Source organism: Mustela nivalis, assembly GCF_964662115.1.
Source record: "Mustela nivalis genome assembly, chromosome: 14".
Taxonomy (NCBI): Eukaryota; Metazoa; Chordata; class Mammalia; order Carnivora; family Mustelidae; genus Mustela; species Mustela nivalis.
Window position 1 is genome coordinate 32,174,686 of NC_139033.1, and position 72,089 is coordinate 32,246,774.

General features: G+C 43.6%; 1 protein-coding gene across 2 annotated transcripts; it reads right to left on the reverse strand.

Moving 5' to 3' along the window:
* Positions 1-14,587: 14,587 nt before the first annotated feature.
* Positions 14,588-38,572, reverse strand: SERPINB5 (serpin family B member 5). Of its 2 annotated transcripts, none has more exons than XM_082699614.1 (7): positions 38,501-38,572; positions 30,223-30,397; positions 27,126-27,263; positions 23,753-23,870; positions 22,053-22,195; positions 19,170-19,337; positions 14,588-16,366 (listed from the first exon to the last, which is right to left on the reverse strand). In XM_082699614.1, exons 2-7 carry the CDS (start codon positions 30,388-30,390, stop codon positions 15,974-15,976), a joined length of 1,128 nt encoding a protein of 375 aa, XP_082555740.1. In that variant the 5' UTR covers positions 30,391-30,397; positions 38,501-38,572; the 3' UTR covers positions 14,588-15,973. The 2 variants fall into 2 exon arrangements, with proteins under 2 accessions (XP_082555740.1, XP_082555739.1); XM_082699613.1 differs by lacking the exon at positions 38,501-38,572 and adding an exon at positions 37,703-37,816.
* Between the last annotated feature and the right edge of the window lie 33,517 nt (positions 38,573-72,089).

Sequence of the window (72,089 nt, forward strand, 5' to 3'; positions counted from 1 at the left end):
AGGCTGGAGAAGGTTCTAAGGACTTCAACCAGGATGGCACCATCTCCAACCCACACATCTGGTGCCCACAGGTGACGTCAGGTAAGTGGGGCTGAGTTCGCGGTCTCACCTATGGGGGAGGCTCCCACAAAGAGGCGTGCTCTTGAGAAAACTGTTGTTCCTACTCATTAAGGTCCAGTGGCACCGGCCTTGGCAAGCCACTCTGCCAAATATTCTGGTCCCCTCTCCCTGAATTGTGGGAGGAACATGGGAGGCAGCATGAGGTCCAGAAGGCCTGAAAGGGGTGAAGCTTTGAAAATTAAGATAAATGTGCAGAGAAGGGTAGGATGATGGCATTTGTCACCGAACGGGCCTGGAAATGGCCTCTGGTTCTCCTCCGTGCCAAGCGGCTCAGATATCACAGGTGCGGGACCAGAGTTTTCTTGTTCTTGCATGGTGTGCCTGCCGTACTTAAGGGCTGGAGCTCCCTCTGATGCCTACGGGGCAATCTGTAGTTCTTTCTAAGTGGGGAAAAGTCCCTGAGAACACTACTGTGCGAGGCTGATCACCTCCAACCCAACACGATCCAAACTGAACTCATCTTCTTCCCTAAAGCGTCCCTTCTCTGGTATGGCTAATTCTGGTCAACGGCATCACCCTCTGGCTCCTGGCTCAACCAAAAACCTGAATCCTATCCGCTCTCTGCCTCTTTCCTCTTGTATCTAAAACATCCCACCCATGTAAACTCCTACTTAAACGTTCTGGCTCTTTTCTCCTCCCCACCTGCGCTGTCGCTGATTTGCTTAGCTGAGGCCTTGGCATTTCTCACCTGGAAGACTTCAAGACCCTCCAGGTGGTCCTCCTGGCTTCTAATCCTTTTCCCCTCTGATACACTTGCCAGAGGGCTCTCTTCTCAATTCTTCTTCACAAAAGAGATCATCACACCCTACCTCCTATTAAATATCTCTACTATTATCTGCATTGTATATTGCATTACTGTCCGGAGGAAGATGCTTAAGATGATCTTTATATTATGCCTTCGGCTGTGTGGAGTACTGGGTACTCTGAAGCTTCCTTCCTCTACAAAACTTACTCCTATAAAGCATACTTTTTCATGTATCATTGGACTTGCAGTGCTGAAAATGTCCTATCTCTCTGCTGTCCAGTCCACTGGCAATGTGTAGCTATTTATCTCTGAAAATGTAAGAAACTGTGTGTTTAATTTTACTTAATTTTACTAACCGCAGACAGCTAGTGGCTATCCTATTATACAGCGCAATTCCAGAAGCTAAAACCTGCAACAGCAAAATCTGTGAGCTGAAATCTGAGCTTCAAAGGGTAAGCAAACTCAAAAAGTGGGAAATCTGATTCCTAGACTTCCACGTGGGGCACTGGATGCAGAGAGGATGGAGATCAATTACAGATCAGTAGCGCCCCCTGGCTCTCCGAAAACAGACACAAACATTTGAGAATAAATGCCTCCAGGATTCCCACAGATTAATATCAACAAACCACGATTTTACAATAAAATATCACCAAACATACAATAAAACAAGCCACCATGACATATGGTCAGCACAAACAAACAAAAACAGATTTAAAGCCCAAGATTTTCAGCTTCTGACGCTATCATATACAGAAGGTAAAATCACTATGTATGAAATGTTAAAAAAAAAAAAAAAAAGTTGGGATCCCCCAAATGAATAAGTGATAAGACCATCATCTGTGACCAGGCGTATTTTAAAAAGAACCAAACAGAAACTTTAGGAATGAAATAGATAGGTATTGAAATTAAAAGTTGAATAAAGGGTAAAACTTATTAGACACCACTGAAGAAAGAATTAATGAGATAAAAGGTAGATATGAAGAAGTAACTGAAAAAGGGCCATAAAAAATTAGGAAACTAAACATGTAAAAGGAAGATTAATGGATACATAACAGAATAAGAAACTATGCATTGATTTTAAGTCTCAGAAGCAGAAATGACAGAGGATGGATGAGGGGCAAATTTGAAGAGACAAGGCTGAGAATTTTCCAGAACTGACAAAATATGAAATACACAAATCCACAGATTTTGAAAGCAGTCCGACAAGCAGAACCAGACCCAAGCAAAATTACAAAGTGGAAGATTTTCTTCTCTGTCCCTCCTGTTCTTGAACGTGTCTTTCTTGTTTTCACGGATCCTCTGCCAAGCTTCCAAATGCCCAGCTTCCCCACATTACCCCCAACCCATTCAAGTTTATTTCACACACACCCTCAACCAAACCAGCACTTTTCAAGATAGCAGAGAATGATAATGAAATAATCACAGAAACCAGCCTGTGCTTATTTATGTTCTAGGTAATGGGTTGCCCCTCCCATTAGATCATGCTTTAAAATAACTTTGCATTACTGATGTCCCTCGAGGAGAGACACAATCATTGGAATTTGAGGCACATTGCCAGAAAGAGATTTGAAAGAGAGAAAGACTCTGAGCATCCTCAGTTCACCTCAGTTTGAGGGCCCTCCCCAGCTCGACCACTCCTAAGCTGGACAAGTGTCTAACTCACCCACACATAAGATTAGCCTGCCAATGTGGTGGGTCCCTCATCATCAAATAGAATTTATTTCATATTTATTTCAAAATTAGGAGGATGGAAACCAATATGTCATATCTCTCAGAGAACCCCCAGCCCTGTAAGTGGCATATAAGACCAACATCTAAGACAACAAACACACAGCATTCCTCTGGCCACAATTATCTGTTCAATGGGGAATGTAGCCACTCCACAAATACTTACTGAGCACCTACTACACACTAGGCACTGGAGGTACAGCACATGACAGAGTGGACAAGATCTCTGCCCTCTTGGACCTTACACTGGGGTGGTAGGAGGCACTACATAAACACACACAAATATCACACCCAGTGCAGGGCTTGAACTCAAGACCCTGAGATCAAGACCTGAGCTGAGATCAAGAGTCAGACGCACAACCGGCTGAGCCACCCAGGCGCCCCTACATACATTTCTTTATAAATACCCTTTTATGCAAGCATATATATGTCTACCTACATGCATATGTATATACATAGACTTACATATGTGCCTCCATATGCATACAGACGTGTGTGTGGCTGCACTATGGAGAATGGATGGAGGGAAAGAAAGGAGGTGCTTTAGATAAAGTTATGCTTCTGTTATCCAGAGGAGGGGCCACGGAGTTTGGATCCCGACCCTGGTGGAATTTGAAAGATATCAGGAGATAGTGATTGCTTGGTGGGGAAAGGAGGAAAATCGTTGTGGAAAACGGTGTGAGCCCCGTTTGGACCTCTGGGTGCATGGTAGGGCCATTCGACAAAAGAGACTAGGGAAAAAGGGCAGGCGAAGTCGGCTTGGAGTGTCTGTGTCACACGTAGGTGGCCACAGGGCCGTCGGACATGCGGCCGGAACTCAGCAGGAGACCCAGGACGGAAAGATTGGAGAGCGGTCAACATAGAACTAACCACAGAAACTAAGTAATTGTTATTGATAGCAAATGGCACCTGGAATAAAACTCTAACGAACGTTAACACTTCAGGGGCAGGCAGAGGGAGAGTTGAAGAGTGATGTGTCCAGGCAGCAAAGAGACGAAAGCATTTCAAGAATGTCCCCAGAGAAGCCAGGGTAGGGCCGGGAGTCTTAAAAGCTGTTAGAGCTGCTAGTTTGAGAAACGGAGCAGCAACTATAGTGTGATGAGCAGCGCCATCTCGTGGACGGTCGGTGAACAGCCGGGAGAAGACCGATTTTCTTCCTTGATAATCAATCACTTTGAGTTGGAGTTGGAATGGAACTTAGAGGTATATTTGACAGAGGAAGTATAGGCCACAAGAACCAAGTTTGACTTCCCCACAAGTTATGTAAGTTCTCCAGTGAGAGCTAGAACTACTACCTGGCTTGTGGGCTCCCAAGCCTGTAACCTCATTAACTTCATACGGCCTCAAGGGGCTATGGGTCATAGAACACTGTCAGACCCAGACTAACTGTGACTCAGGTGTCCCTGGGGTCCCCCTGCTCCTTAGGACTTGCACAAGGTTTGGAACAAATCCCCATTTCTCACCGTACAAAAGTCCACTGCTTTTCTAAGGCCTGTGTAAATTCGTGGACGCTTCGGGGTCCAGAATTTTCCTCTCCCGAATTCCTATCCTTAACTTTAACCCAGGTTTTGCATCAACCCCAGCATGAAAACAAAGCCCGTCTATGGCGCCGGGGTTGAGATAACAACCAAAAAGCAGCCTCATACGACCACAAACGAAACACCCCACCCAAGGCCAATATGGAGACAGAGAACCGGAAGCAGAACAAGAAGCCCTGACCGTGTTTTGACGAATGCACCTCATGTCATGGGTTTCCTTCTCTTTCCTTTCTTCCCTGACACTCTCAGGAGAAAACAATTCTTTTCACATTGTCTTTTTGTTTTTAAGATTTTATTTATTTAATTTGAGAGAGAGAAAGAGAGCGCACACAGAGGGAGAAACAGATTGCTGACCACAGAGTTTGACCTGGGGCTCGATCCCAGGACCCCAGAATCATGACCTGAGCCAAAGGCAGATGCTTAACCGACTGAGCCAACCAGGCGCCCCTCATATCGTCTTTTATAAAGAATGTGACCATGGGACTCCTGGGTGGCTCAGTTGGTTAAGTCTCTGCCTTCAGCTCAGGTCATGATCTCGGGATCCTGGGATCCAGTCACACACTGGGATCCCTGCTCAGCAGGGAGCCAGCTTGTCCCTCTGCCTCTGCCTGCTTATCACCCCCCCCCAATTGTGCTCTCTCTCTCTCTGACAAATAAATAAATAAAATCTTTAAATATAAAAAATAGTGTGACCACACAATCTGAAGGTAAAAAGGGCATCAAAAATGATTAAAGATGGGTAGACAGACATAGTCAAACATAGATGTAGATATGTGAGGTCTTGACTTGACTGCCAAACTGGTTTTATTTCATTGGTAGATCTTGAAAATAGTTCTATATGAAAACTATGTTCAAAAATAAAATTGTCTTTTAAAATGGCATGTGTCTGTGCATACCAAACAAAATGCGAAAAATAAAGAACCCTCCTCAAAATGATTATCTGAGCATTAAAAAAAACATAAACATAAGCAGAATCATCATTGTGTCACTGAAACAGGGAGATGTATTATGTCTCTAATATTTTTCTGAAAAATATTGTTTCTCAATATGATTTATTTTTAATTCTTTCCCAAGATCGGCAGAAATCTTCTTCAAAGTTGCATTTTATGATTAAAAAAATGGAAATCACTGAGAAGATAGTCTCTCTAACCTGAGCCAGTGTACTTGGTAAGCTCAGCTAATTTCACTGCAGGAGGGATAGTTTTGATTCAAACTTCCTGCAGTTCAGTACTGAATAATGCAGCCCAAAAAACACCATAGATACGTGTCTTCGCCTTTACTCAGAGAACATTCGTCCTACAACCCACCACTTGTCAAGTGAGTTCTCTCTATGATCCTCTTGAAAACATCACTAAATCTAGATTGTGCAAATTTGAGGGTCTCCCCTGTATTTTATTCTGGTAAGAAAATACAAAAGTTGGGGCGCCTGGGTGGCTCAGTGGGCTAAGCCTCTGCTTCCTGCTCAGGTCATGATCCCAGAGTCCTGGGATCCAGCCCCGCATCGGGCTCTCTGTTCAGCAGGGAGCCTGCTTTCTCCTCTCTCTCTCTCTGCCTGCTTCTCTGCCTACTTGTGATCTCTCTCTCTCTCTCTCTGTCAAATAAATAAATAAAATATTTTTTAAAAAAGAAAAGAAAATACAAAAGTTTATAGAATTAAAAATCCAAGTTCTATCAAAAGATTCTTTCCACAAGCTGGGCTATTCTCAAGAGCAGTTACAGAATTTCAGACTTAAATCTTACACACATCTGAGCAACTCTTGTTCTTTCATGCATTCAGTTCCCCCTTCTTCTTCTGAAATTAATTTAAATGTCTTCCTGCCTGCAGGTTTTGTTTTCAATACTCGCAATTAGCTAAAAGTATCAAAAGCTGAGGTTGGGGAATGCTTGGATTAGAGACTTCCAGCTGACAGTGAACAAGATGCAACTAATAGGTAAAGAATCCATTTGTTAAAAACAAGAACAAAACCTTCAGACGTGGACCTGAGGAAAACGCAGCTTGGTTGACAACACAGTTCTTCACAGACTCAATGAAAGATGTCAACCACCTCCATTTGACCTCAGTCTGCACTTCCTAATTCCTGAAGTTCTTTCCAGCGAATCTCTTCACTGGGGCAGAAGAGCCAGCCGGCAAAGCATCCCCTGTTGGGAACTGAGACCACCGCCTCGAGCCATGAGGACTGCACTGAGCCAGCAAGACTCCATGTGATGGACCCCAAGGCAATGATCCACCTGACCTGCACTGCCCACCTGCCTGTGCCCGCCAATCTTTGTCCCACATTTTCTTTAAATGAACCTGGAGGAATTTTTAGCACTTTGGAGACTGTCTTTAAAACACTAATTTGTGGGGTGCCTGAGTGGCTCAGTAGGTCAAGCCTCTGCCTCCAGCTCAGGTCACGGTCTCAGGGTCCAGGGATCGAGCCCCGCATTGAGCCCTGTATAGGGCTCTCTGCTCGGCAGGGAGCCTGCTTCTCCCTCTATCTGTGCCTGCCTCTCTGCCTACTTGTCATCTCTCTCTCTCTATCAAATAAATAAATAAAATCTTAAAAAGAGAGGGGGGCACTAATCTGCTGTCTTCCTGGTGTTGGCGTTACTGAAATAAATTCCTTTCTTGTTTCAACACACTTTGTCTTTCTGCCTTTAGATTTGTCAGCAACGAGTGGCTAAATCTGGTCTCACCCCTGCCCCCAGATTACATCAAGCCTTTTCAAACTCCAACTGATGACGGAGTCTCAAAAATTCTGTAGTGACTGTGTGTGCACCTACAAATTTATGAATTTGGGCCACTGCAACCTCTCTGTTGGTAGAGTCGTGCAGCCTGTTCCGACACTGTTATAAATTTTATGAATGCACACAATTCCAAGTCTGTTGCTGTTTCACGAGGGTTTTTTTTAAGTTTAGGAGAGAAAATTGTTTCCATTATGACATGGAGGTCCACCAAAGTTTTTATTTGTGTCATCGCTATAAAAATAATTTTATCTTTACTGTTGAAACTTTTGACCTTTCAAATCTACTACTGAGTTCATACCAGGTGTTTTTCATTGGATAAGTGGAAATTCTAAAAGCTGTGAAAGAAAAAGAGAGCCACTGTTGAAATTAGTATAAATGGAGACAAACCATAAAAGACTCTTAATCTCACAAAACAAATTGAGGTTAGAGGGGGGAGATTGGGTTATGGACACTGGGGAGGGTATGAGCTATGGTGAATGCTGTGAAGTGTGTAACCTGGCGATTCACAGACCTGTACCCTCAGGCTAACAATACATTATGTTAATAAAAAATAAAAAATTAAATTTAAAAAATTAGCATAAATGATTTCCGAGTTGAAATAGCTCATGACAACTGATACCAAGCTGACGTCACGTAACTGGGGTGTTCTTCTACTAATGGAACCAACACACCTATCGCTGTTCCTTCATTTGGCCGCTGCCCACAAAAAACTTGGAATTTGGAACCAAAAACGAGCTTGTTAATTTGGAAAAACAATCCCATGAATATGAACGAGAAACAACACTGCCCAAAGTGCTGCATAAAAGTCCCTTCTCCATGTGGTATTCGTACATACAACGGAATAGTATTCAGCCATAAAAAGAAGGAATTCCTACCTACTGCAGTGGATGGCCCTCAAGAGCATTATGCTGCATGAGATTAGCAGCTAGTGGTTCTCAGGAGTTTCTCACACCCCTTCCACCCAACAACCAGGTCTTATCCCCTGCCTCCCTGTTTGCAGATACTTTTCCCTGCCTTGCCTTTCTCCCCTGAGTAATGCGTCCTGGTCCTATAAAACTCACTTCCGGCGCTGGAGGGTCCCTCAGACTGGGCTGGGAACCCTCCTGTGCTCAGAAGACGCTCTACCCTATTCTCATCCTAGCCAGTGGCTCGTTTCCTACATGGCTATGGCCTCTATGTCTTATTCATGTCTTTCCTTCCCCACATTTCGACCAGTGTCGAACACAACCAATGTCTATCAAACAAGTAAATGAATGACAGAGCTGATGAAGATTTTCTTGATAATTTTGTGGACAAGGTAGAGGCCGGACGTGATAGTCTGCTTTGGTGGTTTCACAGGTGAGCAAGCAGCCTTGCCTATTGGATATTCAATACAATTGTTTTCTAAAAAAGAAATAAATTCATTACTGAGACTGACGCACCTAAAATTATTGAAAAAGCTAGTGTCAAGCCTCTTCACCGCCTATTGTAACTCCATCATTAGCGCGTGGGTTCCCACTGGGATTAATTTTATGGCAAAGAGAACGACGCTCAGGATGGCCTCACATTCGCCCGCGGACTCTCCGGCCAGCAACTTTGTGATGACGCGCTGCCAAGAATGGGAAAACCTGTTCTCTACCTGGAAAGCCATTGACCTAATTACCCTACGCATTTCGTTTCTGCTTTTTCCTCAGTCAGCAAAGAATAAGAATTAAGGACAGGGGAATACAGCTCATCTCAGCCTTCCACGACCTGTGGAAGGTCAAACTTAGTCATCAACACCAGGCTCTTGAAGAAGGAAAGAAGGCTTGCTTCTCTGGGTGCAGGACATGAAGCGCTCAGCTCCTGCAGTGTCCAAGCTTTGGTCCTTCTGCATAAAACTCCCTTTAAATTCATGCATTTTCCCTAAAAAAGTCATGGAACTGAAGATGGTGATGATAAGGCCCACTTTTGGACACAGGATGACCAAGGAAGGGGCAAGGGTGAAACCAAGAAGCTGAGTCAGGTCTCAGCTTGTGGGCACAGCAAGCAGCGTGGTCATTGCAACTAGTTCTCAACATCCACACATTTAGGCAGTCTCCCGTCTCGTGGCTATTTTGAGTTGTGCTCCAGTGAAATTAGGAGGGCAAGTATCTCTTCGAGATCCGGATGTCATTTCTTATGGCTAAATTCCCAGAACTGGGATTGCGGGGTCCTAGGATAGTTCTATTTTTAATATTTTGAGGAGCCTCGGTACCACTTTCCACAGTGGCTGCACCATTTTACATTCCCACCAATGGCATGCAGGGGAACGCCTATGTAGTTCTAATGGGCCCAGTTGTAGAGAAGGATCATTCTCTTCACAAAGGAAAACGTTGACTTGATGAGCATATCAGCAATGGTAGTAATGGAAATAACGATGACATGATGATGCTTTTATTTCTTTTGCACATTTCGCAGAGAACTGAACAGCCTGGGCAGTACCTTTGTGTGAATTCAGAAGAGGTGACCCTTCCTCCACCTGACACAGCCCCACACCTGGTGTGCAGCTGTATAGATGGAATGGCAGCTTGAGGTCATCCCCCTTACCCGCTCACTAGAGTGCCCCCGACACAGCCACATGCAGGAGCACTCATGAAAGAGGAAAAGACTGGGTAGTAAGATATAGGAAAAGAACCAGCTCTGTGTTATAAGTAGACAGAAAATAAATAAATAAAATTATATATATTTACATATATATATATTTACATATATATATACACACACATACACACACAGACACACACACACACACACACACACATATGTATATGGTAGGGAGAAAAAGCTGGTTTCATTGCCTTAACACTTTCCACCTGCATCAGTAACCTCCTGTCTGGGACTGCTGGAGGAAGAGTCTTTTGACCAATAATGGGAGCTCCAAGAATTGGCCTAAAAGTCTGTCTCAGGTGTTTCTGTCCCCTCCCTCAGTGAGCTGCCACAGCAATCATGCCTCTTCAGTCATGGCCAGGAAAGGCCAACCTTCGTTCCCAGTGTCAAAGAGAAGAGTCAGCTCAGTCAGACCCTTGACCCGGCTCTTGAAGATGGAAGTGGTGGTTGGCTCTGCCTAGATGATTGAGTGAGGACTGGCTCAAGTAGAGAAGATTTGCCTTGGCCCCAGGGGACTTCCTGCCATCGGTGGGCATCTCAGAGATCACTGCTATCCAGGCTCTCCCTCATATTCAAGTAGCACCTGAGCCCTTGAAAGGGTGAAAGGCTTGGACGCTGGAATCCGGGCTCCCTGCTCGCCTTGCCAGTGCTCTATTCATAGCACCCACCCGGCAACCTGGCAAATCTGGAATTTTCTCTTCAACCTGATGTCCCAGCTAAGTTTGCTTTTCCCAAAACTTGCTCCATGAAGCAATAGTCCTCTGAGTTAGAGTGTAACTAGCAGGTGTAGAGGTCGTAAGTTTAAGAAACAAGGCCCCACGTACTCCCCCGGAGAGCTACAAAGCTTTTTCTCCAAAGCTTAGAAAGTACTGCAGAACCTGTTTAACTTTGTTCAACACAACCTTTGCGTGACTTCTTAAGCATAGATTCCTATTTTCCTATTCCTATTCCTATTTTCACAGCAGCTTCTAATCCCCACAGAACTCGTGATCCTCCAGACTCATTTCAGAAATACTGAATGATTTTTTTTTTAAGGCAGTCAAAAAGGTTGTTAGTTCTGAGAGATAGCAGGACAACTCAAACACACGGATTACCTATCCGATCAGATGCTCTTTCACCATCAGTCAAAACTATGCATTAATATTTACTATTTGTGGGGAGGCAAAAAGGAGCTTGTGGGGCTCAATTCAGGCTACGCGGGTCTGGCAATCCTCTAAGGCTGTGAGAAGTTCAAGGAACACATCCCTACAATCTTATCTCTAATGGAGAACAGCAGCGCGATCTACTTATCTATTCCAGAACTTGGGTCAGGCGTAGTCATTTACGGTTGGTAACACACTTTGATCCCCTCACTTGAAAGCCGTCACACACTGGAAGGCGCCATTATCGTTGGGCCAAGGATGGGAACAGAAACAGACACCTTCCCACAGGGATACGCCCATCTACTCAATCTTCGGTGGCGGTTGGGTGGGGCTGAGGAAAAGAATGCCCTAGAAGCAGTTTCAGGTCCAAGAGCTAAAAGCACAGCAGGGAGGCCTTTCAGATCTGGTGTGAAGAGCAAGCAAAGGGCCTACAGGGGACTGAATGTCAACCCTGAGGGAAAAGCCCCGAATTCTTTTAAAAAATATCTATTACATTCAACCAGAAATGTATGAAAAGCAAACACTACTAGAAATTTTGCTTCTTAGGTAAATCTTCAGCTAATGTTTATCTTTACCTACATTCATTTGTCTTCCATTGAACATGATATTCCATTTTTAACCTAAATAGAACCAAGTCAGCTCTTGAGGGGAAACAATTGAATTCATCAAGTAAAAGCTTTTAATGGAATCAAATGCACTGAGAGTAAAAGAAGGGGCTCTGGAGTCCGAGGGGGGGCTGGTGGGGGGCGTGTTTTAATCCTCACCGCACGGCTCACCAGCCACCCGGGCTCGGCAAATTTCTTCATGTCTCAGAAATCTCAATTCCTTTTGCCTCAAGCCAGTCGTCAGGACTGTTGTGGAAGCTGAATTATAATAGAGGTCATAGTTCGCCCAGTACCCAGCTTCTAAATGGCAATGGGGTGGATAAAGGTAATAATTGAAAAAAAAATCTTTAGCAATAATTATTTAATAATAATACTACTGGCAATAATCTACCAGCCTTATTTTATATTATAACACACTACTACTATTGTAATTACAGTAATAATTATAATAATAGTAATAGTATGACTAATAAAAGATAGTGAGGAATGGGAGAACCACTTTGGAAAACTGGCTGAATATTTGCATATGGCTCAGGAATCCCGGGTCCCAAGTATGTGTGTGTATAAATAGATAGAAGTTATATATTTTTTTTAAGATTTTATTTATTTATTTGACAGAGAGAGATCACAAGTAGGCAGAGAGGCAGGCAGAGAGAGAGAGAGGAGGAGGAAGCAGGCTCCCTGCGAAGCAGAGAGCCCGACGCGGGACTCAATCCCAGGACCCTGAGATCATGACCTGAGCCGAAGGCAGCGGCTTAACCCACTGAGCCACCCAGGCGCCCAGAAGTTATATTTTTATGTGCCCACTTTATCCATGGCCATAGCAAACCAGCACTGGCGTCAGCCCCACAGCCCGGGACACCAAGGTCATCAGGGCCCCCGGTGCCAGGGCCCGCTATGCACCCACATCGTCTGACCTCCTGCTCTTTCCTTCATATTCCATCCAGTCTGAGCCTCGTGTGCAATCTAGCACCTCATTTTTCTTCCATAAACAATGAGCACATGCTTCTCCTTTCCCTGCCCTTTCTCGTCTTTCCCCATCTGGACTAAGATTCCAGGCCTTTCTGAAATCCCACTTCCTTCTACTGCCTTCTGGGCCCAGCCACCTCCGCAGAGAGACAGGAGGCTGCCAACAACTGCCAGTTAGCCTAGTGTCCTGCTGGGGACCAGCATAGGGACTAACTGAGAAGTTTTGTTTCACTCCGTTTGCCTGGAGGACAGAGACAGACATTGCATCGGCAGCAGTGGGTGGCCTGAGGTCCCATGGGATGCACAAGTGACTGCTCAAAGCCATCCGGGAGGAGCCTACCCCAGGGGTTCAAGGGCCCTAAGTCATAGGAGAAGGAGGTCAGACAGAGCTGCAGACATACCGTGCTAATCACCAATTTGGATGCTTTACCCCATTCCTCTGAGCCCATATGTCCTCCTAAAATATATGGGCATGGTGTCAATCTCCAGGGTGACTGGGAGAATAAGCAGATGTAGTGACACCCACAAAGCACCTGCCCCTACAACGCCTGGCCCATAAAGATGCTCCGTGAAGGTACCGAGCTGAGCCGGCTCCCGCTGGGCGCATTTGGGTTGACAAGAAAACGACCGTCGGAATCAGACAAACATCTGGGAACTTCAAAATAGAGAAGATACAGAAGAATTCCTCCAGGCACGTGCGGTGGCCATCTGTGCTGGGGAGAGATGGTGGCTTGGAGGTCAGAGCCCCAGCTCTGGACTCTGCCTACAGGAGTTCAGGTCTGGCCATCAGCTTTCACTAGCCCTGCGCTCTTGTCCTGGTGACCCACCCACTCGGTGTCTCCGTACGCTGGTTTATAAAACAAGGCTGTGTCTCCTCCTCCTGTGGTTTCCTCCTCCTCCTACGGTTGTTGATGACTAAGTGAGTAACCGGTTTATCAGCAAACCAGGCTGGGCAGGTGCCAAGGAAATGGCCCTCTCTCCATGTCCTCTCAAGTCCACACCGCAGCGTCCCCACCCCCCCACCCCCACCCCCACTCCCCTGGACTAAATCCCTTAAACCACATCCTGGAGACTAACACCTCTCCAGTCATTTTCATGTGTAAATAAAGACATCTTCAGAAATGAAAAAGCCCAGATTTCTTCTAAGTGGGAACTTCAGATCCTCTTTTGGCTGAAAGCGTCTCCATCCACCAGCGCTGGGGGCTGGTGGGGGCTTACCATCCCACAGGGGAAGGGAGGGGAGGTGGGCTTCCCCCCCCCCACGCCCCCCACGCCCCCCCCCCGTTCTTCTGCTGCTTCTTACAACACCCAACTTGTGGGGGGGGGGGGGGGGGGACTTGGCCTCACTGGTGCAGTTGGAATCCAGCGTGAGAGGTGCCAAATGCAAATGCTGGCTTTTTCTCACGGGACATTCTCCTCCTGGGCTCTTCGGAGACACCCTCCCTGAGCCGACCTTTTGAGCAGCGTCTCAAAGCACTGGAGCCGGCTTCCCTGCACGTCTGGTGGCTGCTGGCACCAGGCCGCCTCCCCTCACGGCCTCTGCAGCCCCTTCTCCCTGCTCTGCCTCAGGGACCCCTCCAGCCCAGCTTTCCGAACCTTGGCCCTGGGGGTGTTGCGTGGGCATTCTTTGCTCCGGGCCTGTTCGGAGCATGGTGGAATATTGAGAATTCTTGACCATAACATCATGTCTCCTAGGGAACAGAACTGCCCCCAGGTGAAAACCACTGGATTAGAGTAGCCCAGGCAAGAGTTCATCAAAAGTTCCAGTGCTTTCCAAATTCCAGGAGACACTCTAAGCAACCTGAACACTTGGCTTAAAAAGGCGCTAACCCCTTCCCTCCTGTCAACACTCACTAACCCTTTCCGTGCTTATCCCCCGCTTTCTGTTTCTTAGGCTAGAGCAGGTGATGAGCCGAGAGTGGCAAAACGTGGCTTGGGTCACCCCCAGCAACCCTGCACAAATGGCTTTTTTTCCTTTGGGGGGGTGAGGAGCATTTGTCACTGTGCTCAGCCGTTACTGCCGCTGGGGACACATTCCATTGGAGCACAGCACAGGGACAGGACGAGGGCTCTGTTGATATTACGTTCAGGGATACCGTAACTGCCTTAAAACAAATGTACATTGAGAAAAATGTACTTACAGATATTGTGAGCATATACAGCTTACTTAATAGAACGAGATTTTGAGGCTGGGCCTGAACTTTTCTGCTGGAGGAAAGCTGCATGTCCTCCTGCCAGGCCTCTCGTTTCCTTGCATAGTTCCACATCCCAGAAAGGGATCCCAGCGCCCACACACACCCTCAGGTCCTTTCTCCCCAGGATGAACGGGAACGGGGGAGGAAGCCAGCCTGGTGGGCAGGAAGAAAGGAAGACAAGGGAATAAGAACAGGAATAAGGGATAAGACGTGTAGTTCAATAATATTTATTGTCAGTGGCATAAAAGACATTCAATATCGAACCTTCAGAACAAGAAGGAAGTTGAATCTATTTACAATGAATGCCAGAGAAGAGATGGGTGAGGAATGTCATGAAATCTTCAGCAAATGTGCTCTTTTGGTAGCGAATTAACCCGTGTACTTGCAGCATCGGTGACGCAACAGACCCACTTCACAGATTACTGTTAACGTAAGTCACTAACTAGCTATGTGCCGTAACTAAACCCAGAGTCTGGAAACACACATGTCAAGGCGGAAGAACATTCCAATTGCTGTTGTTCTCTCCAAGGGCATGAGCTCCTTTCCCCTTTCCCACTAGCACGTTAGACAAAGAGACAAGTTCCTTCAACTCTCAAAAGACTCTTTTATCGGCTACCTTAAAAATCCCTGCATGTTTGAAGTCCCTGGCCATCAGACACCCAGAGCCTTGTTGAGGCTCTCAGCACTCCCTGCCCACCAGCGGCCCTAGCCAAGTGACCACGTGCGTGATCTGCCGAAAGCAAAAGCGGATTTTTAATAAAATCAAACCTCCCTTGAAGTGCTGCACTTCCCATGGGTCTACCATGCCCTCGCCACCCTTCCAAGACTTCCAAAAATTCTGAAAACAAAAAGCTATTTCATAAGGGGGTGGCACACTCGTTTGGCAGCAAAACCTGACATTTGTAGGTTCCTCAGAGTCTTTATCCACTCTGTGTGAGTGGTCTGTGTTTTGTGGTAGAAATATGAAAGTGTTGATTTACAGGGGGCTGTCCCGATCTCCATCGATGGAGTTCCTTCCATTACATATACTATGTGCAACATGTTAGCTTTCTTAAATCCCAAAAAGTCAAGGAGTTGGGAGAAAACACTGGGACCGCAGTTTAAGCCAAAGGAGCTAGGGACGGACAGCAGCCTGCACATGTGCCCAAGTTCCGCTGGAGCCAGGAAAGTTTTGTGCATCTCGTGTACCGTTTTCTTTAGTCTTTCAGGGAAGTGAGAATGTCTGGAACATTCTGTATCCTAGTGAAAGAAGCCAAAACTCTAAAGTCCTCCAGATTCTTCTTAAAGGAGTTTTCGTTGTGGAAGACTGCAATCCTCCCCCATGACCTTCGATAATTTGGCAAATAATGAATACATATTTTTTCTCTAAGGTAACTCCTTTTCATTAAAAGCATCATGGTTTATGGCGGGGTTGGGGGGTGGGGAGAATAAAAGAAAGGATTGGAAGAGAAGGGCTTATAAGTGTGAGGGCTACACACATCAAGTACCAGCTGCTTCCTGACCCAGCAATATTAACAATTTATTGTATTTAGAAAGTGATTCTTTGGATGCAGAGTTTACAGAAAAGTCAGGTGGGACTTAACCTGGGTTCTGCCACTTAAGGAGAACAGAACTTGCCAAAGAAAATGATGTTTCGCGTTTTGTTGTGCCTGATGATGTAAATAAATGGGTGGTCGGCATTGAACTCATCCTTGTGTTGCAGGATTCGTGATCCAGGCACCTCTATGGAATCCCCGCCATCTTCCGTGATCTCTAAGCACACTCTGTGAATAACGTTGGAGAGGGCCACTCCCTTGGTCTCTGACATTCCAGAGAAATCAGATGTATTCTCATTAAAGATATTTTTTAGCCCTAGGTTTTCAAGACTAGCTTTGGGATCAACAAGCTTTTCCACCTTAAATTTTGGAATGGAGAGTTTGACTTTGGCGTTGGCCATGGTGCTGGGATTGGTCCACTGCAAGAGCGTCTCTGAGTTGAGCTGTTGTTCAACCTGAAGGACCCAAAGGAGAGGAAATTATTTTTTTTTTATTCCCAGTTGTAAGTGATCCTGTTTGATTGAAAACAAAAAGTGCCATTGCAAGCCCAGTTTGGAAGCAGTGCAGATACTCCACCGAACATGGAGTCAATCAGTCCTGCAGTTTGGGTGTGTGGTTTGGAAGTTTCCCTTCCAGAGAAGCACCCAGCCACCCAGTCCCCAACCCTCCCACAATGGTCCCTTTGCACTGAAATGTCTGAGGGCATTTCCCGGAAGCTGTAGAGAAGAAACAAATGCATGGATGATAATGTGGCATAAATAAGAGTGAAATAAGTATAAAAGAAGGGTTTTTACACATACTTTTTCTCGGATGCTTACTTTAACTTTTCTACCAGGAAATCCAGAATATTTATGTACTTGGCGTAGCATCAAAATTTGTAACGCAAATTAAACCTAAAGTTACTCTTTCTAAAATGAGAACTTGAACTGTCTGCGGTCATTCTTGAAGACCCGTGGTGATGAATGTATCCATTTCAGTTGGTGGTTTTAGAAATGAGAGAGAGGCAACGATGTATAAAATGGTTTAGTCATAAAATTCTTCACTGAGCAAATCTTAGATTACTCCTTGCCCTGCTCACCACCCCACTGGCTAGAGGAGAAAGGCACGCACAAGAGAGAATGACAGTACTTGACTGATATTATCATGCTCCCCCCACCACCACTACTGCACTGTAGTTACTCACCTGAAACCCCATTAAGAATCAGTGGCACAGCAAGGTCACAAACTGGACACAAGTTTGTTTGTTTTGTCTTTAGTGGGGGAGGGTCCCCTTGGATTCTCTTGTTAATCTACAATAATTATGTTTTCTATGACTACTGTTTCACTTATGACAAATTATTTTGATCAAAAGATTACCATAAGTAACTAGAATTTTTGAGCCAAAAACTCTTGCCCCCTTGATTTATGGGAATGAAGAGAGGGAATAAAATTCATCCATAACTCAAAAAGACTACTCAGAGGAAAAAAAGCTCTTTTCTCTTCCATTATGTATGTGTTATGGGTCAAATCGTATCCCCCCCCCCCAAAATAAATCCATACGTTGAAGTCCTAACTCACAGTGCCTTAAAATGCAACCTTATGTGGGAACAGGATCCTTGTAGGTCATTCAGATGAGGTCTTAGGGTGGGCCCTAACCTAATAAGACCAGTGTCTTTATAAAAAGGAAAATTTTAGACACAGATGCATACACACACACAGAGAGAAAGCCATGTGAAAACACAGAGGCAAAAATTGAAGCAATGCATCTCCAAGCTAAAAAAAAAAAGGCCAAAGATCGCCAGCCCATCTCCAGAAGCTGGGGGAGAGGCATAGAACAGAGTCTGCCTCTTAGCCCGCAGCAGGAATCAAGACCTAGTCCTCAGATTTCTAGCCTCTGGAACTGTTAAGAGAATAAATTCCTGCTGTTTAAGCCACTGGGTTCATGGTACTTTGTTACGGCAGCCGTAGGAGACCAACACTACATGCATTCTTGTATTTCCCTGAGACCCAAGAGATTAGTTTCATCCATTCTGTACTGTCATCAGAAAAAGGCTGCTTTGAGGGTATTTCCCGTAAGAGAAAGTGCAGTGACCGCAGGAGAAAAGAGACCAAGGCGTGAATTGAGTGGGAAGGAAAAAGAGCAGTGAGTAAAAGAGCAATGAAGGCAGTGATGGAGAAAGTGTAACCATCGGTAAAGCCGCAGGTGGGACGGAGACTGACTTAGACCTAGATTATCCCCAGGAACGTCAGGGAGTAACTGACGCATGGCTGGAAATGAAGCAGGTGACCTCTGGGTGCCTCACAGAGGCTGTCCTTCTCCCCGGCCAAGGGCCAAGGCCCAGCTGGAAGGGAGCTAGGGAAGCTGGTAAGGGAGGACCAAGGGGGGGAAGAGGTGGCTGGGGACGGGATGTGGATGGGGCTGCCAGAACCGAGGGGAAGCAAAAGCACCATTCACCAGCAGATGAACCTCTGTTTAAACCTCGGGCCTCTAATAACCTACAGAAAGAATAAAGCATAACAAAATCTCATATAGGCGAGTGCATTAGAAGAGCTTTTCAAGGGATGCCCAGGTGGCTCAGTGGATTAAAGCCTCTGCCTTCGGCTTAGGTCATGATCCCAGGGTCCTGGGATCAAGCCCCGAGTTGGGCTTTCTGCTCAGTGGGGAGTCTGTCTCTCTGCCTGCTTCTCTGCCTACTTGTGGTCTCTGTCTGTCAAATAAATAAGTAAAAATCTTTTTAAAATGTTTTTCAAAAAAGAAGAGCTTTTCAAAACCCACAGAATGTACCACATGAAGAGCGAGCCCTAAAGCAAACCGCAGACCCTAGGACAAATGTGCTAATAACGGGCTCGGGCTCGTGGGTGGTAACAAAGGCACCACACTAATGGGAGATGCTAACAATAGATGCTCGAGGCTAGATTGAGAACACAGATTCCAACTTCCTGGGCTCAGATTCTAATTCAAGACACCACTGATGATCTATGTGACCACAGACCAGTCACCACCCCAACTGTGCCTCAGTTTCTCCCGCCAACAAGAGCACCATGATCATTTCCAATGCACAGATGGGCCTGTTGGAAGAAACCAGTGAGAAGGGGCATGTGGGACCTCACAGGCCCTAGGTCCTCCCAATTGCCAGGTAAATTTTGGCTGTTTCCAGACAAAGGCCGGGAAAGGACCCTGAGACCCTTGTCAAGCCACACACAGTGGGGGCCACATGTCTCCAATGCACAGCAGGGGGCGCCGTCGTGCTGAACCCCGACCTCCCTCCTCCTCCTCACCTTCTCCAGGCCTGTGGACTCGTCCTCCACGTCCTTGGGGAGCAGAATGAGCATGCTGAGGTGTTTATTTTGAAAGGGAAGCTCTATGACCTTACAGTTGATACCGTCAACGTTGCCCATACAGAACGTGGCCTCCATGCTCATCATCGGCACGGGTTTGGTGTCTGTCTGTAAGAGGAGAAATTTGAACCAGTTGCTTTTTGAGTTACACAAGCATAAATACACACACACACACACACACACACACACACACACACACACAGACGTTTGTTCTTGTTATAGTTTCAGACCATTCTGGCTCAACTCCCCTCTGGACCCAAAGCATCACAGACCAGCCTCTGAAGAGTTAATGACTTCCCTTGAAAGGTTATTCACGTGCCTCATAATTCCAATCTATTCTGGAACTAGACAGAATATTGTACTTGCTTATATTAAACAGGAAAAATAAGACAGTAGGACTGAAAACAGGGAGAATTTAACTCAGTCTTTATAGATGCTCATAAGTACAAGCTCTTTGAACCATTCCTGGTGGATCTGACTTGATAGAAAGTTCTAGTACAAACCACGTATCTCCTTATGCAGCTCTTCCTGCTAAAACCTGTACTAGAGAACACCCAGCATAGAGCAGGATAAACATCCCATTTGTTTCGTCCTCTGTTCTCCTTTAGGTTTTTCAACCTCTTCCTGTATGGCCAACCTACTCTCATCTGAGCAATGAAGAGTCTGGGGTAGAGTTAAGAACCTTGGGTTTTAGTCCTATATGTGACACAAATAGATGCTGAGATCTTGCACAAGTCACTTAACTCCTCTGGTCCTCAGTTTCCTGTCTGTGGAATGAGGGAATCAGACATTTCTGCAAAGTCATCACCTCTGGGGAGGAAGAGAAAAAGACACAGGAGAGGGTGGGCCTGTGTGGGACAGTGCATCTGTTGCTTTATTTTTTTCTTTTAAAATATCTGAAATAAGGCAAAATATAAAGATTTACAACGCTGGTTGTTGGGTATATCGGTGCTTGCTTTATTATTTTCTATAATTTTCTGTATGCTAGAAATATTTAGTAATTTTTAAAATGGGAATATTAAGGAACAGAACCATCTCGAAGTCGCTTCTAGCTCCAATGCGTTCCACACTCCTCAAACAATGGCCTCAGTGCCCAGGCTTTTTCCTTCAAACCCTTCCTTTTCTCTATCTCCATTAACATTTGACTTTGTGCCTCTATTTACAAAGACACTGATATTCTGAAGAAAAATTAGTTCATACTCAAGAGTAAGAGACTGATAGAAATTTACTGTGACTTCTTATTTCAATCTACACCTCCCATGGGATATTGGCCTATTAACTGCATCTCTTTTAGGGGAGATTATGAACTTCCTATCAGGAATAATACTGCAGTAAAACTTTTATCTGGGATCTTCAAACTGTAAACTGAATTTCCCCTGACACCTCTCTCAAGCAGAGCTAGACTGTATTTTACTTTTTATAACACCTCTATTTCAGTACTTGTCACATGGTTAGAATATTTATTTATGGGACTGTCTTTCCACGCCCTCCCCCCCCCACCACACACCAGCTGGACCACAGTCAAAGCAGAAGCTCTGTCTTACTATCTTGGTATATCCCAGCACAAGGTAGCTGCTCACTAAATATTTGGTTGACAGGTCACTAAAGACTTCGATCCTGCATACAACCAGAAACATAACTGTGATAGAAAAACATACTACTTTTGAAATAAGCTGCTGGTTCTTCCATTTACTTCTCTTAAAGAAGATACAGATTTGTCTAAAAATCTCCATTGAGTTATACTGCTAGTCATGTGAATTTGCATATAGTTGTGATGACCAAAACCCATCGATTTCACTTATCAGCACCGAACATGGATACAGTGACCCCATTTCTGAAACATAAATTGAGAGACATATCTTCTGAACACAGGACTAAATAAAAACCATTCCAGGAAATGTGTGTGTGTCCACGCGTGTGTTCACCTTGTCTGAATAGGCGTTATACCAAACAATGTAACTTCATCAACTTAGTCTACCCTTAAAGGAAACACTATAGAACCAGGGGGAAAAGTTTGGTAACATCACTGGCTACAAAAGCAAAGCAAAGGAAACAAACAAACAAAAAAAAAAGTGTGCAGTCAAAAGGAGGATGTATCCCCACATAGCCTTGAACAGTGTTTTTACTGCTTGCTCAGAGGAAATACAGCAAAATCAGTAACATTTCAAATCCTTATTAAGTCTCCAGGATCTGCCATGACCCAGCTTTATGACTGAAATCAAGGTGTTGGCAGGACCCTGCTCTCCCTGCAGGCTGTAGGGAAGAATCTGTCCCATGCTCTTCTCTTGTCTTTTGATGTTTCCCATGATCCTTCTGGTGTTCCTAGAAGCATCACTTCGCTCTCCTCAGCTTGATGACTGAATCACAGTAAAGGAGTAGCACACATCCCTCCTCCCTTCCGCCCATTCACACTTTGTGAGATGCAAACACTACACATCTGCATGCTTGGCTCCAAAGCCCACAGTGCCTTCACTGACCATTACCAGGCGTGGGTTGGGTCCGGGCTGGCCCTGCGGCCACTAAGAAACCCACCATCAGCAGACTGTCTTGGGTTTGCTTACATATAACTTGGGGCCCGTCTGCCAGCCCTTCCAAGGGAGGAGAACCAACCACCAGCAAAACCATCTAACTATTCTGGAGAAGTGTGAGAGGCTCTGGATTACGGGTCTCTGTCTCCCACCTTCCTTCCTGTCTCAGGGAAAGCACACTGCGTCCTGGGCCTCGGCTGCCCTCCCTGGAGTGAATCCCTATGGCCCCGTCTGTTGCTATCATTTTTCAGATCTCTAGTTGGGAACCTCCGATGTGCTGCCCCCCTCCCCATACCTTGTTGATTCTGAACGGGCATTCTTTGGTTTCGGATTCAGGAAATTTCTTCATCCACTTCCCAACGAAGTAGGCAGCATTAACCACAAGCATTTTGGTCTGGTCACTGACACTGTTGTCAGCCAAGATGTTCTCAAAGCGGCCTGCAAGCAATGATAGGAAAGCCCAGATTGCACCTGTCGTTCTTCCAAACCACATCTGATATCCACACGGGCGTCCGCTCACTGAGTATTTATCCCCATTTTACAGATAAGGATGCTGAGATGTGGTGCTTAAGTCACTGGCCCAAGATGACACATGAGCAAGGTCAGAGTCAGGATTCAGAGCTGAGTCTTTCGGACTCCACAGCCTGCACTCCGGAATGAAAAGCCAGGAGTGTGATTTTAACCTTTTCACATGCGTTACCTCACAGGGAAGGCCAATATCATTACCCCTGTTTTATATTTCAGGAAACTGGGGCTCGGGGAGGCTGAGCAGCCCCGGAGGCTCACCGGGCTGGCAAGTGCATCTGCGCAGGGCCGGGCTGCACTCTTCTTCACCCCATAGCCCCGCTCACCCTCCCCAGAGGGCAGTGGGGTCATTATCACAGGATTCAATCCCCAGCAGCCACAAGAGCTCCCTGGGGATAATGCCATCATAGCACGAAGTCCTCCTGCGTGAAGAGCACTGACTTCCCAAGGGACTTTCATTTACCAAATCCCCAAGATCTTCCCGCTGCTGCTCAGGGCCCACTTTGCAGACCTGTGACATGCACGTGCAGGGCCCTGTCCTGGTTTCCTCTGTCACCACCTTAAAGTCCTTAATATGGTTTTTAATAAAGGGTCCTGCATTTGCATTTTGCACTGAGCTCACGTAACCAGTCTTGCTAATGTTACATGATGGGTTGACTGCTAATCACGTTAAGGAAGGAGCTGGAAGCCCGGAGGGGGGGAGCTGGTGCGTGGTCATTCCAACCTAAATCTCCAGCTTCTGACTCTCAATTCAGAGGACTTTTCTTAAGTTTATGAAGACGTTAAAATCTTAAGTTTATGAAGACTTTTTTTAAAGACCTTTATAAAGAAAATACAATCATCAGACAATTTTGGAAGCAAAACTGTTACACAGCAGTTTAAACAGCAACTGCTTTTGCTCATAGATCTTTAAACTGTACTTACCCTGGTATTACTTATGCCAGTTTTTTCCTTTACATATGAAGGCAAAGAAACATCATTTCAATGACAGATATATACATATGAATACATTCGTGTGTGCGCACACCTAACTATGACTACCATAGATTATCTTGGTGATCATAGATTGTTTGTTACCCTATACATCAAACTTGATCTTCACAGCCACCATGTAAAAATTAATCAGGTAACTTAGACCCCATTTTGCAGATCAGTAAACTGAGGTTTTGTTTCCAGATCAAGAAAGGCGGCCAGTGACTTCCGCGAAGTCACTCTCTGTTAGTCTAACACACTGGGGAGCCCAGCCAGGTGGGTGAGAATGGAAGCACCAGGAATTCCTGCCGAGCGTAAGATGATGTAGGACATGCCCCAGAATCCATCCGCATGTTTGAATGGGCTGGAAAAACAAAAATTTAGCCCATCTACTGAAAACATCCGAGGAAGCTTCCAGATGTTCAAGTTGATGGTTAGCAGAAAGTTCATGAGAAGATAGGGTCTAAGATAGGGTCCAGGTAAGGAAAGGATACTTGCCATCTGTGAGATCCTTGATTGACTCGTTGATCTGACCTTTTGTTTCTTCCAATTTTTCTTTGAAGTCAACAGTTTCCATTTCCTTTGCGTAGGGTCTCTTCGTAGAGCTGATGAACTCCTGAAAAACATCCACTTTATAAAATCACAAAGTACCTAAAGTCCACAGTCAAACCATTGCCTCCTCCCATGATTCTAACTAATGGATTGGTAAGTGTCCAGGTTGGTGAATACCCTTTCAAAATCTGAAACACTGTACAAATGGAAACTTCGTGTGGAAATCAATGAATGTTCTTTGCATGAAGTGTGTCATTTCTTTAATTATAAGGCAATATCAATTATTAAAAACTTCCGTCAATGTAGTAGCAGCTTTGGGGGAAAAAAGGAACACTATACTAAATGTATGCAACAATTATAATATGAATTCCAATTTAGAAACATTAAAATGTGATATATATATATGTATATATACATATATGTATATGCATATCTATATCTATATATGTGTGTGTGTGTGTGTGTGTGTATCTCACACCTGAGATATTTTTTCTTCTATTCTAAGAGATATATATCTTTTAGAATAGAAAAAAATGGGGGAACCTGGATGGCTGCCTTCAGCTCAGGTCATGATCCCAGGGTCCTGGAATCAAGCACAGCACCGGGCTCCCTGCTAAGTGAGGAGCCTGCTTCTCTTTATCCCTCTACCTACTGCTTTGCGTACTTGTGCTCTCTCTCTCTCTCTAAATGAATAAATAAAAGCTTCTTAAAAATTTAAAAAACAATATAAAATACTCCAAAAGGAATCTAACCTCAATTTATATTAAAAAAAAAAAACAATAGAAGAAATGTATAGAAAAGAGAACTCTGTGAACAGAAAACTCCTATCCTCACTAAAATCAATAGAGACTCTAGGGAAAACACAGCAGGGGGTCCACAGCATGTCTGCTAAAAATGCAAAACCCCAAACGCCATCCCTATTGATCTTGATTCCAGTGATCTGAGGCCAGGAACGTGCACTTTTAACAAACCTCAGGTCATTCTGATTGGGGGGTGGGGGACCTCCTGCCGCATTTGTTGATTCTATTACCAGTAAATTTGCAAATGGTACACACCCAGCAGGAGGAACGGAAAGCAGTCTTTAAAAAAAAAAAAAAAAAAAAAAAGTCTGTCAGGGTGCCTGAGTGACTGGATCCCTTAAACACCTTACTCTTCTTTTCTGCTCAGGTCATGATCTCAGGGGCATTAGCTCACGCCCCAGGTAGGACTCCACACTCAGCACAGCATCTGCTTATCCCTTTCTCTCTGCCCCTCCCCCTTCTCTCTCTCTCTCTTTCTAAAAATAAATATATAAATAAATTTTTAAATAAAGAAATAGGCTTTAAAATTCTTTCAATTCCAAGTTTGGTTGAAATGACTCAAAATGTGGAATGGAAATTCAACCAAATGAGATGTATCTGATGCAATGTCCTGAGCACGGGGGGGGGGGGCCTCCGTGAATTTCTTGAGAGCAGCTGTTTAGCCTTAGCCATTTTGCTTCTGTTAATGGCAACGCAACCTTGGGACTGAGCGTTACCATTGACAGAGAGAGCTGGCACCACCTAAGAACCCTGAGCCCCAGCAGGATAAAGGACCTCCCAGCTCCTCACAACTAGCTGCAAAATGTATTTAGTATCTCCTTCAGACCACCTAGAGAGCTTTTTAAATTTTTCCATACTCAGATCCCAACTCCCATCTTGGGATATATATATTTGTTAATGTCCTAGGTGATTGCTGGCAGAAAAGAATGCTATGTATATATGTCTTCACACAATACAAATAAAGTCACAATAATATCTAGTGACTCATATTCTCAAAAGATCTTGACCAGGGGGCACCTGGGTGGCTCAGTCAGCTAAGCATCTGCTTCAGCTCAGATCATGCTCAGGGTCCTGGGATGGAGTCCTACATCAAGCTCCCTGCTCTGCGGGGAGCCTGCTTCTTCCTCTTCTCTCTTCTATCACTATCTCTGTCACTATCTCTGTCACTCATCAGATGAAATTTAAAAAAAAAAATTAAAAAAGAAAAAAGACACTAAAAAACTAAAAAAAAAAAAAAAGAAATTAAAAAACTAAAAAAAAAAAAAAGCCTAGAAAAACAGGCAGTATGCAGAAAGTAGTAAAACTATGGTAAAATATTTAACCTTTTAGTCTACCTTTTAGATGTGGAAATCTTGAAATTCTGATCATGCAAACACAAACGGAATCAACTCTCTGCGACTAGAGAAAGAAACTCTACATCGTAGTCCAGGATGCTGGTTATGTGTTTCAAACACAGATTCTACAAAATATAATGACACACACTCTGGGGTCAAGGGTAAGGGTACTACAGTGTACTTTATATGAGTCCTTCAAGAAACAGCTGAAGTTAAACCCGTAGGCCTACCTTGGATAGATGCCCACATGACCAGCCTAGGAAAGCAAACAAAACCAATTTGTGACTGATTCATACAGTTGCTATTTTTCTTATTGATTTTGAGAGACGTCAAGAGAACATTGTGTGCATGAACAAATGAGGTGGAGAACTTAAAATGTTGACCCCGGGCCAGACGCCCTGCTATTCAAGGAGAAAAAGGTTTAACTCATGAGCTGTCTTGCATCTATGGAGATACACTTACTAGAGAGTTGATACCCCATTGTCTATTCCTCTCAGTGAGGAAGCTAGGAGGAAAGGTGAGGTTTAGGTGTGTTTGAGAGGAGAAAGGGAACCCACACGCTTCTGCATTCTGAGCTGTGTTGTGACTGCGAGGCGATTCTAGCTAGAAGTGATTTCCACAATTTGCAGCCTCTCTGTAGAGGCTGCTTTTAGGCAATCAACTTGAGCAATGGAAGCCTGAGAAAGGTTGAGGAGCCCACAACAAGGAGCCCCTGCTCCTTGGCTTAATACAAGCAGTCCCATTAAGCGACCCCCCTTCAAAATATCCACAAGTCCTCGCTGACCCATGGCCTGCTTACACCCAGACTCAGGTACCACAACAGGAAAATTCCATATGTTCCATATTCCCTCACCCGCCCCTTAACTAGAGCCCCCCACCGCTGCCTCGGGGAGAACAGTCTCTCGCTTGCTGTCCTTCCCACTCCCTTGCGGTGTCTTCAGTAAACGTCTATCTCTGTCACTCTGCCTGAGTGTGTGAAGTTGTCCACGTTGGGCGGCTTCCCATCATATCGGGAGACTCACCCCTACATTCTCCACTAGAACTGATTTATTTCTGATAAGCCTGAAATCACAAATGAGCATCCTAGAGGTGAATTTCACGGACAACAAAGTTGTGGGTCTAACCACGTGAAAATGTCATTCCTGGTAAAAAGCTAAATCGTGCTCCTTGCTTTCACCCACTTACTGTAGAGGGGTTCAGAGATTTGTCTACGTAGAGCCGTTTGATTAGTTTCAGAGAGTAAAAGGAGCTAAGTTTGTTTACATCCGATGTTACTGTTTGAAATCCGAAGGGTACATCTTTGATATTTTCAAAATGAAGGACCTGTGAAGAGAAAAAAAATCCATTACCCATGAAATATTGCCTCTTCCTACCACAGTGGATACAGGACAGTGATCAGTACCTCCCTGCTCCTTTGCCCCCATAAAGGAAAGCTTTTCAATCTGAGTATTATTGACATTTGGGGCTGGATGATTCTTGTTGGGGTGCTGTCTCGGGTACTGTACAATGTTAAGCAGCATCCCTGGTTGACTTGGTGACCCTAGCACTCCTTCCTCCATTTGTGACAACCAAAAATGTCTCCAGGCATCGCCAAATATCCCTGGGATGGGAGGGGGCGTGGAACTGTCCCCAGTTGAGAAACACTGCCATTAAAGTCTTCTCTTTATTCAACTTCGGGGAAATTTTGCCCATTCTTCAAAAGGATGTCTCTAATGCTCATACAGAAGGCTTTCTGAACTCGGGAAGGAGTAAAGCTGTGTTACAATGCCTGTGCAACTGAGACACAAGAAGAGAGAGAGAACTACCAAGAGAGACCATCATTAGGTATCAGATTTGGGGATAGATGTGTCTCCAGCCAGGGTCTTTCTAGCCCCTTCAGTTGCTCTAACCAAACGTGCTGAGGCATCGCTGATAGAAGGCAGCCACCATCCACGGTCGCCTGCCCTCAGTGGGCCACAGTCACACAGCTCTTCCTTGGATCCCAGCCTGTACCCACTAGAAATGCCGTCTTACCGAGCTCTTCCGAGCTTCATGTTCCCCTCTGTAAAAGGGATTGAGAACACCTACTTTTTTGAGTTGGTATAACTATTACGGACCTTGCATGTAAAACACCTAAAACTTCGTATGGTTTCAAAAATGGTAATAATTAGGGGCACCTGGGTGGCTCGGTGGGTTAAAGCCTCTGCCTTCAGCTCAGGTCATAATCCCAGGGTCCTGGGATCGAGCCCTGCGTCGGGATCTCTGCTCCACGGGGAACCTGCTTTCTGCCTGCCTCTCTGCCTGTTTGTGATTTCTCTCTCTCTCTGTCTAATAGATAGAATCTTTTTAAAAAAATGGTAATAATTATTCTTATACTAATATTCAAAGTCACTTAAAACTAGGATGTTATCTTCTGGAAGGCTTGATTCCTTCCATTTTGTTCCTAACTCTTCTTTTGTTCCAGCCAATAGCCCAGCAGCATCTCTGCTTCTTGGTGCCCCAAAAGGTGATGTCAGCATAAGGCTATCCTCTCCTCACTCCTAAGTCAGAGCCACTGCCCTGACTGCCACACATCAGGTAATGTCACTAAATAGGCACAATGTCTGATGACCCAAAAACCTTGGTACAGCAGGGTCACATTGGCTGGTCCAAGCCAGTGCATTGCTCTCATGCCTAACGGCAGCTAAAAAGACCAGAAAGTTAAAGAACCCAGGTAAGCGCTACCAGGAAAACAATTGTAGGTACTGAAAAGAGCTTTATTATTAATACTGAGAACAGACCCACTACCGGGAAGTCATCTTTGCTCTCCCTTCTCTAGTGGGAGATGAGAAGGAAGAAGGAGAATTGGGTGGGGATGGAGAGGTTGGGGGAGTCAGGAGTGAAAGATGAATGAGAAGAGACGGGTGTCCTGCCCACAACGGAAGCTTCTCTTTCAAGCCCCAGTCAGGTTTGAGTGTAAATTCTTCATCCTGACCCAAATTATTATTTGGGTGTACTTCCTGGGGATTTATGGATATAAGATGTTCCTTTATTTAATGCTTGTGAGTTGATGGGAAAAAAAAAAGATTCTGTTGAACCTAAAATGATCAACATAAAAACCATATTGGAATGGAAGTAGAAGCACATCCACCTACGATCTAAGAGGGGGAGACGGGTAAAGGGGAAAAAATTTCCAGACATAAAATAAACAATTCATGCAAATTTAATGTACAACAGGGTGACAGTGACTAATAATACTATATTGTACGTGTGAAAGTTGCTAAGACAGTGGGTCTCCAAAGTTCTCACACAAGAAAAAAATGTGTAACAATGTAAGGTGACAGATGTTAACTCGATTTACTGTGGTGATCATTTCACAATAGACACAGGTATCAAATCATTATCTTGTACCCCTAAAACTAATGTGTTATATGTCGACTATATCACAGTTAAAAATAATGATAAACGGAAATAAAGGTAAATGAGTACCTAAATGTAACAATCTGGAAGATCACCTCGTTTGAAGGTCTAAGGATTTTACAAAGCTAGACGGTCAACCATAGCCAACAAAGAAACTCTAAAAATACACACACACACACACACACACACACACACAATTTGCACCTGCATACAACTATATACATATATGGGGGAGGGGGTAACATCATTTTAGTCCATTCTTCTCGAACGGCATATTCTGAAACATAAGAAAGAACAATCCGTCTTCTTATTCACCCCTGTTGCTTGAAGGTAGAAAATTTTAAATGTTATTTCTGTACCAACATAAGTGCAGATGTATTTATTTTACAGGGATATATTACTGTATTATAGAGTATGGATATATTACTATATATTTATCTATTATGGATGGATAGTATGGATATATTACTATATTACTATATTATAGGGGACAATATATTATAGAGTAGAATGCAGTTGAGCCTGCATCTTAAAGCACGATGCTGTCAATAAATTTTGTGCATAAAACAGGGGGTATGTGCAGGAGCACATTTAATAAACACCATCTTGATTGATCCTTATAATGTAACAGGTAGACTTGCCGAAGGCCACCCATTAGTATAAAGATCGTGATCGCCTAGCAGGTCCCCTGTTCTCCAGCACAGCACGGTACTTGTAAATGTGGGCTGCAGGACAGATTAATGAACTTTCACATAGAAAGACTGATTAAGAGGGTGCTAGAAAAGGCACAACTCTCAATCCCAAGCAATTTTCTCCAAGGGCCCCCATTCGTTTCCCAAGGCACTGCCTATGTGTTCTAATACGCCTGTTGGCACTCGAAGCAGAAACAAGGTATGGAGCTTACCTGTCCAATTTCATCTGCCGTGTCCCCTTTGGCGCCTACTTGAGCAAGGGACAGAGAGGTGGAGAGGCAGATTGGAGAGAACAGGACGTTGCCTGCCGGCTCCTTTTCACACAGTTGTTTGAACAGGTCAACCGCGAAGGCTGAATTTGCCAGTCGGAGAGCGTCCATTGTGGGCCTGGAGCAAAGGACGAGGGTGAGGTGATTTCAGCTGACAGTTGACAACACTGATCAAAATCAGTTGGTTTTATTGACCAATTTTGTTTCAGTTAAGATGTAGGTGAAACCATATAGAATTAACATTTTTGAAGATTAAAAACAGTCCAATCACAGCAGTTCTGCAAGGTTCAATTTAACATTTAGTAAATGTTATGGGTTAAATCGTGTCCCCCCAAAAAAGATATGTTGAAGTCCCACTCCTGGGTATCTGTGAATGAGATCTAATTTGGAAATATGATCTTTGCAGATTCAATCAAGTTAGGGTCATTAGGGTGGCCCTAATCCAAAATGAATGAGGTCCTTGTAAGAACAGGAGAAAAGATACAGAGACAGACATGTGCAAAGGGAAGATGGTGTGAGGACACACCGGGAGCAGACCCCAGACAGCGAGGAGGAGAGCGAAGTGATGCTTCTAGGAACACCAGAAGGATCATGGGAAACATCAGAAGCCAAGAGAAGATCATGGGACAGATTCTCCCCTACAGCCTGCAGGGAGAGCAGGGTCCTGCCAACACCTTCATTCCGGGCATCTGGTCTCCAGAATTGTGGGAGAATACATTTCTATTGCTTTAAACCATGAAATTCTGAGGTTCTTTGTTACAGCAGCCCCGGGAGACTAATAGAGCCAGTAATGCCTTAGGAGGGCAGTTGGCACATAGCAATATTGAACAAACAGCGGTTACTGTTTTTGTCGTGAGTATATACCTACGGTGTGGACGACCCCACAAGCAGTATTAGATGTACCAACTGAGTCCCTCCTTCTCTGAGTCTGCAACTCTTTGGGGCAGATATGGAGACAAAGAAGGAAATGTGGGGCTTCCTGTGACATGTGAGCAGTGCAACAAGTCACAGAGGAGTTAAAGAAAAGAGAGAAGGTGGGTTCAGCTAAAAACATAGCGCCTGGGGAAGTAGAGAGAGCAATGAGTAGGCACCTAGTCTTGTCTGAGGACTCTTATCCTGATGCATGTTCTCTAAGTGGTGTCCAGAGACCCCTGGCAGCCCCTAAGACCCTTTCAGTGGGTCCATTTTCAGGGGCTCCTGGCTGGCTCAGTCAGCAGAGCATGTGACTCTTGATCCCTGGGTCATGAGTTCGAGTCCCTTGTTGGGCATAGAGATTAAATCATTATTTTAATTTCATAATAACTTTTAGACATCATCTTTTTCATTTTCAATCCCTCACAAATATGCAACAGAGTTTTCCAGAGGCTGTTTGGTGTGTCTTCTCTCAAACCAAATATCACAGAGATTTAAAGAAAAGAAATAACAATGTTACTCATCTTCCTGCAATTTTTTTCCTTTAGAAAACAGTTGTTTTTTCATAAAAATACGTTATTCATGTTAATATGTCATGGCTCTATTATAGTCATTTTAATAAATTAGTAAATGCTTCAAAATTTCTCCAGTTTTAATTTCTAATTTGGGAAGTATGGATAGACATATCTGACATCAGAAAAAAGAAAGAAAAAGAAAAGAAAAACAGTTCTTTGGGATCCTCAGTAATTTCTTTTTTTAAGATTTTATTTATTTATTTTACAGAGAGATAAGGAAAACACAAGTAGGCAGAGTGGCAAGCAGAGGGAGAGGGAGAAGCAAGCTCTCCGCTGAGCAGGGAGCCCAACATGGGGCTCGATCCAAGGACTCTGGAATCATGACCTGAGCCAAAGGTATATGCTTAACCAGCTGAGCCACCCAGGTTCCCTGGATCCTCAGTAATTTTTAAGAGTGTAAAAGGGTCTTGAAATTTAAAAGTTTGAGAAATGTTCTATTGAAAGGTCCACTATCTGTCCAATCCAGTCGTTAACGATCAAGCCAAAAGGCACCTGGGTAACTCAGGCGGTTGGACCATAACCCTTCCTAGAATGGAGCAGAGCGTCATGGACTCCTCAGGCTCAGCCTGAGCCCAGGATAGAGTGTGTCTATGGGCCACAGAATGATATTACTACCCTTGACTGGCTGGTGCACAGGCCAAGGTTTGAAGTATTCCACCAAAGCCATCAGGTACTGTGTAGTCCCACACAGAGACACAAAGAGTGAACATGACATTGAAGGACCTCTAGGAGGACATGCTCTCCAGCATCAGACAAAGTATCAGCACTCAGGACAGTGGGCTTCCTTCCAAAAGGACCCAACGAGCTATTAGAGAGTCAATACATGAATAGGATCTCAACAGTATACCTTATCCCTGCCCAGAAATTAAAAATTCAAGACGTGATAGGAAGATCAAGGAATGAGTCCCTGGTCTACAAATATATTTTCAGAATCCTGCCTTTTGTGGGACATGTGGCTTGTGTGTAGGATGGATTCAAAAAGATTATAATATATATCTCAGAGTCTGTAAAAGCAAATTCATTAGCAAAAAAAAAAAAAAAATTGTTGACCTGTTCATGCTCGCTGGTCATCTTCTTCCTTCATTTTATGTCCCTGATAAGAACAGTTAAGTGAGCTTACGTCAGTGTTCTCACTGAAAACCTACTACAAGGTCACCTTCAATCTTATATTTCTTTGGGGCCCATGACCTTCCCCTCTCTCCTCAGGAGTGGGTCTGAGCGGGCTGACAGCCCACTCCCAGGCAAAGCAGCCCAGCATCAGGTGTGCAAAAGGCAATGAGACATAAACAGACACAATATGGGGGGTTTTGATGAGTAGGACCACTGCAGGGAAATGAGAAGAAACCTCACAAAAGGTCAGAGGAATCCACATGGATTCCTCTGGCTTTCAACGGCAGCAAATTTAACATTGTTGGTGCTGACTTCATCTACAGCCAACATTCAACCTGAATTACTTTTCCATCAAAGAGAGAAGCCTAGGGGCGCCTGGGTGGCTCAGTGGGTTAAAGCCTCTGCCTTCGGCTCAGGTCATGATCTCAGGGTCCTGGGATCGAGTCCCATATTGGGCTCTCTGCTCAGCGGGGAGCCTGCTTCCTTCTCTCTCTCTGCCTGCCTCTCTGCCGACTTGTGATCTCTCTCTGTCAAATAAATAAAAATGAAATCTTTAAAAAAAAAAAAATAGAGAGAGAGAGAGAGAGAGAGAAGCCTAAATGAGCTATCACTTCATCAAAGAGAAAAGCCTCAACCCAGGTCCCTGAGAACTTCTCAAAGCTTTTACAACTTGAGGCCTAATCACATTATTACCAATATGAAAATACACCAGCTCCACTGGAACAAACATCAGTAGTCCTTCCCAGATGTATTTCCTACCGTCGCAGAAGAAATATTTGAATAATTTTGCACAATCAAGAACAAACTTTACTTTTCAAGTCGGTTTTCCTTCTTGTGTATCAGCCCTTGGAGTGATCTGCTAAGAGAATTTTGACTCAAACCCCTGGACGTGGATTGAAGGGTAAGGAAATGTTCCTTTTGTTCAAGTGAAGCACTCTTTCTTCATGCTTTATAGCATTTGAAGATAAATTTAGTCTAAACGGTTCTATGCGAGTACGAGCTCACAGTGGTTTTTAGTACAGTTGATTACACAATATAATTGACACTGTGTTGCAATTCAAACCTCAGAGTCAGGCCTCTGTTGGAAAACATGAATCAGGCCACATCTATCAGCTGAGGCTTTCCCAACAGGGGGACCCTCCCTTTCAAGAGTCTGTTCCTCTGCCTCAAGAGTCCTAGTGCATGAGGTGTGCCTTCTTATCTGTGTGCTGACAAGCTCCTTTCCCAGAAAAGTCTCCTTCGAGTTGGGGAGGATCATGCAGCCCTTTAATATCTGAGGTCCCAGAGACAATGACATTGTTTGATGCTTGACCAGGGAAGCAGAAAATGACTGCACGTGGAAACTGCTGTAGCTGCAAACAGTCACCAAGCAAGTCATCAATCAGACATTGCCTGGCAAATCTGATCCCCGGCTTGGTGATGAGAGCCAAATGACCTAAAACACTTAAGGCTGATCTGGTCTAAGGTAGTTCCAATGGATGAGTTTGGCCACAGTCTATGACCACCTCCCCGTGCTGCAAGATTAAGCATGCAAACAAATCTCAGCAACGTTAGCAACACAAGCCCGGGGAAACCCATCAGGTCCTACACCGACCATTTTGGCTAAGGGATGCTATGAAAATTATGCATGCAAGAGTAGAAATTAGAAAAGAGTACAGATTAACAAATCCTACATAATAAACGTACATGTCTAATGACCTATGTGCACAGCGCTAAATCGCTACAACTTTTTTGGTTTTACTTTTCACTTTGTTACTAGAGAACTTCTTTCATTTTCATGAAAACCTTCTGACAATTGTAACAAATAAAGAGAATTTCCTAACAGCTCTAACAGAGAAAACACTACATCTCTTCCTAGCTTAAATGTTTAAGACGCACTTTTATGTTAACCAGAGAAAAGTGAGATCGAAATTTAAGTAAGAAATGCAAATGCAGCAAACAGAAAGTTGTCAGAATTTACTGCAAAGTGGCCTGTTGTTTGCATTGAATCCTAAAATCATAGATCTTTCGAGTCGGACAAGATCTTGGAATGGATCTAGTCTGGCTCCTCTCCCTCACGCTACAGATGAAGAAAGTAAGGCGGGTGGAGATGAAGCGATTGTCCCAGGCCACCCACACAGGGAGTGAGAGTGGCAAAACCAGACCTTCCTTTCCACCTGCTGCCAGCCGCGTACTCCCCACCACACCTCATCACCTTCCCTCTCGGTGGCATGCGCTCTCTCGGAAGTCTTCAGAGTTCCAAAAATATTACAGGTCCTCAATTACCCCTTCAGAGACACTGAGAGACTTTGCACAGGTTTTTTTTTTTTTAATCCACACAAAATTTTTCTTCCCATTTTCCAAGAAACTCTTGTTCTCGTCCTGCTCTTTGCATCACAACCTACGAGTCCGACATCACTTTCAGTTAATAAGTGTTCCCGGGGGGCCTCCTGTGTGTCGGGCACTGGGCTGGACACTGGGAAGTCACAAGTGAACCTACACGGTTCCTGTCTCTGTGGAGCCGTCGCGTGGCACGACGCGTGTGGTGGGGTGACCAGCATTTGGATGGGGGCACCAGTTACTGTGGGAGCCCTCAGGGGAGAGAGTCCGCTTACTGTAAAATCTTAGTGAGGTCACTTCAGAGACAGCTCCATCCAAGTAAGTCACACGAAAGCAAGTCCTGAGGGAGAAGTAGGAGTTAGCCAAGCAAAAACGTGTGCCAGAGAGAATGGACCCAATTCAGAGACTGCAGGGGGTCCCAAATGAGTAGAGACACACACACTGGGAGGTGCGCGGGTCAGTGTGCTCGCTTCTCTAGACCTACGACCGGTCACCGGCCCCCGCATAAAGATGCCTACAGTTTTTAATGCATCTAAGTCAATGGTCCTCAAGCTTTTCATCTGTAGATGAAAAATGAAATGTAGACTATTGGATGAGAAAAAAACCATGTGGGTAGGTTGACCATATGTCCCACTTTGCCTGGGACAGTCCTGGCTTATCTGTGTTGTCCTGACATTAGCAAGAGTGCCCCTTTCACTCTCAAACATGTTGTATTTGAACAAGATAAGTTCACCCTATGTATAGATCCATTCTTCTACACACATGTGTACGCACACACACACAACTATGTGCATGTTTTGTTCATTCCTTAAAAACTATTTTTCACTGTGTCACGTTATTGTGGATATCACTTAGCCTAGCCAGCCTCAGTTTACAGATGAAGAAAAATGTGGTTAAAAAAAAAATTGATATTCGGTCTAGGCCGTCCCTAGGCAATGTCTTGAGGAAGCTTGCCTTGTTGTAATAACAACCGTGGGATGCCTGAAAACACAGTCTCTGCTGTCTGCACTCACGAGAAGAAAAAGTCAGAGCCAGATGAAGATAATTGGAGATCCTGCAGCTTCTGTGGTGCGGAGGAAACTTGTGAAGATTAAGGGAAGTTATGAAATGAGTAGATGTGTGTGAAAAGTGCTTGGTTAGCAGGACAGAATAGCGCAGCTATTAGTAATGAGGTCAATTGCTTAATCACCAATGGCGGGGGAGCCTCTCTATACTCAGATACTCCGTGTAGAGCCTGATCTTGACCACTGAGCTGCCCAACAGCAAACTAGAACCGGGTTTGCCACCCCAGAATGACCAAAATTGCTCAGACTGCATAACTTCAAAGTCCAGCAGAGGGACTGAAGTAGCAGAATTCATGGCGTTGGGAAGCAAAGAAATAAACCCACTGAGTCACACAGAGAATCCTTGCTTCAGGCGGGCCTCCGCCTCTCCGCCCATCCGGGAACCCATCAAACACTTGCACAGAGGGTGGGGACTGAGGTTTGAGACCCGCCTGATTCTGTTCAAGACCTCTTTGGTGACGTTGGGGTGAGCAGGTCGCTCAGAGTACTTGGGGCATCGTGGCCACAAGCTGTGAGTTGGAAGGCCGGGATTCTCCTTCATCTCTGCGCAGGTAAGCTGTGTGACTGGGGACCCACTTCCCCTCTGCGACCCTCCACTCCTCATCCACAACGCGAAGGGCCGAGCCGAGCCGGGATGGAGGTAACCCCTCAGCTCTGCGAGTCCGTACCTCCCCTGAGAACAAGCCAACAGAACAGCCTGGCCTGTTAAATTGATCCGTACTAGGATACACTTCAGTGACGTCATAAAAACCGCAGTGTCTGTGAGGAAGAGACTGTGACCCGGCCTCTTTGAAATGTTGCCCAAGAGCACACATGGGAAATATGTAACTTGTTTCAAGTGTCCTGAAACCCAGAAATAGGGAGAGAGAATGCTCCCTGCCTGGAAGGAGGTGTGGTTAGTAAGCCAACGCCAGCTGGGGGCTTAGAAGTGCCGAAAAGAAGAGCAGAAGAGCGGTTCCAAAATCAGACTCTCACCCAGCTGGGAGGGGAAGCCGGACGCTCTAACACCTTCCAAGTCCCTCCAGGTTCTCAGCACCACGCCCTTTCTGGAAACCAGCATTGCAAAATTCATTTCAAATTTCCAGATAAGGCTGAAAAGGTCCTCAGAAAGATGGTCCCCTCCAGAAATCACTGTCGCACAGCCACCCCCCCACCACCACCCCCAAACCTCCAAGCCCTGCTGTCTCTTCATACTCCCTCCTCATCCCACTAAGTGATTTCGCTCCCTGCCCGGCATTCCTGGTTCCCACCTTGAGTTCCCAACTCGAAGTGCTGCCCATGTCAGGGTGGGCCGGCAGCAGTGCGACGGCTCACAGCCTGCCCTTGACAATAACCCTTGTGTCAATTTCCTTCACCACCTCGCAGCAGCTCAAATCACGATTTGGTTGTTAAGAATCTCCCCGTAAAGGGGAATCACCAGCCCTGCCACCGCGCTTTGCTTACCTGGAGTCACAGCTATCCTGGAAAATGCCCGGCAAGGGAAAAGGAAAGTGAGGGCTGTGGAAGGACCTCGCAGGAGCAACCCTCTGTGGGGCAGAGGCGAGGCTCGCTCACCTGAACCCGCACCACGCCCTCCGGGACCACTCCCAGCCTGGCCCCCGCCGCCCTCCCACTCCTACGCTCCCGGCTCTTACTCAGGCCTCTTGGCAGCTGGTCCCTGAGTGAAAAAAAAAAAAACGATTCAGGCTGAAGTTGCTGCTGCCTGCACAGCTTCCAAAGGCCTCCGACGTGCTCGGGCAGGAAGGGCTGTCGGTGGCTCCTGCCTTGGGCTAAGTGAACACATCCGCAGGTACACAAGGGCGACCCTGGGAGGCCACTGGGACCGGAAGATGAAATGCATGAAACAGAAGGAATGTGTGATGGTCGTAATGATTCACACTTCTCAGAGAGGGTGGTGCCCCAAAAAGCTCTCCAACCTCCACCTTTCCATGTCAGCTGGGCTAGCTTATCCTTCCAGAACGCCAAAGAGGTACTACCCATTAAACAGAGCAGCGATCACAAAAGAAGAGGGTCTATAAATTAAATAAATTCTGCTTAGCAAAATATGTAATACCAAGTTGATAGGACAAAGTGCTGCGTGAAGTTCCCAGTGACGAGGAAGACACAGCTCTGTCTTCGCAAAGCCTGCACGTCCTGCCCCCACCGCTGCTCCTTCTTTGGGGGGGACCTACACCCTACCTAGCAAATCTGTTCTCAGGAAAGCACCTCCAACTAAGCCAAATGCTTCCCTGCTGTACTCACCTAAGATTCCCTATTATTCGTTTACCACAGTTTCCTGATCAGCTGTTTATTGCACGGCCCTCTCTATCCGACTTCGAGAATCTTCACGATAAAGACCAAGCCTCGTTCAGTTTTGTGGCACCAACCCTTGGTGCGGACGCGATAGACGGGATGCAGTCCATGAATGCTGGCTGTCGAAATGAATGAGAGCACCTCGTTTTGCCAGACTAAGACGGACGGACGGATAGCTTCCCTTCCCGGATGCCTGGTTATTATTAACCAGGATCAAAGCCATAAACTAAACGAGTCGAACTCTGAGAGGAGACTCGTAGGCATCCGTGGGGCAAGTGGAGGTAAGAAGGTCATCGGAGGGTGACGTGGGCAGGACGCCTCTCGAAAGTTACACTCTCCAGCCCTAGTGGGGAAATGTGGGTTTAGGGGCAGAGTCCTACGTTGGCAGATGCACTGTACCTCTCCTTGCTTGAGCTGTCCTGGACAAAGCGCTTAACCGCTCCCGCCTCAGTGTCCTCATCTGTAAAATGAAATACATTTCATGTATTTCATCTGCAAAATGAAATACACAAACACATGGAGACACAACACACAGGGACCGTCTGGCCCACCGTGTGTCCTCCTGGATGACGGTGGGTATTGTTTGGCTGCTTTGCCTTCTCCTCAGGCAGCACAGGCTCAGGGAATAATCATAATGGCTCAAAGGCTGGTGCAGAAGCTTCACACTGAATTCACCGCAATAATTTATTAAACAACTGTTGCCTGCTTGCCACTGTGACCCAGAGATTTTGAAGAGACCTGCGCTTAAATCAGAGAGCTTTGGCCCTTCTCCCTTTTGATGTTTGAATTCCCTCTGCAACCCTCCTGCTCGGTGCTTGTCCTCCGGTGACAGGAATTCGACAATGCCCAAGGAAGCCCGAACACAATTCTGACTGTTGGAAATAAATATTTCATTTAAAATAGTGAGGGGTGCCTGGACGGCTCAGTTGTTAATCGTCTGCCTTCAGCTCAGGTCATGATCCCAGGGTCCTGGGATCGAGCCCCACATCAGGCTCCAGGCTCAGCAGAAAGCCTACTTCTCCCTTTCCCACTCCCCCTGCTTGTGTTCCCTCTCGTGGTGTCTCTCTCTGTCAAATAAATAAATAATATCTTAAAAAAAAAAAAAACCAACCTTAGTGAAAGCCATACGCCTATTTGTAGGAAGTAAGTATACCATTCGCCATATGATTCCCCAATGACCTCTCATTTTCTTCGCTTTCATTTGCTTCAAAAACCATGTGTTGGACTTTAAAGAGTAGATATTTTTTTTAATTTTGAGAGAAGAAATATAGCTTTAAAAATGAATTATCCATTTGGTCATCAAACAATTTTATCAGACCTAATTTTCTCTAGTTCAACAAGAACAGTCATCGGCCCAAATATTTAATAACCCAGGAGACTGTTTCGTGGGTGCTTTTTCTTACCTGTGGTCTGAAACACTGCAAACATCGTAAGTTGATTACTCAGCATTTTGGCTGACGGATGGCTTGCCACACCTGGGCACTCCCAGGAACCATTCAAAGGAGCTTTGTTATAGCCTGCTTAGAATTATCTCTCTCTCTCTTTCAATCTCTTTGTCTCTCTCTCTCTCTCTGTCTTCCCTTCCAAGAATAAATTTCAGCCAAAAATTCCTGAGTACTCTCCCCAGATATCTACAAATCATCAGGAGTTTTTCTCACTGCTGATAGGTTTGATTCCCCCCCATGCATGTCACAGTTCTCCCGCACACCAGGGGAATGACGAGAACCGTGCACATTCCCAACTATTCACAGACATCACACGATAAAGCCCCCACCCAGTCCCTGAGAACAGTTACCTCCTTTTCACATGTGGAGAAACTGAAATAGAAAAGTTAAGGCAACTTCACCTTAGAGTTTCTGAGTGAGACAGAAAAAAAAAAAAAAAGTGTTCAAGATCCCAGATTTATAATCCTTTACCCAAACTATGTCCATTTCAAGAATCCAACAGCTTAATACACTTTGTAACTTGTCAACATCTTGTTAATATTAACAACTTATTAATATGCTTTGTGACTTGTCAACATCTAGTGTTTGAGAAGCCTAAAATTCTGTCTAGAAGAAATTTTACATTAAATGATAACCTGTAATGGAAAATGACTCACATGAAATTTCTACTAAGATGCACACTTACGGGGGCGAGCGGGGGGGAAGACTCACACTGAAAAAACAAATAAAGGGTAAAGCAAGACTCCAGAATTAAACCACAAGCAGATAGTATGAGTGATTCAATTTTTCATACCGAGTGTCAGGGGATATCCAAGCAGAAAATTCAGTATCAAATCACTTATATTCGGTTGATGGATGAAGAGGAAAAGAAGGTAACGGTATGGGGAAGAGGATTCAATTCATCTTGGTGTCAAGAACCACACTCAATGGCTCAGTTAAGTATTAATCATCAGCAAGAAACTTAGCCTCTCTGGGCCTCAGGCTCCTGCAACATAAAAAGGAGAGAGGGGTTGGACCCATGGTTCTAATGTTTTCTGTGGACAGAAAGGTCAGAGAGTGAAACTTGCCTTTACTGAATCAAAAAGAGCTCAATGAGTCTAGAAAATGAATAGTATGGAGTGCCTTGAACATGATATAAAAATAAAATGAAAATTCAATATATTAGTTCATTAACAATTGGGTTTTAATTCATTAGGTAATCAAGTTACATGAACTGGTGACTTTATTCAGCTTTTCAAATATATGTATATATAAGCTATTTAAAAATTTTCCTTTTATATGTAATTCTTACAAAACAAAAGGAATGAATATATGAATCAAAATATAATCTTTCCAAAATGTCCGGTAGAAGTAAGAATTTCAATACAGCTGGTAGAAATGTAACTTAGTCAACTCTTCTGGGAAATAACACTATCAATTTGGCAATATGTGACCTTTTTAATATTCATCTCCTTTGACCCAGTAACACAGCTTTTAGAAATCTTTCTCAAGGTAATAACTACAGATAAAGTCAATGATTCATGCACAGAAATATCCACAGTAATATTACTTATAACAGAAAAGCTAGAAACCAATATATGTTTTTGAAGAGTAGTGCCCACAAGATTAAGTTGCATAACAGTAGGCTAAAATATATATATTCACATATGTATTTAGAGACTGGTTCTTGCTTTAATGCACTTGAGGTTGACAAATGACCTGTGTGTGTGTGTATACTCAGGAGACTTACAGACAGTGCATCAAATAATTAAACAGTAATCATTCCAGCGGCTGAAACTGAAAGTGACTTTTAGTTTATTTTTATACTTCCCTGTATCTGCCAAATTTTCTATTATGTCTTACGATTGAAAGTTAGGTTTCTTGACAAGCTACTTTCAAAAAAAGCTACCCGCCACAACTGGGCGTTTGCATAATAAATCTCTAGCTGGAGTTAATGATTACCCGCACCGTGCAATAAAGGCTATGCAACTCAAAGCAAAATGGCGTTTTTTTAAGAAGCAGAAATTCCAGAGTTTCCTTGGTGAGGTTCAGGACCGCTCAAAAGCCCAAAGGAAGCTGATGTCGCGCCTCACCCCAGCAACCAGGCCCAACCCCTCCCTGGATGACCCAGGCCAAGGAGCACGGAGCCCAACACCCAGGAGCTCCTCCAGGAGGATCCCCACCCCAGGAGGGGAGCACAAGTGGGAACAGGCCTGACCCTCTTTCTCCTTCCTCTCACCTCCTCCCCCGCAGCATTAGCTGCCGTGCTGACTCAGTTGCAGGCCTTGCTCTTTGCCTCCGCGGCATAATGCCACTAAAGCATGTCAAGGAGAAGCCGACACACAGCTCTAAAAGAAACCTGGCCATCACCAATCCAAATCCCTTGTTTCCGAATGGTGAAACTTAAGCCTACACTGTCTTGTGTGCCCATTTTTAAAAGTGATGTAAGATCTTTCACTACATGCCTTGTAATAACCTATTTTATATAAGCTCTACTTTCATTCCATTTTATAAATGGGAAAAAAAAAAAAACAACCCAGAGGGCCAGGGTTATTGAATAACTTTCCCAGGTCACAACATTAGTAAATGGTGGAACCCGATTCCAGGTTAAATCCAGGTGGTGTCCTTAACAAATACACCATACTCTCTTTTGAAGCACCGTCCTCTTGGTTTAAAATGAATTTTAACACACCTATTTCATGTGGACTATGGAATATATTGTGTAAAATATATGAAGTACTCCTTCCTCGAATGAGCGTTGGCTCTGTGATGACAGGACCAACCAAATGAGAGTATGAGTGTAAGAATTAACATGTCTCAGAAATAGGAAGTCAACTGGCTTCACTTGGAGGAAATTTTCAAGGAAGCTTGCAAGGAGTTGGTGGGGAGGAAGAGAAATGTATGAATCAACCCACACTCTGCATGTAAGGTACCACGCCAGGCTCTTCACATGAGAACTCTAGTTCTGAGGTGGGATTCAGAGGTGGAACTTTCTATCCAGGGTCCTCATCCCCGCCACCTTGAGGACTCCGGGATTTGCTTGCTGGAACTCCAGATCCTCCCAACGTGAAACTTGAGACCCGGCCTTTCTTCCCTGAGCCCCATTCTGCGCATGGACCCCTTCATTCACGCCCATATATCTTGTGTATCTGAGCTCAGTTCCCCCTGGACCCCAAGCCACATGAGAACAGGACCACAGTTTCTTTATCTCTATATTCCTACTCCCTCTTCTCAGAATTCACGCAATGCTTTGCACACTAACATTAAATAAGCATATCTGAAATTTGCAAAAACAACACATGAGCAGAAATCTATAGTAGAAAGCAATAAATTATCTGTGGCAATGGTGGGTGCAGGCAATGACTGTCATGAAAACAACTGGTGTCCAATTCCAAGAAAGAGAGTTGCTATTTTAGTATTTTCAAACATAAAGGATTAAAAATTATAGTAAATAAATCAAAGTTTTCTTTTTCTATCTAATTAGATCAAAATACTTACACTACTGGTTCTTTGACACCATCAACCATCAGAGTCTTGGTGGGGGGCGGGGGTGGGTGACGGAGGTAGTAGGAGAGATGAGGAGAGAGGGACAGGAGAGGAAGTACAGTCCAACTGCAGATTCCCAGACCCACATCTCCAGGCACTGTGATTCCACAGGCCTAGGTCCTGGAATCCGAATTCCTCTCAGTGGTTCAAGACTGGTGGTTCATGGGGCGCCTGGGTGGCTCAGTGGGTTAAAGCCTCTGCTTTCGGCTCAGGTCATGATCCCAGGGTCCTGGGATCGAGCTCCGCATCGGGCTCTCTGCTCCTCGGAGAGCCTGCTTACTCCCTCTCTCTCTGTCTGCCTCTCTGCCTGCTTGTGATCTCTGTCTGTCAAATAAATAAATAAATCTTTAAAAAAAAAAAAAAAGACTGGTGGTTCACCTATCATCCCTTCAAAATCACAGGCTTCTGTCTGGTTTCTTGCTGACACAGGCCATCCAGTGGTTAGCGGTGAGACTGACTGATTCCCAGCTCTGCCATTTACTGACTCTGTGGCCTCGGACACTTACTAAACTCACTTTCCCCCACTCTTCTCATCTGTAATATGGGGTGACATTAGCAACTCTTCCTATAATGAGGACGAAATCAGAGAACACAGGTCAAGTGCCTTGAAGAGTTCCTGCCACCAATAAAGGTCCAATAAATATTAGCCATCAGGATTTTTACTCACTAAAACTTGTCAGAGAAAAAAAACGTAGATTTTTTTTTTAATGGAAGAAAATGTAAGTCTATAAAGCTTGAGAGGAACTAAGAATCACTGGCTGTACCACATACATATGCACAGACATATACACTCACACACACATATATCCACAAACATACACACCCAGTTTATATGAGGTTTCCCCTTTCTGCATTTAGGTCTGGGGTTTTGTTTTATAAATAGCAAAGAGTGACAGCAAAAGAAAAACATGAAAAACAAAAATAAAAGTGGAATTCGCTGGTAACAGTAGTGGAGGATTAAGACTTTGAAGGGGGGGAACACGTGGATGGCTCAGTTGGTGACTGCCTTCAGCTCAGGTCATTACCTCAGGGTCCTGGGATGGAGCCCTGCATTGGGCTCCTTTCTCAACAGGGAGTCTACTTCTCTCTCTGCCCTGCTCATGCTTTTTTTCTCTCTCTCTCAAATAAATAAAAAAATCTTTTAAAAAAAGACTTTGAAGAGGGGAGTATATATTAATATTTCATATTAAATCATAGATATTTATTATTACTATCCCTTCAACAACTGTAATATTTTACAACTTACAAGTTCTTATTGCACACCTAGCCTTTTTCCCAAAGCAATTTTGTGTATATTATCTCTTTCAAGCCAGTTACGTTATCATGATTCCAATTTTACAAATGAGAAAACTGATATGAGAGAATTAAGTAATTACTTAAATGATGAGCTAAGCTCATCCCCAGAATTCAGACTCCAAAGACTGAGCCTGTACCAATACCACACCACCTCCACTGCTTAAAATTTAAAAAAAAAAAAAAAAAAAGTTAACAAGTAAGTATGGAGATTTGGAGATTTAATTATAGCTCAAGAATGGAAGAAAATAAATGAATCAAAGATGAATCCCTTGACATTTATTATCAGTGTTCTTTTCAAAAGCAGTTTTGAAGAGGAAGCCCAAAGACTCACCACAAAGCCAAACCACCATCCTGATTCACTTGGTTAGAATCAAGCTCCCTCCCACCCCCCCACCCCCGGGCGAAGCACCAGTCATTGGCAAGAGTCATGGCCGCCCTCCATAATGGGTGTCTCCCACACATCCCTCTATGATAGAGCCATGATTCTAGCACACCCCTAAGCTGAATTATATTGCCAGCTCCACCTTCTATTAATATTAAAAAGATGATGTATTCACTCTCCTTGTGTAAAACAATGTGTCCTTCATATTAGTTTTCAACCTACTTTCTTCAAGCTTCTAGTATTTCCAGATTCAATGAGCAAACTAGTGGTAGCATACTGTTAGCAGTCATGACTTCACAGGAAGATATCTTCAGCCAGAGAAGGAGGAGCCTAAGGAAAGTGGAGCAAGGCTTTGAGTAGACTTGGAGTAGGAGGCGGCCGTGTTAGATGGCCAGGATCCCTCCTCCTTCCCGTCCAAAAAATTACAAAGGTGCCTTTAAACAGCTGAGCACCCATAAAACATCAACCTAGCTTTAGGTTAGGGAAGGAGAAAAACTAAGAAGGAATATTTATCCCTTCTTAGCTAAGAAGCTAAGAAGGAATAAATAGGTTTATTGGCCCATGAATTGAGAACTACCAATAGAGAAGAAACAGGAAGAGCAAATTAAACTGGGATTTCTCACCTGGTAAGTCTTACATGTAGAATTTGATTCCTGAACTAAAAATCTACAGAACCTGGAATGTCTTAGCAGTTCTTTCCAAGGAGGAGATAAACTCTCAAGTCATCATGAAGCTCACCAGTTAGGTTAAGGTGTGGTTAGGTGACAAATAAGACAAACCTAATGTCAGAGGGAGGCTTCTGGGTTTCTTCCTTTTGAAAAACTCCTTCTGTTGCCTTGCTGTTCACCTCACTCTCCCTCACTGCCACCTCACTGGCAGAAATGCTCATGGTGATGAGGCAAGCTTGCCCAGGGTCTAAGCAATTCCAGGCTGTTGGAGCAATTAGCCTGGGTGGAGAACACAAATTTTGTATGTTCCAGCTCCAAAGTATTGGGGTTATTTTAACTTCACCACCACTACGATGAAAAATCCGAGTGCCGATGCTGATGTTAAGAAGACCGATTCCCAAGAATTATATTATCTTTTGTTTGATCCAGGCTCACGATTACATATGCTCTGTCAGCAGAAACTATGCTGACACACAAATACGATCTTTCCTTTACACAAGAAGTAATCAGTGTAGACGAAATAATTCTAACTTAGGAAAAAAATATATATATATCACCTTCCAAACGCCAGGTGTAGAATAGCTGTGGGGTCTGAATCTAGTGGAGTTTCCAGTCCTCCTCACACAAGGATATTCACAGTGGCAACATGTGGTGAGATATTTATTTTTAGTCATCTGATAAACATGTGCTCACCACCTGCCATCCGTCAGGCCTTACAATATCAAATGCTTCCCTGACAATACCCATGGCACAGCAAGTCCTCAAATTTCTGCTCCCTACACAACTCCTGGTGTCAGCACTGACTCAGAGGTCTCTATCCTCTTTTTCTCTGGCTCTCCCTGTATCATTTTCCCAGCATGAAATTCTAAATTAAGCCATAAACAAATTATATTCTCATCTTTCATGATGCCCTGTTGGCTTGGGGCAGGTTGCTCTCCTGTCTTCTTCGAGTCTCACTTTTCTTATCTTTAAAATGAGGTTAATAACACCTACCTGTGGGGGAGATGAGAAAAATAATTATCCCTGAAATACTTTGAAGATGAAAAGGGCCACATTACTCTTGGTGCCTATTGTCTGGCCAAATATGCTGATTTTTCCATTTGCATTGGCATGGTCTTCAGGAACACCAAAGAAAAGACTGTCAGGAAGAGTCCGTGTGCTTAATTCTTGGCAGATAAGCAAACACCGCCTATAGCTGCATTCTTCCACTGTCTCAAAGAATACACTCTCCTAACCAAATTACTCTTTTGAGAATGGAAGCAAAAGGGAAAGAATCCAACATTTATTTTGCCTTTTCTATGCAAATCTCAGATAACTAGGCAGTTGACAAAGAGTTTTCATTTTATAGGAGTATCCCAGCTGGGGGTGCCTGGGTGGCTCAGTGGGTTGAGCCTCTGCCTTCAGCTCAGGTCATGATCCCAGGGTCCTGGGATCGAGCCCCGAGCCCCGAATCAAGTTCTCTGCTCAGCAGGGAGCCTGCTTCCTCCTCTCTCTCTGCCTGCCTCTCTGCCTACTTGTGATCTCTCTCTCTGTCAAGTGGATGAATAAAATCTTTTTTAAAAAAATGAATATATGGTACTGCTGGGTTGGAGACAGGAACTGTGTCAGGGAAAAAAAAAAAGAAGTATCCCAGCTAATGAATAAAGAACTTATAGGATTAGAGCCCCACTTTATAACCATGAGTGAACTAGTACATGTAGGGCATGATCATCAATGATTGATACCACAGAAGGAGACATAACCTGACATTGTGTATTTCTTTCTTTTTTAAAGATTTTATTTATTCATTTGAAAGAGAGAGAGCACAAGTTGGGAGAGGGAAGTAGAGAGGGGCAAGCAGACTCCCTGCTGACATTATTGAAATATTGGGACAACTGGATAAATTTGAATAAGATCTGTGCATTAGATAACAGTGTTCCGTGGATAAAGAAGATATGGTACATGCACACATACACACACACACAGACACATACATAGGAATATTACTCAGCCATCAAAAAGAATGAAATCGTGCCATTTGCAACAACGTTGATGGAGCTAGGGTATATTATGCTAAGTGAAATAAATCAGAAAAGATAAAATCAGAAAGACAAAAACTATTATTATTTCACTCACATGGAATTTAGGAACCAAAACAGATGAAGATAGGGGAAGGGAACAACAAAAAAACAAAAGAGTGAAAGAGAGGGAACCAAACCATAAAAGACTCTAAACAATAGAGAAACTGAGGGTTAATGGAGGGAGGTGGGTGGGGAACAGAATAAATGGGTGATGGATATTATGAAGGGTGTCTGTTGTGATGATCACTGAGCATTGTATATAAGTGATGAATCACTAAATTCTACTCCTGAAACCAATATTACACTATATGTTAACTAACTAGAATTTAAATAAAAATTGGGAGGAAAAAAGATAACAGTATTATGTCAATGATTATTCCCTGATTATAATACTTGTACTATGATATGGAAGAAAATGTCCTTATTTTGAGGAAATACACGTTGAAATATTTAGAGGTAATAGGGCTACATGTCTGCAATTATTCTCAAGTGCTAGAGGCAGAGAAGGAATAGTAAAGCAATCAGGTAAAATAATAATAATATTTGGACAATTCAGGTGAAGAATATCAGGGAAAGCCTTGTATTAATATTATAATTTTTCCATAAGTCTGAAAAGTTAAAAAAAAAACAATCTGAGTAACCTTAGAGTAAGTAGAATTTTGTAACTAAAACTTTTACTCGTGACTTTATCTCACTTTATACAGTGATACAAATGAATTGGGAACATCAAATCAAATGTTTTGAACCTGAGATAGAATATTCAAATAAGCAGAATCCCAGAGCAAAGAATTAGTGGGTCCCACTTAGGTAAGAAGAAACCAGGGTGGTCCACTGGTCAGGGTCTGAGGAACTATTCCCCCAGACAAACAAGAGTAGGGTATGGCAAACTCAGGGGCCAGTCATTTCCATTCAAAGTCTAGCTCTGAGGAATTCAAGCTCTTTTCTCCAACTTCCCATCCCCCATATCCCTGTTCTCCTTACCCCACAGAAGCATTAAGACAAAGTTCTAGAACCTGGCTGGAATGGATGAGAGTAACCAAAGCAATGTAATATGGGGTAGGTCAAAAGTACCCACTCTTTATAGAATGTTTCTGTGTTTCATTTCGTTTTCTTAAAGTTTCAAATGCATTTGAATTAACACACATAGCTTTTAGAATTAAGATTCCACAGCACTACTGACAAGAACAGAAACCAACACTTTTTAAGAAGATATTCTAGGTAAAACTTATATATACTGATTAAGACTTTGATCAGAATAATACTTAGATGAGTTATAAAAATTAAAAATTGATGTAAAACTCTAACACAAACCTACAGGAATCCTTTATCCATATGAAAATGAGTTTCCTCAGAATTCTTTGAGAAAAATACAAATGACTATATATTGGGTTGAACACATAAGAGAAACAAAATCTAGGTCTCATCTTTTATAATACTATAATTAGAACGTTTAACAGTTATAAAAAAAGCTATGGATGCTATAGATCAATGGAATTGTAAGCATTGCATAAGGAAAGGGGTAAGGAGCCACCGTGATTACTCACAGATTTTTGGTATCTCTTTTGATCTAGAACATGTTTGTTAATACCTCAAATCCCATTTGTATAAGCTGTGATTTCTTCACCTAATGTGTGTGGTGCTTTTGGATAAACTTACCTATAGCCAAAATATATAGCAATTCATAGTATTAGAAAAACATTCAAGTGTGAAAGAAAATTCTAGAATGATGAAAAAATATATATATATATATAAGAAATATATATAGATATTAGAATTTTTTGTCATATGGAGAAGCACTTGAGTTATCTAGTTGCTATGGGCTGAATATCATGCTCCCCACTAAATTCATACATTGAAACCCAAGGCCCACTATGATGCTACTAGGAGGTGCAGGCTTTAGGATGTGCTAATGTCCTGAGTGTGGAGATTAATAATCTTATGGGGTTAGTATTCTTACAAATGGGTTAGTATTTATAAATGGGATTAGCCTTCTTATAAAAAGAGACCTCACAGGGCTCCATAGCCCCCTCCACCCTGTGAGGACACTGTGAAAAGACAGCCATCTATGAACCAGAAAGCGGGCCCTCTCATCAGACACTGAATTTGCAGGAACCTTGATCTTGGATTTCTACCGTTAGAACTATGAGAAGGAAGTGTCTGTTGTTTAGAAGCCTTAAAGTCTGATGGAATTCCCCTTGCTAGGTTTTGGACTTGCCTGAGACCCATCACCCTTTCTTGTTTCCCATTTCTTCCTTTTGGAACGGGAAAATCTATTTTATGCCTGACCCACCATTACATATAACTTGTCTTATTTCACAGATACACAGCTGGAGATGAATTTTGCCTCAGGACAAGCCATACCTCAGGTCTTACCCATATCTGATTTAGATGATACTTGGAGGAAACTTTGGGCATTATACTTTGGAATTGATGCTAGAATGAGTGAAGATTCTTGGAGCTATGGATGGAACAAATGCATTTTGTACACAAGAGCATGAATTTGAGGGGGCTAGGGGAATAATCTTCTAGACTAAATGTTTGTGATGCCCCAAAATTCATATATTGAAGCCCTAACCCTGAATATGATGGTACTTGGAGACAGGAGGAAATTAGGGTTAGATTCGTTCATGAAGATGGGGTTCATCACAAGGACATTAGTGGCCTTATAAGGGGAGGAAGAAACAGATTGATCTTTTACTCCATCATAGGAGGAATCAACCAGCACCTTGACCTTGGACTTCCCAGACTTTACAACTGTGAAATATACATTTCTGTAGTTTAAATCATTCAGTCTAGGGTATTTTGTTATGGCAGCCCAAGGTGACTAATGCAGGTACTAAGACAATTTAATGGGGGAAAGAAGAGTCCTTTCAAATAATGGTGCTGGGAAATCTAGATATCCACTTGCAAGAGAATAAAGTTGAACCTTCACCTTATACCATATACAAAAGTTAACTAAAGATGGCTCATTGCTATAAAACTCTGAGAAGTCATAAGAGGAAATCTTTGTGACCTTGGACTAAGCAGTGGTTTCTTAGATATGACATCAAAGAAACAAGCAACAAAAGAAAAAAAAGGTAAATTGGACTTCATCACAATTAAAACTTCTGTGTTGCAAAGGACACCACCAAGAAAATGAAAGACAAAAAAATTTTTAAAAAAGCACTCCACAGAATGGGAGTAAACATTTGCAAATCAGGCAAGGAATTTGAATCCAGGATATAAAAAGAATTCCTATCTCTCAAATAAAAAGGCAAACAACTAAATTTTTAAAAAGTGGGCTAAGGATTCAAATAGATATTTCTAAAAAAAAAAAAATTAAAAAAGGTATACTAATGGTCAATAAGTACATAGTACATGAAAAGATACGCAAATCTCCTTAATGATTAGGAAAATGCAAATAAAAACCATGAAATACTATCTCACACCCACTACAATAGCTATCATTAAAAAGAGAGAAAATAAATATTAAAGATGTAGAGAAACTGGAACGCTCAGACATTTCAGGTTAGAATGTAAATTGTATAATTACTTTGGAAACCAGTCTGGCATATGACCCAGCAATTTCACTCTTTGGCATATACCCGTCCCAAAATGAAAACATATGTGCACAAAAACTTGAACATAAATGTCCATAATAGCATCATTCATAATAGTCAAAATAAAAACAACCCAAATATACACCAGCTTATGAATGGATGAATAAAGTCTGGTCTAGTCATACAACGGAATATTATTCAGCCATAAAAAGGAAGGAAGTTCCAATCCATGCTACAAGCACGGACAAAGCTTGAAAACATTATGCTAAAAAAAAAGAAAAAAGAAAACATTATGCTAAGCAAAAAAGTCAATCACAAAGGACCATACATTGTATGATTCTGTCCATATGAAATGCCTAGAATAATCACATCTATAGAAGCAGAAAGTAGAGGGGTAACTGGTAGCTCAGCTGGTTGAAAGTCTGATCATGGTTTCGGCTCAAGTCATGATCTCAGGGTCCTGGGATCGAGCCCTGCATCGGGCTCTCTGCTCAGCAGGGAGTCTGCTTGAGATTCTCTCGCTCTGCTTCTCCCCTGCTCTCTCACTCTCTCTCTAAAATAAATAAATAATCTTAAAAAAGGAAGAAGCAGCAGCAGAAAGTAGATTAGTGGTTGCCTAGGACTAGGAAAGGGAAAGTTGAAGTAAGCTGGGGAGTAACCATGAATGGGTGCCAGGTGTTTTAGGGTTAGTAAAAATGTTTAAAATCAGGGAGTAGTGGTGGTTGCACAACTCTGTGAATCTGCTAAAACAAACAAACAAAAAAACTAAGTTGTGCACTTTAAGAGAGTGAATTTTAATGTGAATTATATCTCAGTAAAGCAGTTATTTACAAAAGAATACTGTAAAGTCAGAATAACCCATAAAGGCTAGTAATGAACCAGCTACTCCTTGAAAAGAATCCTTGATAAGAAACCAGACAAGATGAACCAGAGACTCTCACTGGAAGACAGAGGGCAGAGCGAGCGTGTGGAGGGCAGCCCTCCAAACCTTGTTTTGAAGGTGTCCATGCAGACCACGTAGAGAAAGAATGAGAAATTCACACTTCGAACAGACATGCTGGTGAGTGGCTTGTTTTGCAACATCATACAGGAGTAACACTTCTCAGAAGCATTCCAGATATCATTCCAGAGCACTACTGAGAAAATCTAAAGCCTAGAATAGTAGTCCCTCATTCACACGCAACATCTGCCTTCAAAGTTCTTTGGGTTGCAATCCACTCAGAAAAATGCAAACCTTATGTAAATGCCCAAAACACAACATTCCTATATTTAATTAAAAAGGAGCACTAGAGGGAGAGTCCCTCTCTTAAACCAGGAGTTAATGGAGCAATGGGTGGGGCAGTTAATGGTGGTGTCCAAACACCCCCAGGCTACTGGAAGCTCTCAGTGAGTAAGGATGAATCTGTCCAAAGTCAAGGCCAAGCCCCATTAGTCCCGCAGCCACTGACAGCACAGGTCATGAGGAAGCTGGATGACGGCTGGGGTCACACCCCTCCACAGAAGTTGTGCCAGGTCAGTGTGAAACACCACAAATGCGGACATGAGTGACTAAGTATTTTCTTTCAATTATTATACATGAATTCATGTCCACTGAAACTCAAAACAACTATTAAATGGGGCAGAAACAAGAGGCAATTTTTCCGGGCAGCGCCTGCTTGGGAGGAGCTGACTGACTTACCTGGAAGGGGTCTCTGGTCACAGTGAGTACAAGTCACTGGTACGTGAGGGAGAAAATAGACCTCACCCTCCTTTCCAAGCACAATACTCCTGATAAGTCAGCAGCAGTGTCTATCCGATAACAAAGTTGTGTCCAACTGGTTGATCATTCATCATGGTACATGCATGAGACCTACCTAGGTTATAAAACAATGCTTAAAAATAGATTTTAGTAGGGGCAATTTTCCATTAATTCATTCTGGTTATCAGTTCATTTGACTTTCAAAACTGAATCAAATTCTTTTTCATTCTTCTATAGCATCTCTTGGTGGAAGGAGGTAGGAAAAATTATTAGAAGAGATCTTCTTATAATTGGCACCAGAATCCAATGCTGGTTTCAATACTCATAAGACATATGCCCTGAGATTAACGATACGATATTTCTGAGCCTCAGAGGTTTTTTTTTTAATCTATAAAATGGGGATAATTACACCAAACTCATAGATTGCTGTGAAATTTAAAGAAACGCATTAAACTGCAAGTAAGCACCATTTTCTCCATGTATGCAATTGAATGCCAACTTCACCCTAGGATTCTGCTGTCTAGCTAGGATCCTCCTTGCCCAAACCACCTGTTGGAATTAGGCAGAGAGCGGTTAACAAAGCTAGGCGTCAAGCCCCGCCCCCCAGAAACTCCTGTGCAATTGATCTGCAGGGAGGGAGGCAGGGCCCAGGCATGGCAAAAAGCTCCTGGGGGCTTCTAAACCGCAGCCAGGGTTGAGACTCACTGGATAGGAAGGAGTGTTCTCAAATTGTCATCCCACAAAATCACCAGGTTTGGTTGTAAAACGAGGATTTCCCCCTACACTTATGGAGCCAGAATTTCTGGGAAGAGCCCCCAAATCTCCATTTTTAACAACTTCTCCAGCTAATTAGAATGTACTAAAATTCAAGACTAGGAAGGAGGTCGGGCGGGGGGGGGGGGTAGGGCAGGAGGCTGGTGCGGCCAATTCTTCCTAAGTCTGGTTGAAAAGACTTTTCTCTGAGCCCCAGTCCCAGAAAAGATTATCTTATTTTTATATCTCTTCTCGCGAGTCTGAGGCTTGGCAATCCCTCATGTAGATACCCACCACTTCTGTGACTCAGATACAAAGGACCAACAAACTCTACCATCCATGATCCAGAATCTGTATTTAGGATGAAGAACTCCTGAGCCAATTTAACTCTCACATTTCAGATGAAAGAGTATGTGGGAGACCCAGGCCTGTGCATTCGGGAAGTGATGTAAATTCATCTGTTGGGATTCCCCACCTTCCCTCTCCCTTTGAACTTCTTCCACCTCCCCAGCTGCAATAAGAGAAAAGGCAAAACCATAACACATCTATTCAAGAAGAACAGATTCAGCAATATATCCATTAGATCTAAATATTTGTGGATCTATACATACATACACATATATACATACATGAATATATAGGCACACACATATAAATGCACACATATATACACATATATTCATTAAATTTATTTGAGAATATTCCTTCAGTGAATTGATCCTTCAATGAACTGAGTTGACTTTTTTTTAATATTTTATTTTTTTAATTTATTTGACAGAGAGATCACAAGCAGGCAGAGAGGCAAGCAGAGAGAGAGGCAGAAGCAGGCGCTGAGCAGAGAGCCGGATGCAGGGCTCGATCCCCAAATCCTGGGATCATGATCTGAGCCAAAGGCAGAGGCTTCAACCCACTGAGCCACCCAGGTGCCCCCTGAGTTGACTTTTAACAAGATGATCTAGAGCCTCTGTTCTGGTCAAGGAGAATGCCCTCTTCCCTGAATAAACCCATCTGTTTTCCTGCTTTGTGCCATTTTCATTCAGTGCATCTGGAACATTCTGCTTCCCCTCCCTCCACTGGTGAGCACGTACTCACCTTTGATGTCTAGTTCTTCTTCCCACAACTACCATCCTAACTACCTTCATCCCTTCCATCTACCTACCAGAAACAAGTTATTTCTCCCTCAGGTACAGTCGAAGCTGGTGTTCAACTTAGGATGACAGGAGGTCAACAGTCTCTGTGTTATCTCCAGGAAATGCTCGCTCCATCCTACCAGTTAACCTCTGGGGTAAACTAGACATTCAGAAGCTGTGTTTTGAGTTAACACAATCCTGTCTGCTACATCCCCCAAAATACTGAGAGCAGACCTAAGGAATTGCTAGAACCACAGAGCCAAGACTGGGAAAGATTTCAAACAATGAACTATGGAATTCATAGATCATTAGGTAATTTTGATCACTCACACCTTTATAACGAAAACCGCGTGAGGATTTAACCAGGAATTGTAATGGAACTATATTGGGAGGATGTGAGGAGGAAAAGGAAGCAAAGGTGTAAGAGTTATAAAATTCTCATCCACCACCAAAGGAAGTCATTAGGTCTTGTGGGTTGCATTGTGCCCCCCAAAGAGATATTCTGAAATCTTATCCCCCAATAACTAAATATGACCTTACAGGGAAATCGGGTCTTTGTGGATGTTATCAGGTTAAGATGGGTCCTAAGCCAGTAGGACTGGTGTCCTGATGAGACAAGGGAAATTTGGACACAAAAACACGCACGCAGGGAAGAAGACAGGAAGACCTACCCGGACAGGGGCCATACGATCATGGAGGCAAAGGAATTGAGAGTAGATGCTTCTGGGAAGTAAGGACTTCCTTCAGTGAGCATGTTGAAACACTGACTTTTTAAACTATGCATACATTCTATTTTGATAAAAATGAAACTTAGAGCATCTGGGTGCTCAGTTGGTTAAGTGACTGGCTTTGACTCAGGTTGTGATCCTAGAGTCCTGGGATCGAGTCCCGCATCAGGCTCCCTGCTCAGTGGGGAGTCAGCTTCTCCCACTCACCTCCTTTGATGCTCTCTCTCTCTCATTCTCTCTCTCTCCCAAATAAATAAAATCTTTTATTTTTTAATGAAACTTAAAGCTCAAAAGTAAGCCATAAGGTACGTGGTTACATAGCAGAGGTCGCAGCTACGATGTTTATAAAACAGATGGAAAAGCCTGTGGGGCTCGGCCCCCTGCTGCAGTTTCAAAGGGCAATCAGACAGCGGCGGCATTTCAGATGATGCAGATGAAAGCCGTCGTGTGCTCTAGAAAAGTCTGACTCAGGAAGTGGGTCTGGTGGTAAAGAAGAATTGATGTGGGGATATATGAAAGAATTAGAATAAGATTGCTTCAGAAATGTGAATTTAGGGAAACACAATATTTCTAAATGAATGAATTCTTTGTGTGACAGGATTTTGAGTATGGGTATCAGTAATTGAATTAATTGAATATAGAGCGAAAGGAAAAAAGAAATGGACTGGACCAGTCACTGCCTTCTCATAGACAAAATCCTATTTTCTTTCTTTACAGTTGAGGGAACTTTGCGCCAAAGAGATTAAAAACGGCCTCAATTGGCTCAGGCAGGCAGTGGGCCAGGAAGCCTGGAATCTGACCTTCCTGCTTACTAGCATTTTCAATTTAACATTTGCGGAGCCCCTTTCAAGTGGGGACAGGATAGCACCTATAAGCCCTACTAAGCCTCATGACTCTCTAAGGCAAAAAAGAAACAAATTCTAGTCTTCATGTTAAGTCAATGGAAGAACAAAAAACACAACGAGATCATTACTACTAATGAGAATAAAGCCTTTATGTATATGGTGCCTCTGTTGTCAGGAGGTCATGCTATTAATCCACAATCCTTCTCCTTCATGAAGAAAGCAAGGAGCAATTAGCTTCCCTGTTTTACAGATGGGTATACTGAGGCCAAGAGATGCTACCCATAAATCTGATAACCTAGATGAAACGGACCCATTCCTTGAAAGACATAATCTGCCAAAACTCACAGAAGAAGAAATAGATTGAGTCAATTGATATTTAATAAAGAGATTGAATCAATAATGAATAATCTTCCAAGACAGAATGCACCACATATGTTCACCAATTAATTCTACCAAATATTGAAAGGAAAAAAATTATGCTAATTTTCTATAATCTCTTCTAGAAGATAGAAGTGGAAGGAATACTTTCTGACTTGTTCTGTGAGACCATCTAATAGCCAAATCAGACAAAGACATTACAAGAAAACTACAGAGTCTTTTCTGACAAAACTGAACATAGCCCTGCTGTACAATCCAGCAATCACACTGCTTGATACTTACCCAAAAGAGCTCAAAACATATGTTCACATAAAAACCCGCCTATGGATGTTTATAGCAGCTTTACTCATAAACGCCCAAACTTCAAAGCAGACAAGATGCCTTTGGTGGGTGAATGGATAAATAAATTGTGATCCATCCTGATCATGGAATACTAGTCGGCTTTGAAAAGAAAGCTCTCCGGCCATGAGAAGACATGGGAGACATGTAAGTGCAGATTACTGAGTGGAAAAATTAAAAAAAAAAAAAAAAAAAAAAACTATCCAAAAAGGCCACATAGTATTCCAACCACATAGTATTCTGGAAAAGGCAGAATTGTGAGGCTGCCAGAGGGTGGGTGAGGGGAGGGATGAAGACACAAAGCACAGAAGATCCTTAGGGCAGTGAAAATACTCTGCGTGATACCCTAATGATCGATACATGTCACTGTACATTTATCCAACCCCACAGAATGGGCAACCTCAGACTTCAGACTTTGAGTGGTCATGACGTGTCCGTGTATATTTGCTGGTCGTAACAAAGGTACCACTCGGTGAGGGATGTCGACAAGGGAGGATTATGCGCATGTGTGGGGACAAGGCGTACGTGCAAAATCTCTGCACCTTCCTCTCAACTTTGTTATGAAACTAACACTGTTCCAGAAAGTACCATATTAAACCAAGAGGCCTAATCAAGGGGTTAAAATTAACATCAGCAGGAGGGGGGCAAACTGAAATCCCACACTACCTCTGGCCTCCTTCCAATGCCCCCCACCCCACCCCACTGTTACCAGAAACCCTCTAGGAGAACTTGCTCCTCTCCTCATAAGACAAGACAGCTGGCTCTTGGATGCAGATGTGAGCAGGCAGGTTCTCTGCCCAGGATCTGGGCACAGCTCCCATGGGATCTGTTCCAGTAGAGGATCACCCCAAACAGGCCCCTGCAAGAAAACCACAGACTGTAAGCAGGTATGAATGCGTGTATCTCTCTGTTACTCATTTGAAAAGAACGTTTCATGAGGGCATGGGGCAAGCCCCATGGTTCTCACTGAATCTTGGCTCAACCCAATGGACTCACACGTTGAGGAAGGGCAAGGAGGGAATCCGGGGAACAGGTTTTTAAAGGATCCTATTTCCCAGCCTGGTCACCCCAGGAATGGGGCTCCTGACCTGTATCTTTGAGGAATAAATGCTGAGCACACCGATCCCTCGTGTCATTCATTCTCCCTCAGGGACACACACTGATGTGGTGATAAGAAGTCACACATATGGGGCGCCTGGGTGGCTCAGTCATTAGGCATCTGCCTTGTCAGGGGTCATGAGCCCAGGCTCCTGGGATCTGGCCTCAGATCAGGCTCCCTGCTGGATGGGAGGCCTGCTTCTCCTTCTCCCACTGCAATAAAACCTTAAAAAAAAAAAAAAGAAGTCACGCATATATGTTTGCATTTCCAGAGACGTATTTACATCTCAAGGAAGGAGAGGCCAAGCCAAGCAGTTTCCCTGGGGACTCGTTTTTTCTAACGTCCTGTCAGCCTCAGTGATGGTCCTCCTGGGTTCAGGGCCAACGAGTGACATCACCGCTGCCCCACTCAGACAGCACATTTTAAGGAGACACTCAGCTTGACCTGCTCAGACATACTGGGCTTGGGAGGGGCGAGTCATATTTTTATAAGCCACCACATGCTTTTAATTTATTGCGCTTTCGAACATCTCCGCATTTACTCAGGGATAAAAGCAAGCCAGCGTCCATGCCCAAGAAATAGAGTGAGCAATCCTGTTTCAACTACAACACTTAAGTTGAAACAATGAAACAATGAAAATAAATAAATAAAATTTTTAGAACCGATGCATAGAACAGGATACAGATTAAGTTCTGTTTACTTGGAATTCCTCCACATCTGCTAGCACGTCACCGATGTGACTCAGTTTCCCTGAATCCCAGTACCCACGGTCACTGGTTCCTGGTGCAGACCTGGGACCCTGTTTTCTCCGAGGCTCCTTGCTCTGTCCCTTTAGCTCTAGTTCTTGCCACGCAGGTCGGGCCACTTCCACTGTCCTCTTGGGAACAGAGGGAGCGCTCGCGAGATAGGATTGCAGGCGGCTCGCACGCTCGCTCCGCGACTCTCATTTACCTGTCAAGCCGGCCCGGTAGCCCTGGCTTGGCCAGAAGGAAGGAACCACAGCATTGAAAGGAGTAAAGCAGAAAAGATGAGAAAGGAGGAATAATAGAGCGGGGCTCCCCAGGCCTCACGCCCACTCCAGGAAAATACAAGACCCTCTCATTTGGGACGAAGGAGGAGGAAGGTCATTTTCAGTGTGGGAGCTAGCCAATCCGCCCATCCCTTGGCAAGTCGGTCTGGGGGTGGGATGAGAAAGAGCACACGACCAAGGCCTCATGGAAGTTTCAGAATCCAAGAAACACGCAAGACCTGGGCCTCAATCCTGCCAGAGACAGAACAGCCGGCTGCGGGGGGGGGGGGGGCTTCTCCCCCAGTGTTCCCAGGTGGGGCGGCTTCCAGGGGAATTGTCATTCCCACAGTGTGTGTGTGTGTGGCCACGCCCCTTCCAGGGGACTGGGGTGCAAACCCATCGCGTCCTAATATCCACCCTGGGGAAGGGAATAGCGCCCCGACCCCTAAGATTGAATGTGACTGAGTTTGTTCTGGGAGTGGCAGTTTTAAATCAGCAATGCCCCCCTCCGAGGGATTGGGTGTAGCCCAGTTGACTTGGAAGTAACCAGGCTATTTTCTTTTCTCTTTGTTAAAATTAAATTCAATTATCCAGAGGCTTACATTTTTATGTCCGATTTTTGAAAGTTCATCACATTAATGCACAATTTGCCTTGTATCTTTAAACATTCCCTTGTTATAGCTGCTCTATCTCCCTTCCTTAAAGCACTTGGCATTTGACTTTGAACCGCACACCACATCCCTACAATCTTCGCCAGTGGAAGGTGAGTTTCATCCAGTTCTCTCAAGGGACACCTTCCCTCCTCATAGCACTTATTGTACTTGTAATTGCCTAGCATCGTCTAGTTTGCTACTTATTTATTAGTGTGATGATCTCATTGACTGGACTGTAAGATCCGTGTGTTTTTTACTACATCTGTCCCTCTGTCCAGCATGGTGTCTGACATGCTAGGCATTCAACAGAATCTGGTAGACACACTGACAACTCACAAACCTCCACAAACACCTATAAGCTCCTCTGGAACGCAAGAGGGCATCCAGTTTAACACCAACAAAATGAGGGTCGAACATCTAACCCAAGTAGAGTTAATTGATAGCAAAAGCAAACGGGTGGCGTTTCCTGGAACACAACCCACACTGCTCAGTCACAAACAGTTTCTACTTGGGACATATTTCTGGGGGAAAAAAAAATCTCCATCTTTCGGCATCGTCCTGAATCTTTAAACAATCCTAACAGAAAACCATCCTGATATTCTCTTTTTTCAGAAGAAAACACAGTTCCACTTGTGTTAGTTCAATGAGTGCACTCAACTTAAATGACCTTAATGATTTACTTTTAGCTCTTCCAGTTGTAGACGAACTTGGAGACAAAGTTGACCAATATAAAGATGGGGGCATACGAGGAACCTCCATGTGTGGAAGCAAAGTTAGGGGAGGACGTCCAGGGATTGGGATGCTGGTTAAGAAACAGTAACAGGTGTGGAGAAATGGAAGTCCCTTGCCTAATGAATCCTTTGTGGGGAGGCTTTAATTGCCACTGGCGTTCCATACTCTTCTTGCAGGAGCCCACGACTGCCACGTGCCTTATTTAACTTATGTATTCCTCGAACATTGTCTGGGATGTCTTAAACACCTGAAACCTAGAGCAGAAAGGCATAGACCTTATCCTCCGAGATTCCTGGTGGAGCAATGAACCCAGTGAATGGTTATAACCTGATGGGGGGCAAGAGATAAGACAGAGCAGTGCATGGCGTAAACTGCAAGCAGCAATCCAGCTCCAGGAGGGGCGGAAACTCAGAGAGGAAGAGGAGCTAGGAAACGGGAAAGGTGAGCATGGGTGATGGGGGCGGGAAGAGAAAGGGCTGAATCCTCACCTTCCAGAGTGAAAAGTAAAAAGATAATAACCAAAGCTGAAAAAGGCAGAAGTATAAATACATGCCCGCTCTTTGGAGAACTAGAAGTAAATTCTGAAATGGCTAGTTCAGGGGCACCTGGGTGGTACAGTCAGTTAAGCCCCAGACTCATGGTTTCAGCTCAGGTTGGGAGCGGGGGTCATGAGATAGAGCCGGTGTCGGGTACTACACTGAGCGTGGAGTCCACTGCAGTTTCTCTCTCCCTCTCCCTCTGCCCCTCCACACCTATCTCTCTCTCTGTCTCTCTCTCTCTCTTAAATAAATAAGTCTTTAAAATGGCCAGTTCAGAAGAGGTGGAAGAGGGGCCCTCTAGGAAGAGGAAAGATGGAAGCAAGGGAGGCTGACACTTTCCGTAACCAGCCATTCAGAACTCTTGGCTATCACTGATAAAACCAAAAACCAAAAATAAGGAGGAAGAACATTCATTGAAGACTTACTTTGAAAGCTGGGTAATATCTATCATGTGGGGATATGTCTAAGCAGTCACCTAATGTTGAATGTTTAAGCTGCTTCTGTTTGTGCCTTATAACATAAGGCCACGTTGAACGGTTTGACCCGTGGATCTCTTGGTCTGTATCTTTGGTGACCTTCCTGGGATGGATTCCCATTCAGAGGCATACCCTGTTAGAAAAGCCACGCCCTTCCACCATCACCCATGGCTCCTTCTAATTAGACCCCGCAAAAATGCCCTTGGGACAAAGACCTTCATGATCAATAGTAAATTTCATCAGTTTAATTATAGACTTATTTTAATTAGTTAAATTACATATGTTGATGCATTAGTTTAGTTTTACATATGTAGCTTATGTTTAACTAGCCCACCCAGCCTCAGAGCTCACAGGAAGAGGAGGGAAAGCAAACCAAGCGTGTGACCAGAAGTCTCCAGGTTGTCTGGTTCCTGGGCTCAGATGTGGGCTTGGGTAGAACTCTACAGCCATCCCAAGACCTGCCAGAGGAGACTCAAAGAGCTGTTTCCTACATACCATCTGCCGGAGTGCGGCCCCCAAACCCCACTCTCACAAGCGCAACTATTGTTGGCACAGAGGGTCTGAATGTTTGAAAGCTCTGGGTGCACAACATCAAACCACTTTCCAGCACCTTCTACAACATAGCCTCCACTGGGAATGAGACATGGGAAAGGAACATGAGCCTCTAGGCTCCTGCAACTCAATTTATCTGTACTTTATGGTCCTTTTTCTAAACAGATTTTGAGCAGATTATGACATGACACCCTGAGCAGTGGATGGTAAATTAGGAAACCACTAATGCCATGTCCCTCGTGTTCCTGTTCTTGCTTTTGGAGTTTCTTGAGCCCTGTGCTAATTAACCACTAGTCCCGTGGGGCTACTGAACATCAGAAATGTGGCTAGTCCAAACTGGGATGCACTTCAAGTGCAAAATACACCCCAGATTTCAGAGGCCTAGTGAAAAAGAGCGTAAAAAAAAAAAAAAAACCCTCATTATTTTTTTATATTGATACCATGCTGAAGCGATAATACTTTGGCTATATTAGTCTAAATAAAAATACATAATTAAAATTAATTTTCTTGTTTCAATTTAATTTTTTGTTGTGGCCACTAGGAAATGTAAAATTACGTGTGGGGCTCACATTTGCACCTTGAATTACTTTTTTATTAGAAAACATTATTCCACAGAGAGGCGTTTTTCATTTCAACCCAGAGAGCTGTGGCCAAGATTTGCCCAGCAGCTTGTTCTTAAACGGGGCCTGATCTTGTTCTTGCCCTGCGGCTACAACTCCTGCCGGTTTTCAAGGAGCAGCGCAGGAAAAGGGAAACTGTGCACTTTTAAATCAGCGATAAGGGCCTTAGGTAGACAACTGTAGTTTCCACAAATAGCCACTAGAGGGACGCCTTACCACGCTTAGGACGGAAAAACAGGGTGTACGGTTTGAAACACAAATTCTTTTTAACCAACTCCAGATTATTAATTAACAGATTGATGGAACTAAGAAAATTTATCCATTAATTATAGAGTCGTAGAATTTCTTTAAAATTTGCAGTTGTATCTGATATGAAGGAACCATTTTGACAGCCCAAAAATAATTAAAAGAAGCAATATTTCAACTCTTTCTCTTTTAGCTTTTTTCCTAAACCCTTTCGAATTTCAACTTTTAAAATAATTTTAATTCCATTTTCCAGATCTCTAGACATTGAGGAGGAAGATTCCAAAATTTCCTAGTGTAACTACTTTATTTATAAAGGAGCTCTATCCTTTGTCATTTGTATAAAATATTTACAACGAAAGGTGACCCGGTAGTCAATCAATATTTAATATCCTGTCATAACTAATGTTCTTAATGGCAGTTACTCTTTTGAAGCTAATTGTCTCTGGGTTCTGCTTCTCCTTGGGACCTTCTGGTAACGTTTGGATAATAAATTAGTTTGTTGATGTTGCTGCTACTCCAAGTCCTTGCCTGCAAAGAAGAGAAGCTGACTTTGTCTAACTTACACAAAGGAGAGGGAATTTGTTGAGAGGAGGTTAGGACGACTGTAGAACTGAAGGGAGAGACAGAGAAATCAAGTTCAGGAATTAATCAGGAACCGAAAGAGACCAGAAACGTCCCTGCTCACCCTTCGATGAGCAGCTGCCCCTGGTCACAGAGGTGCATGGGGCCACCCGTTCACCGCTGGGTTACAGAGTCCGAGCTCCCTGCCCCTACGGCTTTGGGCCACTTGCACGGGATTCAAGAGCTCAGACAAGAGCATCCAAGATGAGATTGCGAGTTCACGCCCTGCCCAGCGATGAGGCTGCCCCCTCCTCACTGTCTACCCTGCCCCCACACAGAGAAGCAGAAACCATCAGATCAAGGTGAGGTAGCGCTGGATCTGGTGTGCCCTGTATCCAGCATGGCTGTTGTCCTTGTAAGAAAAGAGAAATCCAGGCTCAGAGGCTCAGACACAAGGAGAGCACAATATGACATCAGACACAGAGATTAGAGTGATTTGTCTACAAACCAAGGAATACCAAGGATGACAGCCCTTCCCCCCAACCCTGAATGCAGGAGAAGTGAGCCTTCAGGGGAGCAATGTTCTGCCGACGCCTGAATCTGGATTTCTAGCCCCCATGACGGTGAGAGAATAAATATCTATTGCTTGAAGCCACCAAGTTGGCGGTCCTTTGTTACAGTGGCCCTAGAAGACTCAAACGCCAGGGATCCCCTAAACAAGAAAAGGCCATTTGGCAGCTGGGTCACCAAAAACCCCAGACACAATCTTCTACATTTTGTACTTATATGCTTGACAAGATTGCCTTAAAACTACTTTTTTATCTTTTTTCAGTCCATCCCAGAAATATACCAGAAATAACAAAAACCTAAGAAATGTATAGATGTACCACATTTGTGTTTATTCACCTAAATATGTTCATTAATTTGTGAATAAATTCTAATATAAAATGAATTAACAGTAGAGATACGTATGAACCAATTCTACGTGTCACCGACATATTTACGTGGAGCAGAGGAGCAGGGGACATCTCACGTCCTTCAAGGGCCTGCTCTCTCCCCGTAGAATGGCTTCCATCTTAATCGTCACACTGGCCCTCGAGGCTGGCTGTACCTGTTGAAAGGCTGGAATTAGACACGTGGTCTAGCCCTGCTCACACACGCAGTGCACGGCCCCCACTTTTCTGTGCCGCGTTGGGCTAAAAAGAATATCCACAGCAAAGATGAGCTTATCAGCTGATTGGGCAGAAGACCATGAGATGGCTCTGGGGAAGATTCTGCATAAGCTGCTCCTTTGGCCCATCCCTGCCCCCGCACCTGACGGGGCCTCTCCTCTCTCCCCACCAGGAGCCAGCTCCAGGGTTGGTTCCCTTCATAGCCACTTGGTCGTGCCCACAGCTATTTCCTCTCCTCCCCGGGAGCTTCTGCTGCTTATAACATACAGCTCATGCTTATCTCATGGGATCGTCTGCGACTCATCCCTCCGTGTGGGATCGGACTGTAAGCCCTCTGAAAACAGGGGTGGTGCCTTCTACAGTGAGTTGCCGGGGCAACTGTCAAAGCTGGAAACGCTACCATCCGTGCTCACTCGCAAGAGCCGACGGGAAGTCCGAGGTCCAAGAAGAGTGAGTGACAGGTGCTCAAGCATGGGAAGACTTAATTAATCCAAAGTAGGTTCCAGAATCAAATGTGATTGTATCCAATCAAAAGGGTTTCTAACTTTGCACCTTATAATGACCACTGTTGGTGCAAACGAGATGAAGGGAAGCAGTCAAGGTTGGCGGAAACCTGTGTGTCGCTCCGTTTGCTGGAGAGAAAGAGGACGTATCCACAGCATCCAGATGTGGCCAAGATGCCACATCTGTGCCACAGCACAGAGCAGTGGGGACGCTGGAAAGGTGCCAGGGATGGCGCTGGAAAGAGGAGCCTGAAAAGAATAATGGAAGAAAATGCCAAACCGAGAAGGAGCTTCAACTGGTCCATACTACAGCCTGCACGTGAACTGGGGGCCTGCTGGGGCCTGCCTCACTGTGGAAACCATGGCCATGAAGTGCCCGAATTAACAGTAAGACCTGAGTAAAAGACATTACAAAGGTAACATCCAATACCTTTGCCAAGTAATGGGCTCCGAATGGAGTCCATTAGTGGGTTTTTCTAAAAGTCTGTACCCGGTCACCATCTACGTTACAAAAGATAGCATTATACCACGTCAGTCCTATTGAGGCCCTAGAACTCGTGGATTGTGAGACGGTCCATTTTATTTTCCCACAGGAATAACGCGACACCTTGGCATCGAGTCATTCATAGAGGGAAAAATTAAAAGCACCACCATTTACTGAATGGCCGCTACGGGCCAGATATCATAGGTCACTATCTCCCATCACGGCAGGAACCCTATAAGGAGGAATTACTAGCCCAGTTTTAAAGATAAGAGAACTAGGTTTCAGAGCCGCTAAGTGCCTGACCTTGGGTCTCACTTCAGAATCTCTAATAGTTTCTGGTCTACCACAGAGCCTCCACAATCCGGCCTGTGAGCCAAGATGCAAATCTAAGCATCCAGAGTAATGTCAAGTGATGTAATTACGCTGTGCTTTGAGGGATCGGTTTAAAGCAGCAAGGGATTTCAGAGACGATCTAGCTCAACCTCTTTGCAAAAGAGCAAACTAAAGACAAGAAGAGCTACAGACCTATCAAAGGAAAAGGGGTGGCGTAGCCAAGGAGAGAACGAAGATCTTCTGATTAAATCACACCCCGTTGTAGCAAAATCACTCTTTTAACTCTCTAAGAAAGGCCCCAAAGCTGTTGACTGGGAGAGTCAAGATTAAGACCCGCGACATCAGGACTCCAAGCCCGGAGAGAGCTCTTTCCACCGCGCTATAAAATTACAACATCACTGTTGGCACTTCTAAAATATATTTGTCTTGTAATACCCATTAGTTAGACAATCAGTGCACAATACTGGCCTTATTCATTTGAGAAACTTAGAAGAAGCTTGGAGGGTTAGCTGCCTTTCACATAATAGCCCACTCGATTTAGATTTGTTGATTGACATATTGTCCTCTTGGATCAATTACATGATACTTTACACTCTGGGGGCTTTGAAGAGAGTCGACTTCTAAATAAGTTAATGTCTCCATCTCTCTCCGAGGTACGTATGTCCCCTGACCTAAATCTGCCCCTTGGAGGCTCTTATAATATCCCTTTTCTGGAATTTGTCACTGGCACAATAAGACCACTTTCTTTGGGGGTATTCCTTGCCTCGATAGGGGTAGTATACGTTCTCTTTTATGAAAGAACTTGAGCCTTTTGCTTCTACAAAGTCCCACCATTTCGAAAACAGGCCTGAACACAGGAACCATCGAAGCTGAACATTTCTGTCTTTTCACACTTTACCTATCACCTCCCCAGGCACATGTCCTACTCCTGGTATTTTAACAACCTGTGAATACCTGATCATAGCAGCATATGGAAAGCACCTGTCATTAACATTGCCATTTGCTGCTTTCTCCTATGATTTTTATAGACCCAAGTTCCCTCCTCCAAAAGTCTGTTAGAAAATTGCTTTTCTTGAGTGCTACCGGTTGTCATTCTCGTGCACCTGAGCGGCATCTTTTACTTATCTCTCTGGCCTAGCGCTCTGTTGAGCCAGGTTAGGTAAGTCGAAGAACGCTCCTAGAGCACTGGGGTGGAGGATGGAATTTTCCAACGAAAAACAGCCATTTTGCAACTTCACAGTATCGCTGGCCAGGAATTGCCCTTGGGAGTAGGTTGTCTGGCATAGAATCGCTTATTTTCCCAGCATGACCTTAGGATATAATTCGGTAATGAGATCATTTGGCAACCTTGAGCTTTAATACAGTGAAATTAAATAATTGAATTGGCTGTGGCTTTTAACCTATCCTTACTCTTCTAGGGTGGACTTTGGCCAGGATTACGAAAAAACACTTAAGTGTTCAAGACTCCCATTTTGTAATTACAATTCGAATATTATGAAAGGACAACACTCCTCAGGAGCGCAGAGTGTCTTATATGAAGAAATGTAAATTCCTTCATTGTATCTAAATTTGCTCTCTACGCACAACTCAAGCCCAGCTGTTTCTGTGATCACTGCAGCCCTCATTTCTCCCTACTTGCTTTTAACTCATTAGACATACCGGTATATTTGTCGTGCGTTTTGACCTATGAAGACTGCTTTCTGTTTGCAACTGCTTTATTTTTCCACGCTAGCGGTTCTTGGGAGAAGGGCAAGTTTGACTTCCCACGTGGACTCATTTAAATATCAGATCCGGGTGCTGCATACCTAATTGAACTTCAATCAGCATCAGTTGGTTGAGTGGTTACAAAATATTGTTGATTCAAGGCATAGAGAACATAGTCAATCAAGCTGTGACGGTGTGTGATGACAGGTGGTAGCGACCCTTTGATGAGCAGGGCATAGGTACGGAGATGTTGAATTGCGATCAGGCACACCTGAAACCAATGTAACATTGTGTGTCGACTAGACACAAATAAAAAAAAATTTTTAAGAAAAACATTGTTGGTGGGGCGCCTGGGTGGCTCAGTGGATTAAGCCGCTGCCTTCGGCTTAGGTCATGATCTCAGGGTCCTAGGATGGAGTCCCGCCTCGGGCTCTCTGCTCAGCAGGGAGCCTGCTTCCCTCTCTCTCTCTCTGCCTGCCTCTTCTGTCTACGGTGATCTCTCTCTGTCAAATAAATAAATAAAATCTTTAAAAAAAAAAAAAGAAAAATGTTGGTTCAAACATAGGCATGCTACTAATTCAGTTGTCTCTTCTTAAGAGTCTCTGGGTTTCTTTCTATTTACACGTAGAAATAAGAAATCCCTGTCACACGCTTGGATCCCGAAGTCCAACACAGTTACAAACAGACTAAGAATGGGAGATTAAATGTCTTATCTGGTTTTTAAAGTATTGACCTTAAGGCACGTCGAAACAGCAGCTTCCAATAAAACATTTTTTAGGCTTGGCAGTTTGGGGCTCGTCCTCTCGCCACGGGCACTTATCAGTTTCAGATTTGTTTTTCAATCCAAAACACGGGAAGTGTGAATCAGCAAAGAAGAAAGTTGCCAGTTGACTGTCAATCTCAAGGTGGTCTGACGCACCTTCCACTTAGTCCCGCCCCCCACACTCTCCTCTGCCCAGAGTATTATCATTTGTTACGCAGAAACGTACCATACTGCCGTTTACTAAATGTGTAGCTAGTACTTAAATCATGAGGCGTCTCTATGTGTTCTACACAAAACCACAACCAACTTTTTTTCCTGACGCAATGATATCTTTTTGAAAATGTTTGCAGATGGAAGTCTAAAAAGCAAGAAAATGAAGATGGAAGTAAAGCTTAAGGTCTGGACAGATTTGTTTGAAGTCGATACTAATGAGCTTCTAAAAGAGTAAAGGGAGCATCACACTATTTTCAGAAGAAAAAAAAATACTACTAAACAGACATCACGTTCAAGCCCTCTCTGGTACAACATGTAATTGCTACTTTTATGGCGTATTCATTTTATTTTTGCTTAATCTTGTTTTTGAGTTGACTTAATTTAGCAATCAAATGGGACAATGAACGACTGATTTAGACTCTAATTCCAGGGAAAATGTTCATTTAGATAACAAAATTCAAATTCTCTTTGCTAATCTAGCTAGTCATTAGCTTGATGGTGGCATTGTTGCTATCTGGTGCTGTGGGGGCTATTCTGAGATTGAACCTAAATTCTCCTAAATCCTTCTTCTGGAACTAATCCATGGGAAGTAAATGGAGGCTGATTTTTGGACTAAAAATGATTTCACCCAACACTCTCCCCCCCCAGATCTCCTTGTTGATTCAGTGGTAGCATCTTTGGGAAATTTCGCCTGCTCCAAAGACAACAGGAACAGGATTCTGGAGAAGGAGCTCTCAGTGAACAATAAGAGTTTCTAGGTCCAAGTCAATTTTGTTGCTAGAATATCTATTAGTCAGCATATTTCAAAGGTATGGAGAAGTGGTTCCTCTTGCTAAACCAAGTGCTTCTGCTCCATGCAATTTTCCAAGGCAGTGGTCTGTCATGAAGATTTTCTTTATAAGCATCTGTTTTTGGCACTCCATTTTTTTATTATCTATTTTTGTTACCCTAATGAATGCAATAATTGCCATAGTGGTGTAAAATAAATCATATATATATGCAGATTTTTATATGTATATTTATAGAGAGAGACTACCAACAAAAACTATACAGTTGCCTATGAATGTAGTATTTGTAATATGAAATCTTACATATTTCTCTGATGTTAAGACAGAGTATTAATTTCTCCTGTCTCCTTTATAGGGATATTACTACAGTAGACATACTCCAAAGGACCCGCAATGAGTCATGCCCTTGAATAATCCTCATCCCTAAGTGCAGACAGAAATGTGACTTCATTCAAACCAATCAGATATGGCAAAAGTGAAGGGGTTTTACAGATGTAATGAAGGTCCCTAATTAGCCGACTTGGAGTTAGTCAGAAGGGAGATTATCTTGGGTGGGTATGACTTGATCAGGTAAATACTCTCAAAAGAGGATCTGAGCCTCTTCTGAGGTCAGAAACCTGAAGCAACAGAGATTGTGTGTGCACATACATGTGTACTCCTGGTTTTGATGAAGCCAGCTATCACGAAGTCTACAGACATAAGAAAATGAATTCTGCCAACAACCTCAGAGAGCTTAGAAGCAGATCCTTCCCTAGTTGAGTCTGCAGAACAAACAACCCAGCCTGCATCTTAATTTTAGCCTTGTGAGACCCTGAGCAGAAAACCCAGCAAGGCCAGGCCGGACCTCTGACCCACAGAAACTGAGAGATGCTAACAGTGTGTTGTTTTAAGTTGCTGAGTTTGCGGTAACTTGTTATGCAGCAGTAGGAAAGGTATATAATGGCATTTAAAATAATTACTTATGACACTACAAGATTTCCTTTAAATTAGGAAGAAAGCTGGGATGAGTGCTCTTGGCACTTTCAACTTTACAAAGAAAAGAGGCAAAGGGGTCACTGTCGGCAGATGTTTTCATTGTTTATCTAGAACCCCCAAGGAGATATGTTATTATCTATTAGAAACAATGTATGTACAAAATTAACTTACATATATTCATGGCTACCTGCATACAAACCACAATCAGCGAGAAAATATAAAGAGAAGAAATTACACTACTTATGATAGCAATAATAACACAATAAAATACCAGAAATAAGCCTAGAAGAAATACCCAGAAACTATACAAAAAAATAATGAAACTTTACTGAGAAACATACAAGAAACATGAATAACGATATGTTTTTGAAATCTGAGGGATATTCAATATCATAAACATGTTCACCTGTCCTAATCAATCTACTGATTCAATTCCAAAATAAATAAGCTTTTTAGATGGAACTTGACAAAGTGATATCAAAGTTACATGGAAGAATAAATATAAGAGAATCATACTATCCTGAAAATTATGGATAGCTAACATTTAGTGGGTATTAACCATGTTCTAAGCCCAATTCTACTATATGCTAGGCTCATTTAATTCTCACACAGCCCCATTAGACAGGTAACATTATTATCTCATTATTATCTTCATTTTACAGAAGCAAAAACAGCATCCTAGGGAGAAGTATTTATCTGATATGCATTCAAGCCAAGATTTGAGCCAAGCATTCCAACATCAGAGCCTGAACCCTTAGTTTCCCATTCTGCTTAGAATGAATCGGGTAGTTACAAAGCTACTGTAACAAAAATAGTTTTCCTGGCATAAGAAAAGAAAGTGAAAAGGAATCATTAAAACGATTCATTAAATGATATCATTTTAACGATAATCAAGATTTCATGGGGCACCTGGGTCGCTCAGTTGGTCAAGCATCCAATTATTTTTATTTTTTATAAACATATAATGTATTTTTATCCCCAGGAGTACAGGTCTGTGAATCACCAGGTTTACACACTTCACAGCACTCACCATAGAACATACCCTCCCCAATGTCCATAACCCCACCCCCGTCTCCCAAACCCCCTCCCTCCAGCAACCCTCTGTTTGTTTTGTGAGATTAAGAGTCACTTATGGCTTGCCTCCTTCCCAATCCCATCTTGTTTCATTCATTCTCCTCCTACCTCCTTAACCCCCCATGTTGCATCTCCACTTCCTCATATCAGGGAGATCATATGATAGTTGTCTTTCTACGATTGACTTATTTTGCTAAGCATGATACCCTCTAGTTC

Bases quoted from the DNA above. Each gene is read 5' to 3' on its own strand.
- SERPINB5 (XM_082699614.1), bottom strand. From the start codon at position 30,390: ATGGACGCTCTCCGACTGGCAAATTCAGCCTTCGCGGTTGACCTGTTC. The intron at 23,871-27,125 runs GTAAGTGGGTGA...GATGTTTTTCAG, and splicing joins AATCTCTGAACCCCTCTACA to GAGTTCATCAGCTCTACGAA. The intron at 19,338-22,052 runs GTATGGGGAGGG...CTCCTCTTACAG, and splicing joins GCCCGTTCAGAATCAACAAG to ACAGACACCAAACCCGTGCC.